The sequence below is a fragment of the Chionomys nivalis genome, chromosome 21, assembly GCF_950005125.1.
Source record: "Chionomys nivalis chromosome 21, mChiNiv1.1, whole genome shotgun sequence".
Taxonomy (NCBI): domain Eukaryota; kingdom Metazoa; phylum Chordata; class Mammalia; order Rodentia; family Cricetidae; genus Chionomys; species Chionomys nivalis.
The window spans coordinates 52,160,449-52,232,301 of record NC_080106.1 but is presented as its reverse complement, the minus strand read 5'-3'; the positions used below and the strand labels follow the sequence as shown (position 1 = coordinate 52,232,301).

Below are 71,853 nucleotides of genomic sequence, written 5' to 3'. Positions count from 1 at the left end.
GCTGTAGGGCCAGGCCACACCTGAACCCCCCAGACTGTTATTTTTTTTTTTAATTCCAGGCTGTTTATTACTAGACCTTTATCTTAAGCAATGTTCTCAGTCAATAAAATCCATCCTATGGGAGATGTCCCTTGTCCTTTAAAACAGCCTAGGTAACCTCTGTGCTTTCCCCCAGACCGTTACCTTGAGCATTGTTTCTGAGACAACAGGACCTATCTTTATGGAAGAGTCCATATGTACTATATAAAGAGTTTCAATGTAGACATGTCTTAAGCTTTGTGGTATACACAGGATTAAGTTAATTATCGCCAAGAAACTTTTTTTCTAAAAGTGTGCTGTATTTAAATACAACTACAGTAATCTGCCCAGTGTCAGACTCTAGAAGTTTGAATCAACACCGTCTACTGGGTGGTGTTGAATCAGATTTCCTTCTTGCCTCTCACAGATTGCTACTCTAATGGTCATGGTGTTTGCAGAGACTCGCATACCTGTTCATGGAGAAAACAAAGAAAAAATATGTTATCTAGTTCATCTCTTTCTGTTCACTCAACCAAAATGTTCAGCACTTAATCAAAAATAATGAGACATTGCAAGAAGCAGAACATGTGACCCATGATCAATAGAAAAGATAGTCAACAGAAGTAGAACCAGAGTCACAGATGTGGGGGTGAGCAAACACTGACTTTAAAATAATTATCATACACATCTTAAATAATCTTAAAATATGACTGGAGATATGACTCAACAGTTAAGAGCAATGGCTGCTCTTTCAGAGGACCCAGGCTGATTTCCCAGAATCCACACAGCAGCACATAAGAGAATCAAACACCTTCTTTTGGCTTTCACAAGAATCAGGTACATATGGTACATAGAAATATATGCAGACATAACATTCATACATGTAAATAAGATTAATATTTCTAAAATGAATTTTTAAAAATGGAAGCAGATGAACAGTTAGAAAACCTTTAAAATAATGATTTATAGAAAGGACTAAAATTCTAGAACTTGAAAACAAAACTGAAATGAAAGAGGCAACAGACAGACTAACAAAAATGAGACTCCACGGAAGACAGACTCAGTAAGTCAAAGAACACATTGCTTACTTTCATCATTACTGTAACAAAAGACCCAACAAAAGCAACTTAGGGAAGGAAAGGCTCCCTTTGGCTCGCAGTTGGAGGGTACAGTCCCTTACAGTGGGGCAGGCACAGAAGCAGGAGCCTGAGGTAGATGGTCACATTGTGACCACAGTCAGGAAGTAGAGAGAGATGAATGCTGGTATTCAGCTCATTTTTCTCTTTAGTCTGGGACCCTAACCATGGGACTGTACTACTAGGATTCAGGGTGAATCTTCCCTACTCTTTTGTTTAGTTTTTATTGAGCTATACATTTTCCTCTGATCCCCTCTCTTCCTCCCTTCTCCCCTTCTATCCTACTCTTTTAAACCTCTCTGGAACCACACACACATACACACACACACACACACACACACACACACAGGAGTATGTTTCCATGGTGATTATAAAGCCAGTCAAACTAACAATGAAAATTAACCAGTATAAAGATGAATTCATATAAAATAGCAAGAGGCTGAAGAGACAGCTCAGCCATTAAGAGAGCTTGCTCTCTTACAGAGTTCAGTTCCCAGCACCCATTCTGGGTGGCTTCCAACTACCTGGAACTCAAGTTCCAGTGGATTTGCTACCCTCTCTGGCCTTGGTGGGAACTAAGGGACCCATTAACACACCCACACTCACATACACAAATAAAAACAATTTTTAAAATTGAATTTTAAATTTTAAAAACTGAAACAAAAAGAAAATAAGAGAGATAGAAATGAATATGTATGTATGTATGTATGTGACTGAAAAGGGAAGGAGAATTGCTATAAACATGCAGGCTGCCATCACATGTTCATTTTAAACATGCTATTGCCTTTGCCTGGAGTGCAGATAGCCACACAGACTCTCCCATGACCCTCAGGCTCTTGCTCACCTATCTCCATCTCAGTGGGGCCTTCCCTGAACCTCCTATACTAAACTTACCCTCACCCACCCCTCTCTCACTCTGAGCTGGAATTTCTTCTTTCCTTTTGGTTTTTATCTCTCCTTTACCCTTATCCCCAGGAACAGACTATATCTTTTGTTTAGCCTGTTGTTTTGCCTCTCCTCTCCTGGAATTTATGTCCCCTGAGGACAGGGGCTTTTATCTGTTTTGTTCAGGATTGAGTCCCCAGCATTTAGTGCACAGTGGGGCTCCATAAATGCTGCTGATCAGATAAGCTGGGAGTTAAGGCTGCTCTGGGGAAGATAAGACAGAGAAAAAACTTTATGTGGTAACTGCAAAGACTGGTGTGCTGGGCAGGTCCCTTCTAGATGCAAATGTGCAAAATAAAATAGACAATGTATTGGTTCAAGGAACTGAAAAAGAGTAGGGTTCATACTTTAGGAATAATTAAATTGGGTCTAGATGCTAAAAAGTCACAGCAAAGTCTTTCTTTGTCTCTGGGTTTGATTTTCTTCACTGTGAGCTTTATTCTCAAGCCAAGTTTCTCAGAAAAAAAGAAGTCCTCCCTGTTATTCTTAGGAGAAGGCCAGTCCAGGCCTCAGCAAGACCCTCGTTGTGGGTGACCCAAGGCCTCGGTGAGTCCCCTGAGGACTCGGCAGGTCCCCTTGGCAGGTGGGAGACCAAGGCAGATAGATGAGAGACAGACAGATACACCATGCAGAGAGAGTTTGGGTATAGAGTTTATTTAGTGGGCTATGGAGGGGAAAGAGAAGGGGAGAAGGGTAAAAGGGGGAAGAAGAGAGAGAGAGATGAGGGGGGAGAGAGATAGAAAAAGAGAGAAGGAGAGAAAGAGGCAGAGGTTAGCTCTTCAGAAGAGGGGCAGACACAGAGAGAGTAAGGGGCAGAAAGAGAGAGGATACAGGCTGGAGGAGGCAGGATATCTGCTTGCCTCAGTAGAAGGGGGGAGGGTTGAGAGTGGGCAGGGATTGTCTCTTAAAGGGACAGGGTACCCAGGTGCCAGGCCAGGCTAGCAGATCATAACACTCCCCCTACTCACAAACCCATCCTCACATCCAACATCCTACCTCAAACTCCCACTGCAGCCAAATTCCAATCTGCATGCTTCTAACGTGACTACTACTCCAGATGAACACGTCTCTCAACAGCTCCACCAAACATCCTGGCGCTCTGCTCATGAGGCACACACCTGTGCCAGAGGCAGTCAGATCATGAGGGGACTCATCGTTATGGTTTTGGTCCCTGGTCCCTTTAAGAGACAAGCCACGCCCACTCCCTCCCCATTTGCTGAGGCAGACTGATCTTCAGCTTCCTGCTGAGCTAGCTCTCTTTCCCAACTTCTCTCAGAGAGGCAGCTTCACTTCTGCCTCTCTCCCCACTTCTCCGCTTCCTCCCTCTCTCCCTCTCCCTCTCCCCCTCCCCCTTCTTAACCCCCTGAATAAATATTCAAACTCACTCTGCAGGTCATGTCTATCCATGTCTCTGTTTTCTGCCCGCCTGCCATGTGTCTCCCTGGCTGGGACCAGCCACTGCTCGGGGACCGGCAGCTGTCTCTGCCTGGGACTGGCTGCTCGCAGGGCCTGCTGCCTGCCACCACATGGTCCACTACCACTATTTGGGACCTACAACATTTCTGCTGCCTACTGCCACCGGGGATCTTGCAGCATTTTTTAAAAAAATTATAAAACTGGGTTTATGCAAAAGCCTCAGTTCTGCCTCAGTGAGCTGGGAGATCGTGACTTTGGCTGTCTGGCACCTTCTGTGCTTTTTCTCATAGGCCCGTAAACTTGGGAATGTGGGCAGCCTCGTTCCATGCCAGCACTGCCTCCTGGTCCCCACTGCAAGGGCTCTCACCTTGCTGCAAACAATTGGACCCTGTGGTTGGAAGCCACAGTTAGGACAGCTGTCACATGCCCTTCCGATTGAACTGCTGGTCACATGGTAGTCTAGGATCGCTGCACAGTCTCAGGCAACTGTCACCTGGATTCTCAGAGGCTCGGCAGGATTCAGAAGAGTAACAAGTTATCTGGGGCCTACTGTGTCCACAGGCTCACTGGGCCCGAGTCCTGCAGTCCCGAGCAGGTGCAGGAGCTGTGAGACTCAGGCCCATAGCACGCTCCTTTCCCTAAATGTGCCTATTGCTGTTTAGAAGATCCCTGGGATGGGTCTCCATGGGATCTTAGTGGCCTGTCCTGGGATTTGGTAACATCATGGTGTCTCTTCTGAATCCAGCCTGACCTTTCCACTAAATGCCCTTTTCCCATCTGTCTTGCAGAAGTCCTAAGTGGCTTTGCTATCTGTGACCTTGGCAGGTGTCTAAACTCTGTAGGATGGCAAGTGGAGTACTGTACTATATGCGATATATATATATATATATATATATATATATATATATATATATATCATAATACTAGTGTGTCAGCATGCTCATCCCAGGGGTCAAGCTGACACCAGTGGACTCAGTATGGGGTATCCAGGCATTTCCTATCCTAGCCTCAGCTCCTGTGGCCCTTGTTCCCACCGGCGGATGCATGTACAGGGTCTCTGTATCTTTCAGTGCCAGGCTGTCATCCCAGCAGGCTGTCTTTGCTCTTTGTTCCTCTGCCTTCCTTAGGCCTACCTGTACCTTTTGCAGGGAGCTTGCAACACCCGTGCTTGGTCAGGTGGTTCACATGCTTGAGAAAAGGGGCTGTGCTTGAGCCTCCTGCAGTGGCCTGAGTCTCCAGAGTGATGGGTGTGCACTGCCAGGCTCGGATTGGTGCCGGATAAATGTCTGTATTCTGTCAATCATGTTTTAAGTAAATGCTTATTGGCCAGTCAGGAAATATAGGTGGGTAAACCAGACAAGAAGTAGAACAGGAGAATGCTGGGAAGGAGGAAGCCCATTCCCTGGACTCTTTCTCAGACAAAGCAGGATGTGATCTACCTCACTGAGAAAGATACCGAGCCATGTGCCTAACATAGATAAGAACAATGGTTTAATATAACTTAAGAGTTAGTAAGAAGCCTGAGCTAATGGGCCAATCAATTTATAGAGGTCTCTTATGGAGACCTCTGTGTGATTTTCTTCTGGACTTGCTGGCTGTGGGAACCGGACAGGACAGAAAAGCCCAACAAGCCAGACCAGACCTCATGTTACATCAGATCACCCACTGCTTTGCGCTAGTTCTTTGTGAGGTTGATGCTAGACCTTGCTGTGACATCTGACATAGCTGCCTTGGTCCTGTGGTCTTCCCACACACCATGGCTCCAGCCATACTGACTCTTCTGGGAACCTCTTCTTCCTGCTAAAATGTCTTATGGCCGCTCTGGCAAAGTGCCATAGTCCGGTCAGTCACTCCAGCAGGAATCTGACCTGTGTGGGATTCTGGAGGCTGCAGTGGGTGGAGTAATTTCTCCTCTGCAATACCAGGGTAGAGCCTTCTGTCCCTATAGGTCACTTGTAGGGTTTCTTGGAATTTCAAGGTTCCATGTCTTGTGGTCCCATCACTCTGACCTCTACCTGTGTCCCTATGTGTTTACTTTCTTTTCTTCCTTCCTTTTTTCTCCTTCATGGAGAGTTTACCATGGTGCATGTATGAAGTTCAAGGGACTGCTTTGTGGAATCAGTTCTCTCCTCTGCCCTTACATGAGCTCTGGGGTTTGAACTCAGGTCACCAGGACCATCAGACAAATGCCTTCACCTGCTGAATCATCTCCATAACCCTGTATTCTTTTCTTTGTAAGAAAAACAAAGCAAAACAAAAAACTAGCCATTGAATATGGGCCCACTGGAGTCCATAGTGGCCTCATCTTACCTTAATTACTTCTGCAAGGACCATGTCCCAGAAAGACTGAACTGAGGCTGTGGGTTGGCAGGAAGCAGGACACTATGGAGCCTGACCACTGCCTGCTACTTTTCCATTACTGAGGCACTCCTCCTTGCAGAGGGCCAACCCTCCACCACTTGCTTTGAGTCCTGCTGCCAAGGTGCCTGCTACAGCGGTGAGCCCTAGGTCTCATCACCAGGTACTGGCCCAGGACATCCACTCTACAGGCAGCCATGTTTGTGTCCTGAGCGTGAGCTCCGGCGTGCAGGGTTGGGACTTTCTGCTGGTGGAATTCCATGATAATCTACCCACAGAAGGTGTGTGTTGCATGTGTGTGTGTGTGTGTGTGTCTGTCTGTCTGCATCTGTACAGATGGCTCAGTGGAGTGAGAGGCATGTTCAGCTCAGCCCCGGGAATTTCACACCACTGCTTCTGGTCCTGGCCTTTGAAAGTGTCCACCCTCTGTGTCTTTAGTGCTTCCGCCCCCTCCAGGTTCAACGCTGGGGCCTGTGTTGTCATTCATAGACTAGGATGGGCTCTGCTCCCTGTGGGATGCCTACCACCACCTCTTGCCTTGGGAATCAACGCAGCCAAGCGTAGGCTTCCCTCTCCCAGGTTGGAGGCAAAAGGGAGAAACAGAGGCAGGGGTGGATGTGGAAACAGCTCACCAACCTTGGCCTCCAAGGCTTAAAGCTCTGTGTGTGTTGTGTAATGCATGATTCTATGGTGTTTTAAAGTATAACTGATAACTTGGGTTCTGTCCAGTCTGTGTGTAGTACACAGCCCACCATGGAGTCAGGGCGTGGTTTGAAGGACAAAAGCAGCTAACTCAATCTAAATGTCCCCGGGCTAGCTCCGACTCCCAGAGTGGAGTGGACGACAGGCGCAGTCAGCATCAGAGCTCTCTCCCCATGGTCTTGTTTTCCTCTGTCCTCGGTGTCACTATCCAGAACATTCTTCAGCGTGAGGTATCGAAGCTTGGCAGGTGTGTTTGCTCACACACCCGACAATTCTCAACCTTTTCAGGAAGAAGATGCCCGCTCACTCCCAGCAGCCTTAGAGACATCACCTGGAAGCTCCCATGCTCCACTACAGCCTGGCAGAGCCATTCCTACAGTAGCCCAAGGCTGCTTCACCACAGGACCTATTCGTACTGGGCAGAGCTGCTCATTGAGGTAGAAAGCCCGGGTCTCCAGCAGCCCCCACTAAGCCTGACCTTGCCGTGATCTCAAAAAGGAGGAGAGAGAAGGCACAGTCACATTGAGAGGAAACCCAGTTGCAAGAGGGTCTGGGAAAAATGGTCCTAATCTGGGCCACAGGGCCCAAGTAAGTGTTGGTGGCTTTAATCTAATGAGAGAGAAGGGGTCAGCACAATGGGGAATCGACAGCCACATTTGCCACCCTGACTGGGGCAGTCACTCTCAGGGCCTGTGTCCCTCAGCCCATGGTCTTCCCTGGGTCTCTGGCTGCCACACCTCTGCATGGCAGCTGCCCTGTGGAGCCCTCTTGTTCTCTGAGCAGAGTCTGCCCATATGTCACCTGGGGCCTTCAGGTTAGGCCAGACCAGGTCAGGGTAGATGTTCCACAGTGAGGAGCGATTGTGGGTGGCTGTATTAGATTTCTCCAAACCACAGACGTAAGGGACAGCCAAGGTATGCTGTCCCCAAACCAAGGGCAGATGAACAGCTGAGGCCTTCTGTACTCTGTCTTTTCCCTCTGAGTATGGTGGTGAGGATATTCTGCCTGTCACCAACCCTTGTCTCTGTTGCTGTGTCTCTTCATGTCTGCCTCTGCCTCTCTCCCCTTTTATCTCCCTCCCTTCCTTCTGCACTCTTCATCCCGGCTTCCTTAGCTTTCTCTGTTGACCCGTTCCCTCAATTCCCTCTCCATGTCTCCTTCTTTCTTCACCTGTGGATTCCCGCCACGGAACCAGGGTGGACACAGTGAACTAAGTCAGGACCTTTACCACCTGGCTGACAGACACATGTGGGGCCTTTAGAAGGTACTGGCTCCCAGCAGGTGAAGGGACGTGTCACCCCTGTATTGGCTGAGAGATGGCCTCACTTCCCTAACCCCCAAGCTGAGGCCAATTGACAGGACTGGGCTGCCATCGGAGCCTGCTACCTTCCATAGTCCCGAGGCCTCCCCTCCCCAGCCCCAAGGCTCTGTTAGTGATTTTCCCAGCAGTGCAGTCCGATGGCTGGTGCCTTGAGAAGCAATTAGGTGAAGTGGCTGAGGAAGGGAGCTATTACCGGCAGGGCGCCACAGCTGCTGTGACCTCAGTTGCCACTTGGTTGTGCCCAGCTGGAGCATGCACAGCAGGCCCAGACACCCCGCCCTGGCGTCGCAGCCTGCCTCTTGTGGAGACCAGCTGTTGGGGAGGCTAGGGTTCTGGGCTCAAGGCTATCACTGATTGGACGGCAGTGGCTACCTAAGGCACTGGTTAGAGAAGGGTTAGAAGGCCAGATCTGGGTGGGAGGTGGGCCTCCGTTGATTAGAAGCTTCTGTTATAGGCTCACCTGTTTCTAGGGGAGGTTGTTTGTTGTCTGCACTTTGTTGACTTAAAGCTCTGGAGGTAAATTTTTCCAGATGCCCCCAGCATTGTGTGTGTGTGTGTGTGTGTGTGTGTGTGTGTGTGTGTGTGTGTGTGTGTGATATCATGTGTGTTCATTTCTCTGTGTGTGTGTGTAGGTCAGAGGTCAATAATATCTTCCTCCATTGTTCTTGACCCCTGAACCATCTTCCTAACGCTATGGTATTTTGTTTGCGTTTTTTAAAAATTATGATGAAAGCGGCCAGGGAGATGACTCAGCTGGCCAAGCGCTTGCCTTGCAAGATTGGGAACCTGAGCTCAATCCCTAGAAGCTCCATTAAAAAGGCAGCTGTAAAAAAACAAAAACAAAACAAAAAAAAAAAACAAAAAAAGGGGCCGGGCGGTGGTGGCGCATGCCTTTAATCCCAGCACTTGGGAGGCAGAGGCAGGCGGATCTCTGTGAGTTCGAGACCAGCCTGGTCTACAAGAGCTAGTTCCAGGACAGGTTCCAAAGCCACAGAGAAACCCTGTCTCGAAAAACCAAAAGAAAACAATAAAAAGGCAGCCATGGTAGCTCACACTTGTTCCCAGCACTGGGGTGGTGGAGGCTGAGGTCCCTGAGGCTCACTGGCCAGCAAGCCCAGTTTAATCTGAACTCTTGGGCCAGGGAGAGAACCTGCTCAAAAAACCAAGGTGTCTAGGCGGTGGTGAAACACGCCTTTAATCCCGGCACTTGGGAGGCAGAGGCAGGTTGATCTCTTTGAGTTTGAGGCCAGCCTGGTCTGCATAGCTAGTTCCAGGACAGCCAGGGCTGTTACACAGAGAGACCCTGTCTTGAGAGAAACAAGCAAATACACACAAGGCAATCTGGACAGGAACTGAGGACGAGGCCCAGGGCTGATCTTTGGCCTCCACATACATGTGCATATGTGTGAACACATACACATAAATATAAAGCCCACAGAACAAAATCATCATCTTAGCCATTGTTAAGTTCATGATGGCAAATACATGCAGCCCTCGCCAGCGTCTTTCTTCAGAATGGCATCTCTGTGCTCAGCGAACATGGCTCCCCTCTCACTCCCAGCCTGCTGGCCATCATAAAAGCTGGTTCTTGAGGGATGGCAGGGTTGAGGAAAACGTGCTCTCCTCTCTGTCATGACTGGTGGGACACCTGCTCAGACAGGAGAGAACCCGAGCCTGTCCCATGTCCCAGTTCAAGCAGGACTGGCCTGGGTGGGAGGGGGTGCGCTCCTATCGGAATGCATTCGCTAACCTTTGGTCTCCCTGTATATACCAGGTGGTAGGCCTTGAAATTGTGTCCTCTTGCATCAGCCTCAGTGAATCCTTTAACACCTTCCCCAGCAACTGTGACCTGCTGTGGCTCTCTCTCCACCTAAAGCTCCTCAGGAGCTCCTTTTGCTGCAGGGGCCCATGGGCCTGATACCCCCAGCCTCACCTGCCATGACATCATAACCCTCGGTTTCTGCTCTCCTGTGACCATAAAGATGTCGATGTATCAGGACAGAGAAGGGGCTAGTGTGGGGTTAACATTGGGGGGCAGCACTGAAGCTTCAATATTAACTTCTTGTTATTGCCTTGGGGTTGCCAGTGATGGAGCCCAGGCTTTGTGCATGCTGGGCAGGATCTCGACCACTAAGCCCTGCCCTGCAATAACGGCAGCTGTGGAGTAAGTTTCAATATGATGCTTGTTTGAAAGACGAGGATTTGCTCCACGGAGAGCTTGAAGACTTGTCTGAGGCCATGCAGGCTGTGTGTTTCCCTCTGCGCGGGCCCTCATCACCCATGTCAGAAGATACAGAATGCACCTCTGCAGCCCTGGCTTCCTGCACCCTGTTCTGTGGCACTAGGACTCGCCACCCAGCCCAGCTTTCCCTCTAGCCCTGTCACAGCAGCTCCCCATAGCCCCCATAAACCAGTGTCATTTCCAAGTTCAGGGGATGCTTTCGTGGGTGTGGCTGTGTTCTATCTAACCCTGCTGGATTTTTTGTTATTGTTTTGGTTTTTTTCTTCCATACAGGGGTTTCTCTGCATAGCCCTGACTGTCCTGGAACTGTAGACCAGGTTGGCCTTGAACTTACAGAGATCTGCCTGCTTCTGCTTCCCAAATGCTGTGATTAAAGGTGTGCACCACCCCTGCTTGGCTGACCCTGCTGTGTTGTTATCAGCTTCCTGCCCTCCTGTGTCTCTCCAGCCCCATCCACACAGCCGTGTAATTGAATGGTACAGTTCACCCGTCCATGCTGTGATGTCCAGATGTGCAGGCAACTGTTTTAGCGGTGTCCCTGTTCTGTGGCGTGTGGGGGGAATGGTCTTGCATTGTAAAGTCACATGGAAGTGTCAAGGAGTGAAAAGAAATGCCTCCCACAGGGGCCTGAACTCTGGGTGCTGGCCAGACCTGGACTCCTTCCAAGTCTCGGGGCACTTGACGGATACAATGAGGAGCTGGAGGCAGGTGGAGGTGGGCTAGTGAGGCAGGGAGGTGAGGGCCTGTCACTAGGCTCACCCTAGACATATACCCCATGGAGGGTTGTTTCCATCGCCTGCCTGGGCTTGCCCATGTGTTGGCAGGGAGTGAAGCCTGAGCTTGGGGTGAAAGGCCAGGCCTTGTCTGGCACTCTGGACCCTCCCCACACCTCCCAGCCTCCTCCTGTGGGGCTCACCTGAAGCCTGTGTCCACTCATTCATTTAGTTAGCTACTTGGGTTGTTAGACAGACTCTTGCCATGTCATTCTGGCCAGCCTCAAACTGACAGTAATCCTCCTGCCTCGGCTTCCTGAATGCCTGGCTGTCAAAATCAATCTTTCTGATGTTTGCCTTTCTCTTCCCAGATGTTCCACTCTTTTATATAATAGAGGATTTAAACTTTCTTTTATTATTATTATTATTATTATTGAAAAAATTTCTGCCTCCTCCCCGCCTCCCATTTCCCTCCCCTCCCCCCACTCCTTTCCCCCTCCCTCTCCAGTCTGAAGAGCAGTCAGGGTTCCCTGCCCTGTGGGAAGTCCAAGGTCCTCTCTGCTCCATCCAGGTCTAGTAAGGTGAACATCCAAAATGACTAGGCTCCCACAAAGCCAGTTCATGCAGTAGGATCAAAACCCAGTGCCATTGTCCTTAGCTACCCATCAGCCCTCATTGCCCACCATGTTCAGAGAGTCCAGTTTTATCCCATGCTTTTTCAGACCCAGTCCAGCTGGCCTTGGTGAGCTCCCAATAGATCAGCCCCACCGTCTCAGTGGGTGGGTGCACCCCTCGTGGTCCTGACTTCCTTGCTCATGTTCTCCCTCCTTCTGCTCCTCATTTGGACCTTGGGAGCTCAGTCCAGTGCTCCAATGTGGGTCTCTGTCTCTACCTCCATCCATCGCCAGATGAAGCTTCTATGGTGATATGCAAGATATTCTTCAGTATGGCTGTAGGAAAGGGCCATTTCAGGCACCCTCTCCTCAGTTGCCCAAGGTACTAGCTGGGTGTAGTGGGAGCTGCGGGCCTGCTTTTTGTCCCGCCCGGCTCCCACATTGTTAGCTTTATACCCGAAATAACAACACACAAACTGTATTCTTTTAAACACTGCTTGGCCCATTATATCTAGCATCTTCTCGGCTAACTCTCGCACATGGACCAGCCCATTTCTAATAATGTGTGTAGCACCCCAAGATGCGCTTACCGGGAAGATTCTAGCCTACGTCCATCCTGGGTCGGAGCTTCATCACATCTGCGCTGGAGCACAGCGGCATGGTGTCTGCCCCAGAGAGGAGAGGAAATGGCATCTGAGCTCACTTCCTCTTCCTCCCAGCATTCTGTTCTGTTTACTCCACCGACCTATGTTCTAACCTATGAGGGCCAAGCAGTTTCTTTATTATTTAACCAATGATCTTCCTCCATCAGCTGGGGACATCTCCCTGGACACCTGGGAGCCCCTCTAGAGTCAAGTCTCTTGCCAACCCTAAGATGGCTCCCTTAATTAGGATATATACTTCCCTGCTCCCATATCCACCCTTCCTTTATCCCAACCATTCCATTCCCCCCAATCTCCCCCCATCCTCCCCTTCTCACTTTTCTCTCCCCATTTCCCCTTACCCCCATCCCACCCCACCCCCAAGTACCCAATTTTTGCCCGCAATGTTGTCTACTTCCAATATCCAGGAAGATGACTATATGTTTTTCTTTGGGTTCACCTTCTTATTTAGCTTCTCTCTAGGATCGCAAATTATAGGCTCAATGTCCTTTATTTATGGCTAGAAACCAATTATGAGTGAGTACATCCCTGTTCATCTTTTTGGGTCTGGGTTACCTCACTCAGTATAGTGTTTTCTATTTCCATTCATTTGCATGCAAATTCAAGATGTCATTGTTTTTTACTGCTGAGTAGTACTCTAATATGTATATATTCCACACTTTCTTCATCCATTCTTCCATTGAAGGGCATCTAGGTTGTTTCCAGGTTCCGGCTATTACAAACAATGCTGCTATAAACATAGTTGAGCATATACTTTTGTTGTATCATAGGGCATCTCTTGGGTATATTCCCAAGAGTGGTATTGCTGGGTCCAGGGGTAGGTTGATCACGAATTTCCTGAGAAACCGCCACACTGATTTCCAAAGTGATTGCACAAGTTTGCATTCCCTCCAGCAATGGATGAGTGTACCCCTTACTCCACAACCTCTCCATTAAAGACTATCATTGGTGTTTTTGATTTTAGCCATTCTGACAGGTGTAAGATGATATCTCAAAGTTGTTTTGATTTGCATTTCCCTGAGGAAGTTGATCATGACCTTAAGTGTCCTTTGGCCATTTGAACTTCTTCTGTTGAGAATTCTCTGTTCAGTTCAGTGCCCCATTTTTAATTGGGTTAATTAGCATTTTAAAGTCTAGTTTCTTGAGTTTTTTATGTATTTTGGAGATCAGACCTTTGTCTGTTGCAGGGTTGGTGAAGATCTTCTCCCAGTCAGTGGGTTGCCTTTTTGTCTCAATGACAGCGTCCTTTGCTTTCCAGAAGCTTCTCAGTTTCAGGAGGTCCCATTTATTCAATGTTGCCCTTAATGTCTGTGCTGCTGGGGTTATACATAGGAAGTGTTCTCCTGTGCCCATGTGTTGTAGAGTACTTCCCACTTTCTCTTCTATCAGGTTCAGTGTGTCCAGACTGATATTGAGGTCTTTGATCCATTTGGACTTGAGTTTTGTGCATGGTGATAGATATGGATCTATTTTCATGCTTCTACAGGTTGACATCCAGTTATGCCAGCACCATTTGTTGAAGATGCTTTCTTTTAGGTCCTTTATGGAAAATCAGGTGTTCATAGGACTGAGGGTTAAAATCCGGGTCTTCTATTCGATTCCATTGGTCGACTTCTCTGTTTTTATGCCAATACCAAGCTGTTTTCAATACTGTAGCTCTGTAATAGAGTTTGAAGTCAGGGATGGTAATGCCTCCAGAAGTTCCTTTATTGTATAAGATTGTTTTGGCTATCCTGGGTTTTTTGTTTTTCCATATAAAGTTGATTATTGTCCTCTCAAGATCTGTGAAGAATTTTGATGGGACCTTGATGGGGATTGCATTGAATCTATAAATTGCCTTTGGTAGAATTGCCATTTTTACTATGTTGATTCTCCCAATCCAAGAGCAAGGGAGATCCTTCCATTTTCTGGTATCCTCCTCAATTTCTTTCTTCATTGACTTAAAGTTCTTGTCAAATAGATCTTTCACTTCCTTGGTTAGAGTTACCCCAAGATATTTTATGCTATTTGTGGCTATCGTGAAAGGTGATGCTTCTCTGATTTCACTCTCTGCTTCCTTATCCTTTGTGTATAGGAGGGCAACTGATTTTTTTTGTTGTTGTTGTTGATCTTGTATCCTGCCACGTTACTAAAAGTGTTTATCAGCTGTAGGAGTTCTTTGGTGGAGTTTTTGGGGTCGCTTATGTACACTATCATATCATCTGCAAATAACGAAAGTTTAACTTCTTCCTTTCCAATTCAAATCCCCTTGATCCTCTTATGTTGTCTCTATCAATGTAATCATATAAATAATCTGAAAGAAAAAAAAACCATATGATCATTTCATTAGATGTTGAAAAAGCATTTGACAAAATTCAACATCCCCTTATGATAAAGGTCTTGGAGAGAGTAAGGATACAAGGGTCATACCTAAATATAATAAAAGCTATTTACAGCAAGCCGACAGCTAACATCAAATTAAACGGAGAGAAACTCAAAGCCATCCCACTAAAATCAGGAACACGACAAGGCTGTCCACTCTCTCCATACCTCTTCAATATAGTGCTTGAAGTTCTAGCAATAGCATTAAACTTTCTTAGACAGAGACAAAACCAGATAAAGCCAGCCTCCCTGCCTCTGCCGGCTCAGTAGTGCCCCCACCTGGCGGGTCCTTACGCTGTTCCTCAAGGTTAAGGGATAATGGGGAGATGGCAAGAACCCAGCTGGTGCTGTTCTAGCCTGGACTGCATGTCTCCTCCACAGTACCGGGAGCCCAGGCTCTGACACAGGTGCCCCGTCTGTGTCTTACGGCACCCCTACAGCCCGCATGGGCCTGCAGGGTCTCTAAGACCCATCTAGGGCAAAGCGCTTGCTCTCCCTACTCCGCTGGGTGTGTCCTGTGTAGATGAAGAGGCAGACACACAGCAAGGGCAGGAAGGTGATTTGAGTCTTGGTTGCTCATGGTTACAGCCATGCCATCTTCATCTTCTGCCCGTCACCGGATGTGTAGCTTGGTGGGCACCTGCAGACTGGTCGAGTTGGAAATGAAGATCTCCTGAAGGCAGGGGTGAGGAATGGAGCCTGGTCAGGAATCGTGAGAGTGTTCTAGTGCCTGGATAGGGCAGAGTCAGTCACCCTTTGGCCAGTCAGCTTGGGGAAAGGCGTCTGGTGTTCTGTTCACTCCCGTTTCTCTAAGCCAGGACTCCCAGAACTGTGACTTAGCCAGGCTCGCAGCTCCTCACTGGCACAATCGGACCCCTGCCTGGTATCTGTGTAGGCTTTATGACAGCCAGCTGAATGCTGTGTGTCAGGGTGAGTCTTAGTCCAGACCTGCACTTTGAGGGATTCCAGGTGTCACCTACACTCACACATCAGCCCCTCTGGGCTTCTGTCTTGCTGACCCGTGGCAAGCAGGTGGCGCTCAATGTCATTCCTCTCAGGGAAACACACAGCAGCCAATGCTGTTCTGCTTCCAGCTCCAGTCTGGCCCTCATCTCATCCCACGCAGAGTGGACCAACTAGAACCTTCCTCCCCAGGGTAGCACTTGGGTGCCTATCCAGGACACCTGAGTCAACAAGCTGCCTGAGGCCTGTGGGTTGCAAAGCTGTCTTGCTTGGATGAATTTGGCTGGAGACCACACAAAGTCCAAGAAAGCTTTGGCTGGTCCCACACATAAGGTCTCAGGACATAAGGTCTCAGGGCAGGTGGGTCGAGCCCCGGGGCCCCCTTGGAGTCCCTTCTGCTTTCAGAGCGCTGCCCCAACAGCCAGCTCATGTCAATGGGTTCTGAGACACCTTCTTTGAGCTTCTTTTGCCTGTGACTTTGCAGCTGACCGCACTTTGCAGACTCTGAACCAGCCAGAGAGGCAAAACCCAGCCAGCCCTCTTCCCCTAGGCTCAGATGTCATGTGCAGGGGCAGGGCCTGCAGAAATTGGAGTTGACTCAGTGACAGGGAAGCCTGATGCCTTCCCCCGTCACACTGAGTTCACAGCCGCTCTTACTCCTGTGAACCCCAAACCTAAATTCCATCCCTGTCGGTGGATGTGGATTTTGATTGTCATGGGGGCTATCGTCAGCTCCGAAATGGCCCTGGGTACCTCACTCCTGTCTCCGACCCCTCAGCTCCTTACCTGGTTCATCCTCAGGCGCCCAACTCAGATCTGCAGGCAGAGGCAGCATCTACAGACGTGGAAAGCCAGATAATTTGATTTCTGATGAACGTGAGTTGCGTCTTGTGTGAGTGTGTAGAAACCCCTGATTTCCCTGTACCCATAAGGCCTTGTGAGGTAGGCTGTCTCGTCATCTACCTGTCACACCAGCTAGAAGGCTGATGCATGCACCTGGTCATCCATCTGCAGCCTGGCAGTGCCAGTGCACACTGCAGCAGCCAGTGCTGTGCCAGGGACCCCACAGCTGTCCCTGTCGTTTCCTGGGGCTCTGTAGCAGAGGATCGCTGGCTGAAGGCTCGGTGCAAACAGAGACTGTGCTCTCTCGGTCTAGACAGTTAGAGGCCTGAAGTAGGAAATGCACGTCCATAGAGGACCACACTCCCCTCAGGCTTCAGGAGAGTCCTTCCTGCTTCTTCCAGCATCCATAGCATCCTTGGCATCTTTTGGCTCATGACCATACCAGTCTCTGACTCTGTCTTTACATGGTTTCTCTCTGAAAGGTACCCTGCTCCTCACCTTCTTCCTCTTCCATTCTTTTCTGTTGTTTGTTTTGAGACAAGGTCTCATGTAGACCAGGCTAGACAGATTCTGCTATAACTGAGGCTGACTTTGAACTCCTAATCTTCATGCCTCTGCCTCCCAAGTGCTGGGATTACAGACATGTGTCACCCTGCCTGGAATGAAATCTGTCTCTTTTAAACACACTGGTGGTGACAGCTAGGGCCTGGGTGAACTCACCTCAAGTCTCCCCGTTTTTGTATTTTTTTTTTACATTTACCGTGTGTGTGTGTGTGTGTGTGTGTGTGTGTGTGTGTGGTCTGTACCTGTATTAGTATGCACGTTCCATGGTGTGCATGTGAAGGTCAGAGGACAGCTTGGAGAAGGTGATTCTCTCCTTCCACCATGTGGGTTCTGGGAATTGAACTTGGGTCATCCAGCTTGGTAGTAAGCCCCTTGTACCCGCCAAGCCATCTTGCTGGCCTCTCTAGGTTTTCCCTTTAATCATATATACAAACTCTCATCTGAATACTGCAGGTCATTCATTGCAGGGATGGGGGAAGAGGAGGGTGTATCTTTTGGGGGGACCACCTCGTCTGGTGTCAGGTAGAAACTGAATGAGGAGACTGGGCATGGAGTGACACCTAGTGATGCTGGAGTCGTTTCCAGCCAGGGTCCCTAGCTCTCTCTCTGGCTTTGGCACAGTAGACTGGGATGGGCTGTGACTGCTTCCACACCCCACTCCTTCCACTCCCTGGATGTCAAGTTCAACTCTGGCACAAACTCCAGTGTGCTCTGGGTTCTGGTCTCCAGAGATCTCGTGCACATTACAAACACCTCGTTAATTTTCTCTGAGGCCACTGGAGGCCAGGCTGCCATGACTTTGCCTTTGGAGGACTCAAAAATCACAAAGAAATGGCTCCTGGCAGCCCTTGTTTCCTCTTTCAGGAAGCTCCATGTGGGTGAGGCTTGGTGTTTGAGTGTCTACCTGATGGGTGGGATGAGCAGGGAGCTGAGGTCCTACACAGGAGGGACAATGACCTCCGTCTTCAACTGTGGGGGCGAGGAGTCAATGAGGAAAGGGCCTTGGTTACATTGGAACGGCTACTCAGGCTGTTTTGTGGGAGCAGGGTTCTGGGACTTTGAACCCCAGCCCCATCCCCTTCTGGCTACTTGTCTGCCATCTGAGTCATTGCCGATTCCCGGTAGTTCTTGGGGTGATCAAGACACGGTACTCAGGCTGACACTGCTGATCCCCGGTAGTTCTCGGGGTGACCCAGACACGGTACTCAGGCTGACACTGCTGATCCCTGGTAGTTCTCGGGGTGACCCAGACACGGTACTCAGGCTGACACTGCTGATTCCCTATAGTTCTCGGGGGTGACCCAGACACGGTACTCAGGCTGACACTGCTGATCCCTGGTAGTTTTCGGGGTGACCCAGACACAGTACTCAGGCTGAAACTGCTGATCCCCGGTAGTTCTCGGGGTAACCCAGACACAGTACTCAGGCTGACACTGCTGATCCCTGGTAGTTCTCAGGGTGACCCAGACACGGTACTCAGGCTGAAACTGCTGATCCCCGGTAGTTCTCGGGGTAACCCAGACACAGTACTCAGGCTGACATCACTGCAAGTGTCAGGAGCTCTATCCCTGCTTTGTGCTGCTCCGATGGTGAAAAAACTGGGTGACAGGTGGCATTCAGGCCTGGGTCCCTGACAAACCCTGTTCAGGACATTAGTTTTTTTTTTTTTTTTTTTTTTCCCAGAAGCCTGGGTACAGAGTCAAGGCTTTGATTGACATTTCTGCTGTAACCTGAGGTCCTCTGAGGTCGAGCCTGTCCTTAGTTTCCTCTCTTCTGTCAATAGTTGTTTTTCAAATCCAGATCTGAGTGGTGGAGACAAGGGCAGCCACAGGCCTTTCAGTCCTGCTGGGGAACTGCCTTCCTTTCCCCCTCCCCTCTGTCCACTCCCCACTCACACTGTCTCCTCCTTCCCTTTCCCTCTCCCTTCCTTCTGCTCTCCTCTCTCCTCTTCCCTTCCTCCTTCCCTCCTCTTTCTGCTCCTCCTATCCTCCCCCTCATCAGACTGGGATCTACGGCCCAACTGTGTGAGGAGCTGCTGACAGGTCTCTGAGCTCCACCCGACTCTGTCCTTGGTTGCTGGCTGCCTTTGTAGACAGCGTCCCCAAGAGTGGCCTTCATCTGTTGACTGCATTCAACCATTGCCTGTGAGGCTGCCCTAGACTCACCCCGCCCTTGGCTCATGGGGGCGCATCCTTCCATATGCCCCGCTCACATGGGAACACAAAGGTGAAATCCAGGAACTCCAGCAAGGTTGGCAGGACAGGACCTCAGAGATGAGGTTTAGCTCGGGAATTTGCAGTGTTGGGAGACATCAGAACCTGTCACTAGGTGAGGCCCCAGGATTGGCATTGGGTCTGTGCTATGCAGTCACCTCGGCCTGTGCCCAGCCAGGCATGTCTTACAGAGAATACTCATGGTTACCACCTTGAAGTTCCAGGAGTTTTATCTGGGTGTGGAAGTCAACCAAGGCAAGGAAGACAGCCAACGACCTGAGTGCAGCTCACTCCCAGACAGTCCCCTGGCCTTGTGCTCAGGCTCCTCTTGGTCTCCTTGAACTCCTGAGAGGATGCTGGGGTCCTGCTGATAGAAAAGGCCGACTTCCTCTCTGCCCTCTGTCCCATGGAGATCTGGAACCCGCTGGCCAGGCAGCACCATGGCAGATATGTCCTCGTGGTGTGGGGGCTGCTGCTCTTTTGCCTGTTGGCTAGGGGCTGGTGCTGAGGCCCAGGGTAGAGAGAGAAGTGGGGTCATCACAAATGATCTGCTTGGACTATTCCTGGGGAGGAAGTGGTCCTGCTTGAGACTCCATGTATGAGGTTTCTTCTTCCCCTGGTGTTGCCTCATCACCCGAAGTTTGAGGTTTCTATCTGTGAATGCTGGGGGTCAGGGGACCTCTCCGGACACACGATTCCACTTTTAACTGAGTAGAGCAGAGTTACCCAAAGATTAGATATACACTCGGCCCTACAAATGCAAAATGAGAGGATGGAAACAGGTTTAGAGTACTGTGGCTCTTTCCACACACGTGAGGATGGAAACAGGTTTATAGTACTGTGGCTCCATCCACATGCGTGAGGCTTCTGCTTTTATGTAAGCCCATGCCTGATCCCCGCCCCCGTATTCCTGCGTCCAGGATACACCTAGCCATCCCCTGGGGGAAGACCCTGAGCTCAGCCTGGTGGGAGGACTGCCCTCTTCAGTGGGTCTCTAGGCTGTTCCTCCTACAGTTCGCATGGTTTACCTGCTATTCCTGGGCACGGGGGTGGGCTGCGGGGTGAGGGAAAAGAGGGGGTGCTGTATCTAAAGATAGATAGGAGGCCTGAAGGTGAGGGGAGGCACCAGAAGGAGGGTGAAAGGATGCTTAAAAATCGACCTGTCTTTGCGTTTCTCGGGCTTCCCGAGCTCCTAGAACCCTGGGGTTGTCATGACAACTGAGATACATCCTCTCCATCCTTTCCCACACACAGAAACTGGTTGGTGTGAGTGGGACCTTTTCTCTGACTGGCCAAGAGCTCTCTGACCCTGGCGGACTCAGCACTGGAGGGGATGAGCACTGGCCCAACTTCCCCTCCTAGTAACTGTTTCTCTGCCTGTGATGTGGGGTTACCCCTGCAGCCTGTGTGTTATGACAGCAATATTCTGAGCAGAGCCCTGCCCACGAGGAACCTCACAGCCACTAACTGCCATTCCTGCCAGTAAATCCTTGCCCTTCTCTTGTTGAACCGTGTAGCGTTATAAAATTGGTTTTCTCAACCTCACTTTGGAAGCCAGCCCGGGTCTTCCTCATCTCAGCAGCAGTGAGGTTCCAATCAGCAAGGAGGTGTCCACAGAAGGCGGCGCTAATAGGGAAAAAGAGGAGGTCATGGGGGGGGGCGTGATTTCGTGATTTTCAGATGGTGGCTTTTATCTGATGCAGATCATGTGTGGTGTTCACTGATGGGGCCAATTTGGGCTCCATGTGGGGCACAGGAAAATGGAAATCTCTGCCTCACACCTCACTCAGAAGTGAACCCCAGGTGTGCAAAATGCTTGTGTATGAAGCACAAAGAGCTCGATCCTTTACTATGTGAAGCCTAGCTCCGAATTCAAACTGCCGGACGTGACAGTGAACTCTTTTTGTCTCAGCACTGGGGATGCTGAGGCAGGACTGCAAGTTGGAGTCCAGCAAGATCCTTGCCCCAATGCAACAACCTGTTTCAGGTGAGGATACTGCTCACCTGTAGAGCGTGTGCCTACCTGTACAAAACCCTGGACTCAAACACCAGCACACCATTAGACAGTCAACCTAACTACCACACACCAATCCCTGGGCTCAGCCTCTCATACCACATAAAACCAGGTATAGGTGTTGCAGAGATGGCTCAGTACCTAAGAGCACTTCCTGTTCTATCGGGAGGACTAGAGTTCAGATTCCAGCATCCATGCTGGGCAGCTCACAAACACCCGCAAGTCTAGCTCCAAGAGGACCAATGCCCTCTTCTGGATCCCCAAAGTTCTCATGTATACACACATAGCCACACAGAGACACATCCATAATGATGCTGCTGCTGATGATGATAAATGCAGGTGTGGTGGCACATGCCTATCACCCCAGCATTCTGGGTTTAGAGAGAAATGTTCAAGGCCATCCTTTGCTACATTTAAGCTGGAGGTCAGCCTGGGCTACACAAGACCCTGTCTCAAAAATGATAGAAAGGGAAAACAAAAAGAGAAATACAAATGAAAGCCAGGCTGCAACGATGCTCTCTAGCTCATCAGCTTGGGAGAGATGGGTAAGCTTTGCTGACCCAGAGTGGGAGAGCTGTGGACAGGCCTCCCGGGGAGCTCTTGTCCTGCTGGACACAGCACCGGCCTTGGTGTCCCTGCTGCACCTTAACTTGGAGATCATACTTACAGAAATTTATCCCAAAAGAAGATTTGTGTTACAAAAGTCAAACACACAGGTCATCGTTGGGTCAGGATTGGGACTGTAGGAAATGACGTGTGGCCACACCGAACTTGGGGCAAGTCAGTGACCAGAACTGAGAAAGTCTATAGTTCAGTGACAGCACACAGATGCCAATGGGTGGTGTTAAGTGAAAAAGGCCAGGAGTGAGGCAGAGCAGGTGATGCAGCTTCTAGCATCCTCATGTCCCATGTCTGATGTGTGGGAACCATAGAGCTCAGAGCAGTCAGGATGCTGTGACCAGAAGTGCTCTAGGTTGCAGGCTTTGTTGAGTTTTAGAGTATCTGCATATCCATGGCGAGGTTTCTTGGAGCCACTCAGGAGGCTGAGACATGAGGATTGCCCATTTGGAACACATGGGGTACATAGTGAGACCCCCATCTCAAGAAATCCAAGCAAAACAAGCAAATATTTCTTGGAGAGAGAAGGGAAAATTTCACAGATGCCTCCAATGTGCTGTCCACAGGGCCCAAGGGTGATCTTATAGATGTTATTAGTGTGTCTACTCTGTGACCTGGACTCGCTTCTCTGGGTGACCTTCAATACTGCAGGCCACTGTGCCAGGCTTCTGCTAGTCCTTCCCTTACAGGGCAGGTCCTGTTCTGTGCCCAGGCCCTAGCACCTGCCTGTGTCCAGCAGCTATATCCAGCAATGGACAAATTGGTCCAGTGGATGCTCCCATGGGGAACTGGTGTCTCCGATGACAGCAGAGATGTGGGCCTTTGCTCCACTCACCACGTGTGACTGCTTGCAGTGAGGGCTTTAGAGCTTTGTTCATTTCTTTCCCCCCTGAGCTGGGTTTCTCTGTGTAGCTCTGACTGTCCTGGAACTCACTCTGTAGACCAGGCTGACCTTGAACTCACAGAGATCCACCTGCCTCTGTCTCCTGAGTGCTGAAATTGAAGTGTTTGCCACATGCTCAGTTTCTTTCTTTCTTTCCTTCTTTCCTTCGTTTTTTTCTTCCTTTCTTCCTTCCTTACAGCAGAGAGTTTCCTCCCACTTAGAGAGGAACCTTTGAGAAATGTAAGGGTTGTGGCCCCTGGTGCTGTGGGGAGTAGGGGGAGGAGAGGTGCCACATTGGCCCTGTCTTCCAAGTCACTGCTGACCTTAAAGAGGCTGGCGGGTGGCTGCTCTGTCCCTAGATTGCTGGGCTCTGTGCCTCTCCCCATCCCTACCCCAGACTATCTTGCCTCATACAGATGCTGCCAACACCAGCCCCTCCCTGTGCCCTGACTCCTTGATTTCTTCAGAAAGACCTAAAAGGAAGTAGGTCAGCTGTTGCCAGGAGCTAAAGCTGTGTGTGTGTGTCTCCTTGGGGGGCATCAAGAGAAGGTGAAACTGGACTGTGGGGGAGACTGCACACCCCAGAATGTACCCAGCACCTTTGAACCTAATTGTTGAATGAACATGACATGTCAGGGCAAATGGGCCATAGCTCTGTGAAGCCACTCAAAAGTTGATGCACGATAAATAAAAACTCAGAGACAGAAACTGGGGTGCAACTAAATGCTAAAAAAGCAAAGCAGCAAGCTCTTACCCTGACCTCAGTTTGAAAATGGCAATCCTGCCTCCAGGAATCTCAGAATGAGACTGTGTCTGAGGGCTGTCTCCTCCCGTCTTATAATCCTCTCTAGGGCTGGAATTAAGAGTGTGCGCAGCTATCTCCTGTTTCCTATGGCAAGCTAGTGTGGCTACTGGGACTAAAGGTGTGTGTCACTGCGGCCTAGTCTATGAGGCTGTTGTACTTCACTGATCCTCAGGCAAGCTTTATTTTTTAAAATACAAATGAAATGCCACTACAAAAAGTGAGCCCCCAGAACAGCCACCGTGGAGCAGCAGGCCCCACTCCCATCTCTGTTCCCACGGAGTCCCCTCTCTGTACCTGTTCTATAGCTGAGGACACACGTCCTGGGAACTGCAGCCCCTTCCACGGCAGAGTAGCTGTGTGCTGACCTCAGCCTGCCAGGGTTCCACCCATAGTCACACTGTGGAGGGCTGTGGTCAGGAGGGTTCTCTGTGTGAGTATACACACCATGGAGGGCTGTGGTCAGGAGGGGATTCTGTGTGAGTGTACTCACCGTGGAGGGCTGTGGTCAGGAGGGGTCTCTGTGTGAGTGTGCACACTGTGGAGGGCTGTGGTCAGGAGGGGTCTCTGTGTGAGTGTACACACTATGGAGGGCTGTGGTCAGGAGGATTCTCTTATGAGTATACACCTGCGGAGGCCCACCATCTCCCATCAAAGTGGAGCAAGCAGCTGGCTGAAAGAGCGGCTCTGACACTGGTCGCCCTATGCTGTAGACTCTCTTTGCTGTGAGGAAAGCCCACAGGCACCTTGGTGACCATACTCCGACCTTTGCATGAGCACTCAGTGGCTGCATTCGGGCATGGTGCACAGGCCCACCGCTTTAGACAGGAAGACCATGTTTAAAGTCTGGAAAGGCCACTTAGCAAATGTAAGTTCAGACAAGCCACCATGTCCTGTGAAGTGGGGGTGCCTGGGAAGCCCCAACCTCTGTTGGGGACTACTGGGTCTTTATCAGCCTCTTCTTGTGGTCCCTGGCAGGCAGAGTGCAGCAGACATTCCTTCTAATTCCCATGTGTGAGCACCACAAGCAGTCAGTTCCTGAGGAACCATGATTGTAGTGGGTGTGCCACCTTGTCCCTGGCCCTGGCCCTGAAAGTATCCCAAGGCTTGTGTCTAGGAGCACCACAGCAGTCTGCAGCAGAGTGGCTGTGCAGTTTCTGGAGGACAGAGCCAGCCTGAGTCCCCTTGGTTGTGACATGAGAACTGCTCCATCATTCCTGTGCACAGTGCCTGGCGTCAGCACAGCCCCAAGACCCCATACCTGTCAGGATAAACACCAAGAAGCACTAGCCTGTTCACAGGACCTGATGAGCCCTGGTCCACTTCTGAAGGCTGGCCTAAGAGTCAGATGCCTAAGCATATGGAGCTCCTTCCCAGTGGGTACCTGTGTGGGGGCAGGGCCTGCAGGCACCCTGTCTGGGCACAGTTCTTCCCTAGCAGCCTCCCTGGAGGAGGTGGGGTTGCCTTGACAACTGCAGCCCAGGGAGAGAAAGAAGAAGAAGGAGAAGGAGAAGGAGAAGGACAGAAGGGGAGGGGAGGGGAGGGGAGGGGAGAGGAGAGGAGGGGAGGGGGAGGAGGAAAAAGAAGAAGAGTCACATTTATAGTCTAGTGAAAGCTCAGGATGACACTCAGCTAGGGAGGCTGAAGCAGGAGAATTATGAACTCAAGCTCTGCCTGAGCAAGTGGCACCTGCCTTAAGAAAGGAAACAAACGAAGCAAAGCAAGCGAGGGGGCAGGGTAAGGAGGCGAAGAGGACCGTCAGACTTAGCTGGCCTCATGAGGGATGGAGTCTGTCTCAGTGTGGCCCTGCCTGCATCCTGTGTTTGTCTATGCCCATCACTGTCCTTGTCCCTCTGACGAGTGCTGATTTGTGGGGACAGTCCTTCAGAGCAGCCTGTTCAGGGTGGGTGAGGCTGCACACAGAGGGTCTATAGCTTAGCTCTGAGGTACTAAAGGCGTTGGGTTGTGGGAGGAGACTTGACGGGGGTTTTCATGAGAGGGGTAACAGGCTGGGCCAGCGGCAGACATGCACAGTGAGTTGATTTCCAGGAAGGAAGAAGATCCAGAGCCCCAACAGGGCTCCCTGAGATCCCGTGGAGTCTGGGGACCATATCTGGAGGGATCCCAGCATCTGTTGCCATTGCTGAGGATGACCCGAGGGCATGTGAGCGCCTGAGTCTGGTAGAGATTATCAGTGCTGCTGTGGGCAGTGGAGGGGTCGGGAGCACACACATGGCGGCTGGCCTGGCAGGTGGTACGAGCATGCATAGTTGCCACCAGGCACCATTCTGTGAGATCCCAGATGGGTGAAGGGACAGAGGAGGGGAGCTGGGGTGCCTGTGACCCTTTGCCCTCCCTCTCCTGCCAGCCCAGACCAGGAGTAAATACAGAACAAGAGATAGAGTGAGATGCTGGCCAGAGAAGATTTGGTTCCTATTATCTGAGGGAGGAGGTACTTCTTACAGGAAAACAGAAGTGCCAACACAAGGGGGAGAAAGAAGGCTTTGGAACTTTCTCTAGAAGCTCACTTTGACTCCTGACCCTCAGGAGACCTAGCTGTCCTGTCTCTTTGGTGCTCCTCTCCACCATGCTTCTCTAACACTGGCCCTAGGCAGGCAGAAGAAACAAGAGGCCTTCTGTCTCAGAGCATGGCAGCACTCCCCTGTAAGCCCAGTATAGCAGCACACCCCTGTAAGCCCAGCATTGCTTATACCCCTGTAAGCCCAGCATTGCTTATACCCCTGTAAGCCCAGCATTGCTTATACCCCTGTAAACCCAGCATTGCTTATACCCCATAAGCCCAGCATTGTGGTACACCCCTCTAAGCCCAGCACAGTGGTACACCCTAAGCCCAGCATAGCGGTACACCCCTGTAAGCCCAGCATAGCTGTATACCCCTCTAAGCCCAGCATAGCGGTACACCCCTGTAAGCCCAGCATTGTGGAGCATCCCTCTAAGCCCAGCACAGTGGTACACCCTAAGCCCAGCATAGTGGTACACCCCTGTAAGCCCAGCATAGCTGTATACCCCTGTAAGCCCAGCATAGCGGTACACCCCTGTAAGCCCAGCATAGTGGTACACCCCTGTAAGCCCAGCATAGTGGTACACCCCTGTAAGCCCAGCATAGTGGTACACCCCTGTTACCTCAGCATAGCGGTACACCTGTATAAGCCAAGCAGCTGTAACACTGAGGTAGGAGGGTTATGAATTTGAGGCTAGCCTGGGCTACAGAATAAGAGCCCCTCCTCCTGCTTTCACACACACACACACACACACACACACACACACACACACACTCCCTCACTCCCTCTGTGGTTCCCTGCCTGGCCCTCCCAGGGTCTGACTCCAATTTCCAAGCATCCATGGTGAGTCTGGCCAGAGGAGAGGAGAGGCATGTTTTTCTCGTGAAACTGTATGGCTTCCTTTGTGGTCTGCATAACCGTCAGTGATCTGACTGATCACCTGTGTGTCCTGGGCACCCAGCATAGGCTCCGAAGACACCTTTAGGGGAGGGTCAGAGGCCTTATTGAAACACGTGCTGTGGAATCAAAAGGGTTTGCATCTTTCGGTTGGCCTGGATCTCCACTCTTCCTTTTTTCTAAGAGCCACCCATGTAACCCGGTGATCCTCCTGCCTCAGTGTCATACATATTTTGTGTGATAGGAATGCGAGTGTGCCACCAGCTTGCACATCCCTACAACTGTTACTTCAATATCCTGAGTCTGGCATCGCCTGCTGGCTGCCCCTCAGTCCCAAGGCTTTCCCTCGATGCCCACCCCACCCCCTTCCTGCAGCCAGCTCCTCACCCTATCTGTCAGATGACTGGCCCCCCCGGCTTCTGGTCTATCTTAGTTTCCTCTATCCAGGTGGGGTTCATGAGTCCTGGATCACAATTAGCTGCCTCTCAGTTGCTTTGCGTGTTAAGTTGCCACCTCCTCTCTGGGTGTCTGAGCCTATGGTGAGGGCCACAGGTACAACTATGCCCATACACAGGACACGCAGGGAGGACATGTGGGTACAACCGTGCAGAGGGACCAGCAAGTGATGGGTACAGGAGAGCCCCTCACAGCTTGAGAGCATCCCATCCTGACACTGCAGCCAGACCTCACAGGCATGAATTTAGACAGTGGAAACCCCCTTTGGAGGTTGCTGTCCCCTAGAGTACTCGCTCAGGGCCAGGTCCTGCGAGTCTTATTTAAAATTACCCTTTGCTCCGTGGGGTGGAGTCTTCGCTACCCGGTGCTCATCCCAATTGATTTTATTTTGGGGTTGGCATGGTATATTCTTTTTATGTATGTGTGGCAGACATAAGTAAATATTCACACGGTGTTGGTGAATTAATGGTGGTTTTACTAAGTGAGGATGTGGGAATCAATCACAGCCCACAGGGATGTCAGGAAACTGAGCATCACCAGAGGAGCACTGTGAGCCCCGTAGGGTGAATGGAGCTGTGTTGTGAGCGCCAACATCACCGGACGACAAGCTCTGAACTACAGCAGTCAGAAGCTGCACCTGCGCAGAGTGAGCCCCGCATCCTAGCTGCCTTCTGTGGGCCTTGGGTAGGCACTCTCCCCTGCTCCCCAGGACAGCTCAACTCAGCAGCTGCTCTGTCGGGGCTGTGTTCTGCTCTGGGACACTGCAGACCCTCTGTGGGAGCTGGGGAACCTTGCAGAGAATTTGGGACAGTTTCCAAGGTTGCACAGATTCTCAGGGAGGTCATTCCAGAGTAAACGAGCTATGTTGGGATCACAGAACAGGATAGAGGGGGACTTTAGCAAGGGGGCATAGGCTATCCTCCAAGTTCCCTGGGCAGTTTCTACAGAAGAGTCCTGAAGCCAGCAGCTGTGAGTCTTCAGCTGATCCATTGTCAGTAATAAATCAGGTGTTGGTTATTATATTATATTAGTGGGCCCTTCTCGGTTGTAATGACAAATACCAGATACCCAAGGAATATTCCAGAAGGTGTAGTTTTCTTATGTTCCATGAGACATGAGGTCATGGCTCTGTTGAGAAACAATTGTTTTTTCCCAGTTCTAAGAAGCAAAGTGCTTCAAGGGATAAAATTTTATTAACACTACATTTTAGTATGGTGAGTTTTCTTGGCCCCTTGCTCTCTGTATGGCAGAGAGAAGGAGGTCGTAATGCCTGGGGAGTCACATTAGAGGAGAACCTATGGGCAGGATTAGCATCCAGGTTGCCTGCTTCCCTTGGGCACGTATTCATGGCTTGGCCTTCCACATCTGTATCTGGGTGGCACATTTTCTTCTAACACAATGATTTGAAAAATGAAGCATCAAGCTGCAAACGTTTTGAGTATTTCAGGAGATAGCTTGGAGGCTCCAAGGCACAGGTGCTGTGTGTAAGACATGGGAGCCCGGTTGCTAAACAGAGATTGTCCCCAAGAGCTGCGTGATGAAACTCGGTCCTCCATGCATTTGTTCTGAGTGTCCATCTCTGGGAGATGATGAGATTATTGGGGTGGGGCCATCAAGAACAGCATTAGGACAAAGCATGAGGAGACCTTCTCTATTTTCAAGGACACAGCCAGACGGTACCGGTACCGTCTGTGTGGGTCTTCCCTGTATAGCATCCTAACTTTGGACATCCAGCCCCAGAACTGGAAGAAAGTTAACTCTGATTGAAAGTCGCTGTCTCATATTGCTTGCTCCAGCAGTTACCTGGACCACAGGCAGGAGACCTGGGAAGAGAATGCCACCTTTATCTCAGGGACTAGGGACCACTGTGTCCAGTGTTGGGGAGGTGGTCTGGGTCTGATTCAGTCCTAGAGTCAGATGCCAGAGGAAGGAGGAGCTGACGAGGAGCTCTCCATTCTGCCTTGGAATTCCAGCCTCTGCTCTTACAAGGACAGGGTAGCACTGTGGGACTCAGCAGAGCACAGCAGAGCTGGAGGAGAAGATACAGGTCCTGGTCCTCCATCCCCAGTGTCCTGCATCCTCTTTGCCACAACAGGAATATTCCCACCCCTGAACCCTGGAGCGGGAGGGAACAGTTCATGTCGCATGGACTCACTGGTGACTGTCACCACTTCCACCCTGAGACAGGGGCTGCCAGCTTAGCTTTCCACAGTGTGGCATATTCATTGATAAAAATAACATATTCGGGCTGGACAGATGGCTCAGAAGTTAAGAGCCCTGACTGTTCTTCCAGAGGTCCTGAGTTCAATTCCCAGCAACCACATGTTAGCTCACAGCCATCTGTAATGGGATCTGGTGCCCTCTTCTGGCCAGCAAGCAGACTGACAGACAGAACACTGTATACATAATAAATAAATAAATGTTTTTTAAAAAGTAACCTATTCTAGGACGGCTTAAGGATGTGTCCTGCCCCTTCCAGTGGACCTGAGTTCTATTCCCAGCACCCAATTCTAGACGTTCACAGCCGCCTGCAGTTCCAGGGGTCTGACACCCTGTTCTGTCCTCCAGGGGCCCTCCCCAACATGTGCCATGGGACACAGACACACATATACACACATGTCAAAATACAATATTTTAAACAACAGGATGTAGTGGGCTCTCAATGGTGAGAGCACTGGCTGCCCTATGCAGAAGAACCAGGTTCAGTTACAGCACCCACATGATTCACTGGTGTTTGCAACTCCAGCCCTAGAGGATCCAGTGCCCCCTTCTGACCTCTGTTGGCACTTACATGCACACCACACACACACACACACACACACACACACACACAAGTGCAGCCAAAGGCACCCATATACATAAAGTAAAAAATAAAAAGAAATATGCCAACCTGTCTCCAGGGGCTGCTGCAAGAAGGCTGGTTGGTTGGTGCCAGCCATGTTTGTTGAGTGACTTAATGAATGAAAAGGATCCAAGGGTAGACACAGGGTCCCTTCTGAGCCTCTGCTTAATGCACACCCTTTGCCTCCTGTCTCCACCAGGTCCTCCCACTCCCGGGCCAAGGCTGAAGCAGCACTCACAGCCACTCAAAAAGCCCAGGAAGAAGTGCGGATGGGCAGGATCACTGCCAAAGAGTTCTTGCCTTCCTTCCAGCACAGGGAAAATGGTGAGTTCTGCCTAAGCCGGTGGCTCTAAGGGGCAGGGGCTGGGCAGCGGTTCCCAGTGCCACCTGGGGCCGATTACCAGTGACATCCCTTGCTGAAGCCTATTCAGCAAACACATGGATGTGTGTGGATGTCAGTGTCTTGATTCCAAGCCCCCAGCAGTGTGGACACTGCCGCTCCTCTTCTGGGTCCCTGGTGCGAATCTATTGCCATCTGCCGTGGTGGCTTTGTGCCCACTGTAGCAAGGGTGGCTGGAGGGTGCTGAATCTATTCTCATTCAGCAATTATTGTTGCTTGTTTCTAGTACAAGATTTTATTCTGTAGCCCAGGCTGGCCCATCGCAGTCCTCCTGCCTCCTCCTCCTCCTCCTCCTCCTCCTCCTCCTCCTCCTCCTCCTCCTCCTCCTCTGTGCTGAGTTTTATTTAAGCGTCATGTGCACTTGATGAAGTGCAGACATTCACGTAGGGCCAGTGGCTTCCAGGTTAGAGAGTCTAATGAGTGGGAGCCTGTGGTGCATCCTTTGGAAGTCACTGCCCTTCCAGTCGGGGAGCTGTGTGAACACTACATGGAGGCACAGAGCCTCCTCCGTGGTGGGACAGTCAACTGCCACAGGGATTGTGTTGTGCGCACTTCAGAACACCCAGCTCTGTCTTACATCTCTCCAGCTTCATTGGGAAGGATCCTGGTCCCACAGAGCCGGAAGGCCGCATTGAGGTCACGGTCCCTGCTGTCTGCTCCCAGTTACGGTATACTAATCTTCAGAATAGAAAGATGAGGGAGGTTATGGACTCAGGTGTGCCATGCCCATCTGGGTTCCCACACAGTCGTGAAGAGACCTTTGGGTTCAGGCTGAGGGTCAAAGCTCACGTAGAGGGACTAGGCCTAGCTAGGTCAAATGAGTCTTGCTTTTCCGCTCTGTCTGAGGCTCTGCCCAGGACCCACTCTGGTACCCAGCTGTGACCACCACCTCCTCTTTCAGGTGTTTCTGATGTAGAGGGGGAGGTGGCCATCAACCCTCTGCATAGTCTTCTCACCGAGCTGCTCCCAGCTTAAAGAGAAAGTCAGGAAACGCCGCAGTCCCCAGTGGAGGACCTGCCCATCTGAGACTGACGTGGCTCTTGTCTAAGTTGGTGGGCCACAAGCCCACATTCAGACTGCTAGGCACCTGACTGACCCCATGCCAGATGATCCCCGTGTAGGATATGTAGATAGACAAGTGTGCTAATAATTCTCATGGGTCCTCAGGTCCCAGCCCTGAATGCTACTGATTCCTTCCTGGGGTCCTACTATACTGCCCAAGGAGCTTTGGTTGGAGGGAGGGCAATACTGTCTGGGGTGCTTGGATGCTCTGAGAAGCCTGGGCAAAGCCCACAGCAGCCAGCTCTGGCCCCAGCTGGACTTGGGATTCCTGATTACCAGATGTCAAGAAGGCAGACGTGTCTCTTTACACTCGTGTATGGGGGCCTCGGAGCACTCAGCTGGCGGGTCCAGAGTGCTGCTTCTGCAGGGAGGCCTCGGCTGAGATTGACTGACTGTCCAGCCTACTTGAGAAACATCTATGAGGGAGGCCTCAACCCGCAGAACCTCAGCTGACCTTACTGGGATGGGACCAGACCATGGGACTTGAACTCACAGTACCTCAGCTGCCCCCACTGGGATGGGACCAGACCATGGGACATGGCTGATGCAGGACCCCTTCCGGGCTGTTGCTCTCTGTAGTCTCTGGCCAAGCCTGCTGCCTGGGAGGCTGCCATGGCCTTACCTCTCCAGCCTTGTGTGGCTGCCTGGCACCCTTAAATCCCTTCTGGGAGCCACTTGTCCACATCGGGGCATTTCCTAGAATACATTATCGGCCAGTGGGGTCCATGCTAAAAGGGGACTGGGTGCTGAGTCCCCCTCCCTGGTCCTCAAGGTTAGCAGCTCTTGTCTTCTCTTACAAAGATAAAGCTTCTGACTGCCTGAGGTCTTGTGAAGATGTGGCAGAACTGACATTTACTAGGGGTCTTGTTGCACAAGCTCTGGCTATCTCTGGTTCTAAAAACATCACCAAAGTGCTTCAGGGCAGAAGGCTACCCTCCTATGGGCTGGCTGTTTGGGGAAGACCCTGCTAACCAGTCCTTCTGAGACTGCCTGAGGCCACTGAGATGGAAAGGGGTTACAGGATGAATCAGAGCAGAACCCACGATGCTCACATGAGTACCCATCCCTAAAGCCTGCGTGCATGCGTATGTACCTAGGACACAGGCTGGAGAGAAGTACCGGGATTGTGTCGCGGCTGCCGCAGGTTCTTTCTTGGTCTTCTTAATGGTCTTCCAGGGACAGCACATGCTTTGCAGCTAATTTTACCTGAAAATGACCTCTGTGGCGCTGGCAGCCAGGCACGAGCTTCCCTCCAAAGTGCTGCTCTAATGGGCAGGCAGCCTCACCCCTTGTTGAGGAAGGCCACCGGGCCACCCCACCTGCAGGCTCATGCCCTGACTTTCCAGGTCCCTGATGTCCACCAAGGGACTTGGTGATAAGAAGTGCCTAGTCCTACCAGTCGTCCTTGCTGGGTGACCCAATCCACACTGGCACAAGACCTCTCTGCAATGGGCTCCGTGTAACCCCATGTACTTTTGTCTCCCACCCAAGGGCTTGAGTACCAAAGGCTAAAGCACCAGATGTCCTGCGATGACATCGAGGTGCTCTCCCCCAGGGACACCCCTGCAGCAGGAGAGCCCTGAGCTGTAAGGAAAGGGCACTACCCCTTCTGACCTGACCCCCGACGACAGCCCCTTGCAGAGCTTTCCCGCCAGCCCCATGGCCACCCCTCCATTAGCTCCTGCCTCCAGGAACAAGATGGCCCACTTCTCCAGGCAGGACTCCCTAGATGAGCGAAGCGGGGACATCCAGATGCTCCTTGAGGGCCTCGGAGGGGACTATGCCTGCGACAGCTGGGGTGAGGAGAAGGCTGGGGCCTCTAGGGGTGTCCGCAGTGTGCCCTGTGCAGCGGCCAGCCCACTGGGGACTTCCACACCCGGGGCTCGTGCCACAATCAGCCTGAATAACCCAAGCCCCGGGAGCAGCGGACAGAGTCCCTCACCACTTTGTCGTGGACTTCTTACCACTGGGCAGGCAATCCCTGTTCTGGGGTCCCCAAACAGTCGGAGCCAGATGAGGAGCAGCTGAGCAACTACAAGCTGGAGATGAAGCCCTTGCTAAGGATGGGTGCCTGTCCACAGGACACGCACTCCCAGAGATGGCGTCACGGCCGGGGTGCTGGGGGCGACCGGTGCTCCCAGGACCGGGGCTTTGGGCTGCAGAGACTGAGGTCTAAGTCTCAAAATAAGGAGAACCTCAGGCCAGCCTCACTGCCTAGTGGGCAGAACCCATGGTGCAGAAACTATAGAGCTGGCGGCTGGGGACCGGCCCGAGTCCCGTCTGCTGCCTTGTGACTTGACCTTCTCCCCAACCCAGAAGTCCCTGCCTGATGAGCAGACAGTGGACAAGCTCAAGTCCAGTATGGTAAGTGCTGCCCGCCTTCGCAGGACAGAGGCAGTGGGACCCAGGGCCACCTCCTGGTCACTCTGCTTTGTGTGCATGTCCTCTCCAGGATTGGGGTGCAGCTAGTGTGGGCATCTACCGGTAGCAGAGATATGTCATAGGGGTCACACTTGCTTTGAGAAGGCTCCCCCTGGGATCGACCCTTTAGGAGCAGCGTGGGCGCTCTCGAAAGCTCCTGGAGGGGAACTAACTGGTCTGCCTGGGAGGGCATCTTGCCCCTGACTTGTTCAGACTTGCCTATTGTTGGTGGCTTGTCCTCTGGACCTGGGCTACAATAGGGCTGAGGCCCCTCTGTCCAGACATCTTTTCTCCCCCGAGCATCTTTCAAATTAGGGTCCAACTCCCAAGAAGATGATTCACACGTGGGACAGTGGGGTGGAACCCTGCAAGCCTGCCCTGCAACCAGGCCCTAAGGTCTCCCCTTCTATAGGTCCGTATTTATCCAAGCAGTCGAGGTTGTTAGGAAGCCATAGCATTGAGGTTCCTGGACCCCATGACCTTTGGAGGTTTATCATGTCCCATGAGGTATACGTCAGACTCCCAAACAAGATCCCCAAGAACAACTCTTGGCCTGGCCAGACACCCCCTTCTCTTCTTTCCCTGCCCTGGGATGGTCCTTTTGAAGGAAAACAGCAGCCTCCCCTGGGCCAGAGAGGATGGGACACTTAAGGGGCCCCCTGGGATCGCTAAGTCCACAGCTGGCTCCGTAACAGAAAGCAAAGGAGGGATGATGGCAACACAGAAGCCTGGTGCCCTGTGTACCAGCGGCCTCAGCAGACAGTGCCCCGTTTACCAGATGACCACCCTCTGGTGCCTTGGCTTTATGTGACAAACTGGGTTTCTGAGTATCTGGTTGTGTGTGCAGAGGTTGGAAAGGAGACCCCACAGGAGTGCTCTGTGGGATGTTATTTGTATGGGTCCCACACAGAGACCCATAGGGACCCTCTGCGGGGTTCTCATTGTTGCAGCTGGTGTCCATCTCAAGGGACCTGGGGATGCTGTGATTTCCTCTGACAGCCCCAGTAGTCACTTGCCCCAGGTGAGGTGTTTTCTGTGGTCCTCGATTCTCCTTGAAGTCACCGGTTATGTCTTTCTCATCGCTGTGATTCTAAGATGTCTCCTCTGCTCTGGTTGCTGCTGGGACCACAGCACTAGCTTGGGCCTCACCCTGCTGGCACACAACCTGCTCTGCAGTTGTGCGCACATGCGGAGTGGAGTGTGTGACTATTTCAGGAGCAGCACAGCAGTGGGCAGGGGGTAGGAGGTTCAGGAGTAGTTCTATATTAGCCCACATCACCATGTCGGCTTTTTGGCTTGCTTTAAGACAGAGCCTCTGGCTGGGAATCTATCTTAATGGTAGAGTGCACTTGCCCAGTGTACATACGGCCTAAGTTCAGACCCCAGCACCACTGAACAGGAAGAGCAAAGTTTTAGCCATGCCCATAACCACAGCACTCTGAAGCTTGCTACAGGAGGAGCACCAAGAGGTCATCCCAGCCTGGGCTACATAATGTGGCTGTCTTTAGAGCACAGCATGGGAGATGCTATGTGAGCCTCAGGGCATGAGTTTCATCCCTGGATCCATGTTTTTTGGTTTTGGTTTTTAAAACATCGGCCACAGTGGCTCATGCTTTATAACCCCAGCACTGGGGACAACAGAGACAGGCAGATCCTCTGAGGCTAGTCGGACTAGCCCACTTGGTGAGCTCCAGTGCCTATGTCCAAGGGAGTGCCTATGTCCAAGTAGAATGAGGTGGGAGGCTCCTCAAGAAACCTGGGATTGTCCTCTGACTTCCATATGCATGTGAATACATGTTCACCCATGCCTACACACATGTATACATGTTCAAGCATACAATACATGCATGAACATCCACAGAATGCACATCCACATGCACAACCAAAATCAATACGCAGAGTTCCCTAGATATGCAAAACATAGGGACTCGCCACAGGCTGGCCTTAAGTGTGGTGTGGGACAACCAGAGGCTTACAGTGCAGGGTCCCTTTACCCTAGGGCTTCCTGCTGGGGTGAGTGACCTGGGACATTCTTTCACTGCCCAAGGCCACCCGCACTCCGAGGATAGAAATTAAAGAAAGAACTCCAGCCCCACTCTGTGGTCCCAACATCCTAAGAAAGTAGGCAGGGTCTCTGTAGGTGCCACGCTGTCCTATGGGCCTGAAGGGAGGTCAGGCAAGGCAGATGGAAGGTGAACATGTCAGTGGTAACCGTGAGTGGCCTCTGGGAGGTTGGCTGTCAGGCATCTCAAGACCTAGATGTCCCCTCCCAGTGTAGGGCTCTGTACAGTATGGCACATCCTGTGTTTTGGTGTGGGAAGGTGACTTCTGATTGGTAGCATCACCACTTCCTTCAAGTTGTCTGGCAGTGGCGGATGGGTAGGAGAGACCCAGGGCTCTGGCTCATAAAGTTCCTGGCCCTGGTGAACTCTGGTCCTCTCTACACCTTCCAAGGCCTTAGAAGCCTCACACTCCTCTGAAGTGATGGGCAGAATACGAGTCGCCTGATCTAGACTTACCATTCCCAGAGCAACTACGGACGACTCCTGGTGGTCAAGTCACTTTGTTGATGAGTATGGCCTGGCCCCAAAGCTGTCCTTCACCTCTGCCCTGTGACACACCTATGGTCCTGGGGCTCGACTAAACATCCCAGAAGGATGTGGAGCAGTGGGCTGGCATCAGGGCAGGACCTACCCTTGACCAACTCTAATGTTAAGGCCTTTTCCACTTCCTTGCAAGGCTGGCTCAGCCAAGATGTCATGTAAGTCCTTGTCATAAAAACACTAGAGTTCAAAGGTGACTCTACCCTAGTAAAAACAAGGCCCTGCTGGCCAGGCAAGCCTTGTCCCCTCCTGCCATGCAGAGCCTGGGTCTCCATCCAGTCTTCAGCAAGGTGGTAACAGGACAAAGGGCTGGGTTGCTGGACCCAGGCAGGACTGACTGTTGTTACATGATTAATAAAAACCCAGAGACAGAAATTGGGGTTCAACCTGAAAGCCAAAAAAGTAAAACAGCCGGTCACTGGCTCTTACCTTGACCTCAGTCCGAAATGGCAATCCTGCCTCCAGGAATCTCAGAGTGAGGCTGTGTGTCAGACCTGTCTCCTCCCGTTTTATAATCCTCTCTAGTTCTAGGATTAAGGACGTGCACCACTACCACCTGGTTTCTACAGCAAGCTAGTGTGGCTACAGGGATTAAAGGTGTGTGTCACTCTGGCCTGGTCTGTAAGCCTGGCCAGTATGGCTGCTTCATTCCCTGATCCTCTGGCAAGCTTTATTATTAAAATACAAATGAAATGCCACTACCAAATACTTGGATTTTTTTTTTTTTTTTTTTTTTTGAGACAGTTTCTCTGTGTAGCTTTGGAGCCTGTCCTGAAATTCACACCGTGGAACATGCTGGCCTAGAACTCAGAGATCCACCTGCCTCTGCCTCTGTGCTGGGGTTAAAGGCGTGCACCACCCCTGCCTGTCTCCCCAGGGAATTTTTAAAAGCCCTTGCTTTTTCTTTTTTGGAGGTGGTTCAGTAGTGTAAATCACTTGTCTAATGTAATCATTAGCATCACAAAGTCAAACATATGCATTTAAGAAACCTTCTACTTAGCCAGCCATGTGGCATACACCAACAACCCCAGCATTCAAAAGGCTGAGCCAAGAGACTCAAGATTGAGTTCCCTCTAGGCTGTCCAGCAAGAAATCAGGGGGAAAGCTCCCTGAAGCCTAGGATCTAGTTGAGCAAACTCCTTGGTCTATTATAAGCCAATGTCTCTGGCAGGCAAAGAGCACACCCCTTTCGTGTGGAGTCTCATGGGTCTGGGATGTGAGCTAGAAGGTGCATGTGTGGTCAGCAGGCTGGGTACCTGTCTACTCAGAGGATGAACTGCAGAGCTGGAGGCTGCGGCCAGTTTGTGCAAGCAGGCCTGGCTGAGACTTCTGCAGTGCTGGCTAATGCGCTTCTCTCAACTGCTGGCTGTCCAGGGCAGAGGCAAAGCCTCCTCTAGGATGGGCCTGTGGAGGCGAGGTGCAGGAGCAGGCAGCCGGCCAGGCAATGGCTGTGATGGGGGTGACAGCCACACTGAGAAAGGTGGAGCTCAGGGCTTCAGGAAGTGCTGGGGGAAACAAGGTATTGTAGGCAGCAAGTAGGCCTACAAATAGGTGAAGAGCAGGTGAAGATTCCAGGTGACCCCTTGGAGAGCTCCTGCCAGGTTCACGAGAACGATCAGTGTAAACAGCAAGGGTACCAGTGAGCAGCCCTGCAGGAGGGTAAGCCTTCTCGACCAAGGCTGTGGGCTACTCTCATTTAGTCACCAGTGTGGAAGGAGGCCCTGTGCTGGCATCGCTCTCACCTGTCTTCTCTGTTCCAGGGCTCAGCTCCCATCTTGGTTGTCATGGTGATCCTGCTCAATATTAGAGTCGCCATTTTATCAACTTTTTCATCTGACGAGATTGTTGTGACCAGGGAAGCAATGATGCACAAAAGGGACGTTAAAACCAAAACAAAAAGGGGAATCTTGACTCAGACAGCCCCATGACTCCTGTCTTTCCACGGAAGAACAACATGACTGGGTATCACTCACAGTATGCCTTTTTGCCTAGGTAATGTTTTTGGATTATAGCCAAAATTCTTTGCTTGTATAACACGATGCTATGTGGCACGGCAGGAGGAGGCCGGCATGCCATCCCTCCAGCGTGGTGTGAAAGGGTCCCGGGGATCTTCTTCGTGTTTCCTGCCGGGTGTGGAAGGTGTGAGAGGGGGCACCTTCACCAGCGTGCCCGTCTAGCCGGGGGAGGGCAGCAAGGTAGTGCAGCTGTGGAAAGCCAGTGGCTCTGCCCTCCTGTCTGGAGTAGCTGCTGGGAGTGTGGGCCCGGGCCCAGGGACAGGGACAGGGAGTCTGTGCTGCGTACCTGTGGAGGGAGAGGGAAGCCCCTGCTCTTCTTCCCATGATCCCTCTTCTTGGCACTGCCCCCATGGTCCTCCTAAGGAGGCTGCCTCCCAACACTGAGTCTTATGGCAAAGTCTGTTCTGCTGCTGTCCTCTGCTCACTCACTGTTGGCCCTATCCAGCCATCCTCCCTGCAGACCCAGGGAGGCCATGCTGCAGACATCCAGGGCTAACCCCGACCTGGCCAGGCACATCTAAGCCCTGATGCCAAGGCGCTATGGTCCACATGCCCCGGACAGTCTGACAGCACGCCTGGGCTGAGCAGGTGACGTTTCGCACTTAGTATGCAGGATGTATATTTAGGCTTCCGTGTTCCTGGCAGTGATGCCCCATGGAGGACGTCACCTCTCACTGACCTCCACAGGGTCTCACATCTTTGCACTGTGCTTGCCTCAACTACCCCAACAGATATATTCCCTCCAGATGCCTCAGTGCTACTCCAGAGCATCTGGTCCCGGGACAGGAATGCGGTTGAAGTCAATGGCTTGAATGTCCTGGAGACTTGCATACCCAGCATTCCCGGATGTACAATGTAACTTGTTTCAGTCAAACAACAGGTTCCTCATGTCTCTGCCTTCTCTACCAGGGTTGTTCCCTCATCCAAACAAACAAACAAGGGATGCCAGCTCGACTGGTACCCGTGGCTCGGTCAGTCTTCTTGGGTGCAGCCCATCTGTCTTATGGACTCTGCCTTGCTTTGCTCGTGTTCAGTCAGCTGTTCTCTGCTACCTTTTGAGCAGATTTCTTTACTACAGTGCACGGGATTGCTATATTTTTAACCAGAAATAGAGCACGTTCCAGCGACACTCAGCTTTATTGTTTCTGTTATCCACCCTGTTCCCTAGCCATTGCCTGTCCCTTCTCCCAGACTGATATGGATCAGGGGTCAAGGTGTGGGAAAGGCTCAGCAGGGGCCCTGGTGCGTTTCTGGTGTCTCTAAAGGGTTCCATCTTTTTGTATGGCTTACTTTTCCATTCACTTTTTTTTTATTATCAAGAGGTTGCTGCAGATCTGGTGTGAACCATGAGAGCTGTCCCTACTGGACTATGTGAATCGTAATTCTGTCTGCTGAGGTGAGGGGCTCAGTGTGCATCCCAGGAGCTGCATGGCCCAGAGGGGTGCCGACTCATGAAGGTGGCATGGTCACTCATGTCACCCTGACAGAAGCACAGCCCGCACGTGCCTAAGAGGCTCTCCCAGGGCACAGGACTCATCCACGCATCCGCTGTGACTGATGTTACCACAGAACCAAATCCACAGCCTGGCACTCCTCTGGCAGCCTGCAGCACATGCAGCAAAGCCAATTCTCTAGTCCTGGTGGATTCTAGGCAGAGGTGATGGAGCCCGAGATGCACACTGGGTCCTGGGGGCTCTAGCAAGCTGCCCTGCAGTGAAGGAGATACCTAAGGCTACTGTTCTCCCATCTGTGCACAGCCCACCTTTTCCCTGAAGGCAGAGGGGATGCAGCATGTTGGGCAAGAGGAGGATGGTGGCTGATGGGGACAGAACAACATGTCGCTCTGGCTCCCAGGGTACACAGCATGTGATGGGTTTTAACTAAGATCTAGCTCAATCTCAGAAGACAAGCACACTTCCTTCCAGAATGATGAGAAATCCTTCCTGGAGGAGGCAGAAGACACCCAAGGTCTTTGGTGCCTGTAGCAAGGCTGTACGGCTGGGGAACATTGAGTCCTGCACACTGAAGGCTCATGCTGGCACATATGGATGAATCTTGGCATCACAATACCAAGTTCTAGGAGTCCCAATGTCACAGACCAGGCAACAGCACAGAGCCCAGGATAACTGGTCATGATGGTGATGACCAGAAATCCCATACAGCACCCACAATGCAAGGGTCACATAGGCTCTCAGGGAGCACAGAGAGCAGACTGATTTCTATGAGTTTCTGCTTTGAGCCCAACTACTGACAAACACCCGACACCAGGCTCCTCCCCATGTGAACCACAGCCATGGCTACCACTGGCCAGGTCGGTACCCAGGGCAAGCAAAGCACAGCCACACATCCCAGTTCCAGTTTCTTCCTGCTCACTGGCCAAACAGGTCCAGTTTAGACAGAACACAGGGCCACCCTCAGGGAGACTGAAGACACTACTTGGAGCCCACAGAGTGAGCATCAGGGATGAACATTCAGGGAGACGAGAGGTTCCTGGGTGAGTCTTGGTTGCCCTCCACAGCCCTTGAATGGCTGGGCAGTGCTAGGCAGGAACCCTTCCACCGACATCAGGCAGGCCCTGTCGTACATCTGCGCCTGCCCTGCTCCAACGGTCTCTTAGCTGTTTGTTTTGTCCCTTCTAACCGTCCTCAAGACGATGTGGGACGTTCTGCTCTCTTCCAGCTTAAGCTCAGTTTTACTTCCCGCTCTTGTCCTCCCACTATTGCAGCCTCCGGTCCTGGAAGCTCAACACAAGGTACCTCCTAGAGTCCAACATGTCTCCACGCTTTGCGAGCGACGGACAGCCACAGGCTGTGCACCGTTACTTCACCATAACAGTGAGTTAGCATACAAAGAAGGGATTGTGAGCCCTTAGCTGTGCTGTCTCACTGAGGTCAGCTGCAAGTCAAGCACTCACCAGGACAATCAAATGTCCCCAAGTGCCAAGAACTGTCTGTCCTATGTATCTTGGCATTTAAAGAAGGAAAGGTATAGCTGCCTTTGTTGAAATTACAAACAAAGCCAGCTAAGCTGCATTCCAGTGTGAATTCTGGGAACATGCCCTCAAGACCCAAGCTCCCTCTCCCTGAGGAGCTATGTGAGGCCTTCGTGGCAGCATGAGAACAAGGGTGCAGGTATGTGGCAGGAAGGGAAGCCCTTCAAGGGCACTGGCAGCCCTCACGTGGCCAAGCGCTCTCCAGCCCTAGTAGGCACTGCTTCTGGAGTCTGCTTCTTCACCCACCACCCCCCAGTGTGGCCAGACTGAAATGCTCAGTTCCTTACCGAGCCTCAGAGAAATACTGGGACTACATCAAGGTGGGGGTGGGTACATTCCACAGGAGCTGGACTGTGGGGATGGGGACATGGGTCGAAGGTTGCCAAGGTTGTCTGAACAGGCGAGGCCACACACATCTACCTCACGTCTGGGCTGGCCTGTAGCCCATCCACCCCAGACAGCACATCAAGATGCTGACACCCACGTGTAGGGTAAGCACTTCAGGGTGACTCATCCTGCCCTTTGTCCTAACCCACCCAGCTGCAGATGGGTCTCCATTAGGTGCTGGTCCCCTTCCCTGTTGACCGCGCCTGCTAGCATGTGGCTTTCTGTCTACTTTGGTGACCCTGACCCAACTTTGGTGAAGGTCATCCCAGCATCAGAGCTCTCTATGGGTGCCGTCTGAGGCTCTTGAGAATCATGTTCTAAATGCATACATAGTAGCTTTCATGTTGCAGCCTCCTCTGAACTGTGCAGAAACAGAAACAAGCACAGTCTGTGGGGTACACAGTTCAACTCTGCCCACCAAAGGGCTCTGTTCTCTCCCTCGCACCACAGGCCATTCTGAGTCCACTACTATCCAGGGTGGGTGGGCAGACACTGAGGAGAGGCTGAAGACTCGAAGCACGGGGTGGCACCAGGTGCATGCAGCATCACTCCTTCCTCCAACCATGAGACCCAATGTCAGGCAAACGCTGCCAGCCCGATCACTGCCCCACTCGGGGCCCAGGTATCTGTAGATGCTGTAGACGCAGGTCCACGGACAACACTGTTAGACACAGTGGCTCTCTGGGCTGGCACTCCTGAGCCTGCTGTTGCCCACGGGTCAGCCCTTCCTTCCAGCAGGCCAACTTCTAGCCGGCGAACTGTACCATTCAGCACTCCCGAAAGGAAAGCCACCCAGGTGACCTGAGGACTGTGTGCTGAGCTTCACGAGGCCACGACACTGGTGTAGACGCTTTTCCGTGACTGAGGCAAGCAACAGTCTTCATCTGCTTTACCTGTTGCTGCTCTTTTTCTCTTGCTGCATGCAGACCACCCGCTAATGCAACTGCTCTGCAGGCAAGGTCTTGGCCTCCTCAGCTGGAAACAGCTTGGTTAATCAAACCTGGAAACAAATCCTCTCTAATGAATGTAACTTTCAATCAGATTTCACACTGGAAGCAAGGGACACTAAAGATTCAAAAGTCTCTGCTCCTTTACTTAATAAACTCATTTGAGACCACAGGAAGCTCGTTTCATTTCATCACAAACCATTCCGAGACCCCTGCCCCAGGTGCGGTCCCTCGCAGACTGGAACAGGATCTCCAACAGAACACCCTGCTTGAAAGTTCTATACTGTTAACTCCTCATTTCAGCACCAGGTGGGAGCACAGGGTGCTGGAATCGCTCACGACGCACTCCACCTTTGGGGGGCAGAAAGACGGTAAAGATAGGGCTGAGCCCTCCTACAGCCTGAGCCTCCTTCCCATCAGAGCGGGGCACCCATCTCCCTCATCCTGGACAGGCCCCAGTGCTTCTGAGTCCTGCCTCTGGCACCTGAGACCAGTAGTCAAGTTCAAAAGACGCTCCACTGTGCCTAGCGCTGTGCCTGTGCCGACAGCTACCTACCCAGGTTTCCACAGGACACAACTAGATCAGAAAACTGGGTCAGACCACGTGACCAAATGCTGAGTGCACTGGAGAAACGGGACAGTCCCTTGGGGAGCGCTTTGCTCTACGGTGGCAACCGACCCATGACAGCAGCAGCACTTAGCTCACTGGCACACGGATCTGAGTGACAGAGTGACAGACGGCACACTGACCTAACATTCCTTCATATAAAGGACCAGCTGTCCCTCCCTGGAAACCCGTGTCTCTTTCCTACAGCATACCACAAAGGGGGTTCAACCTGAAAGACTAACTTCTGACCAGAACTGGTTGCTCTGGCAGGAAGGCTTCTTCTAGCCTTGACATCTTTGTATTTCTGTTTCATCATCTGGAGAGTAGCAATTCACTCTGAAAAGTCAGAATAAACATAACTATCAAACCATTTTTTAAAAAAATTAAAAACTCATTCTTTTTTCGGGTTTCAGGGCTAATGTAGTGGCTGACACATATCTTTAATCCTAACACTAGGGAAACAGAGTTAGGAAGATCTCTGTGAGTCCAGCCTGATGTAACTGGTGAGTTCCAGAACAGACAGACCTCCGTAGTGAGAACCTGCATTCAAACAAAACAACAACAAAAAAAGGGTTTCCAGCCGGCTTGGTGATTCCCTTGTTATGATTCAACTCTGCCAACCTCAAAAGATCCAGGGCCTTTAAGTGATCCCCAGCCTCAGCTAATGACATGAATTGGGCGGCTTGCTCAGCTGCTCTTGGGGATACCATTCTCATCCCCACCAACACCCACCTAGGGCTATAGAATGCTGACAAGAGGAAGCAAAAAGGCAGAGGTGGCATGTACTCCAGGTGACCCTGCTCCAGCAGCCCAGGCCGGACACACCCTAACTCTGCGCTGGTCACAGTACCCACAGTGATATTGGACATCCCCAAACATGATGGCAGTGGCTGTGGAGCAATGACCATGCTTAGGTCTGCGTGCTTGGGTGTGCCCTTCCCACCTCACTGCTGATGGTGGGTTCTGCCTTCTTGCACTCAGCCTTATGCCCCATTCACCCCGGGGGCCTGCAGTCCAGGACAGGCAGCAGAGACTTCCCGACAAGGAGCCATTCCTGAGAGCTTTTCTCTTTCTCCAACTGCGGTCTACAATCAGACTCGCTATGGAGTCCAGCCTGGCTGGACACTCTCTCTCTTCCTGCCTCAGCCATGGAGTAGGCACGGGTGTGTTGGAGTACTAGATCCAGGGCAATGGAGCCCCCAATCCATGGCCAGGTGGCAAAGGGCTGATGCCATGAAGGGCTAGTTCTTGCCCTGCAGCCTCCCTTATCAGGAAGGCGTCACTTCTTCCTCCCCCAAAGACTGCAATGGAGGGGGTGGAGAAGGCAACAACTCAGAGCTTAAGAGCACCTGCGGCGCTTCTACAAGACCCCAATCACATGGCTTACAACCATCTATACCTCCAGCTCCAGGGATGTGAGACCCTCTTCTAGCCTCCACGAGCACCAACATACACATTCACATAAGATGAAGATCCATGTCTAAACCAGACGGTGGTGGCACACACCTTTGATCCCAGCACTCAGGAGGCAGAGGCAGGAGAATCTCTGAGTTCAAAGCCAGGTTGGTCTACAGAGCAAGTTCCAGAGCAGCCAGGGCTACACAGAGTAACCCTGTCTCACCACCCAATACACATCTGAAATGAGGGAGGAACAAAAACCCTAACAACACTGAGTGGAGCCAATGGACATATCCATGCATCCATCATATTCTACCATGAGACTCCCAGCACAAAACCAAGGCCAATCGGCACAAGAGAGCTAAGCACTCCACAGCAACTCTGGGTGACCGATGACACATACCCATCTCCTCGTTCTGTAAAGAAAGAAAACCTTGCAGCACACAGCCCAGTTTTATGAGGACAAGAGCACATACCCTATGGGTCTCGCAAATGTCCATCTCACCCTAACCTTCCCTCTGCGTGGACAACAGCTGTGGTCAGGGCAGTGAGTTCTTCCTCAGACTGCAGCCTCTGCAGGGGCCTCCTCACGCCTGGCTTAAGAACACCAGTGATGTTGAAGCCATTGCTCAGTCTAATGTTGGGCCCGTGCCAGGTCTTGACCTGCATCATCAATGAATGTTTTCGCCATAGCATGGGCTACTTCCAGCACTTTCTTCTCCTTTGCATCAGGCCCCATGCGGTTCCGGGCAAGCTTCAGCCAGGACTTTTTAGTCCGGGACAGGTACTCTTTGTCCTGCTCCCCGGGCGCCACCTCTGTGTGCTGTGGATCTTTCCATCCCAGAAGGAAGAATGAAATGGAGCATGCTCAGTCAGGAAGTTCAGAGGGATCAGGGCACTGCTACACTGACGGGCAAGCTACCCAGACCCACCCTAGACACAAGCAGTGTTAAACAGGCCTCCCACAGAAGCACTGCCAGAACAGTCACAGCTGATTGGGGTTCTCACCTGCTTCCTCCTCAGTGCTGTCCTCTGTACTGTCCTCTTCCTGGTCCTCATCGCTCCCCTCTGCACCCTCTTCACCCCTTCCTCCCAGAAACTGAACAGGAACCCCAACTCTCCTGTCCTGAAGCCTGGGATTAACAGACCAGCACATGCCTCTCAGACCTCAGAGCAACTTGGGAATTATACTGTGGTGGTGGGCACCAACTTCAGCCATACTGCCATCCTACCTGTGGGCACCTGAGTGGAGGCTGCCTCTTCCTGGACCCTACAGCCCCAGTGTTCCCAGAAGACAGCGACAGACCCTGCACTATGGGTAGTGCCTCTCCCTAGAGATGCATTGCAGGTTTACTCTCCAATCTCAGAAAAGTGAAGGATGGAAATGAGGGAAGAGGGCGTGGAAGGCACATCTTTAATCCCAGAGCTCAGGAGGTATGGAGGTATTTGAGTTCAAGGCCAACCTGGTTGTTTCAGCAAGTTCTGGGTCAGTCAGGAATACATAGTGACACTGTCCAAAAAAATAAATAAATTAAAAAAGTAAAGGATTTGGGGCCAACGGCAGACAAGGATAAAATGGGGATGTCATGATTTCTGAGCAGTGATGGAGAGAGCGACCACCTCTGAGTACCAGCCACCAAAGGCAGGCTCCAGTTCTGCCTGGTCTGCACTGGCCTGGGAGAAGATGCGAGGCACAGTAGCAGGTCTGACCCAGGAACCAGTGACTTGTGCTGTAACCCACTTTGCTCCTGCTAGCACTGAGAGTACATAGGTGTGTGCCAAGTGAGTCCCTCTCTATCCCCCAGGTTCTTCTCAGGGAAACCTGGCCCAGAATCAAGAGCAGAGGTCCCTACAGGGCAGGGCACAGGCTCTCATAAGAGTCTCATTCCATACAGAGGTCTCACCCAACCCAGCTTACTTGGATCCATCTCTATCAAGGTTTTCCATTCTTCCATCTTGTGAAGGCCAAGGCAGTAGAGGTCACTAAGGGTCACCTGGCGATCACCAGCTTCAAACATGCCACCAGAGACATAGAGCAGTCCATGCTTGACGGCCAGCATGGCATTTGAACACGGACATGGCTCCTGCCCAGTGCTGCTGGCCTCCAGAGCACTGTCTTCAGCCTTAGGTGGGGGTCGCACCACCGGCAGCCCAGAGGGAGCAAGCACTTGTTTGATGGCGATCACTGTCCCACCTTCAGCCACCTCTTTTATCACCTCCAGTGGCTTGGGGCACCAGTCCCCCGCTCTCCTCTTCAGTGGCACCTTCCTGTTAACTTGGGGCCCTGTTAACACAACTCAAGCTGCACAGCAGGGCAGTGAGAGCCCTCCCTCTACCACACCAGTCAACATGCCATCTAACATGCTATTCCTGGAAGAGGTGTGGAGCAGCGCAGGCGTGAGCAGACATTCCAGGTAGCCAGGATGGCAGCGAGGAACGGCCTCCTAGCCTTCACTGTAATGAGGGACAGTCATTCCTGAGTCCCACACTGGGACACACCCAGGTAAGACCAAGTCCGGCTACAATGCAGATAAACGTGTCCGAGGCTCTTCTTGGGAAATCCTACCCATTCACACTGTCACTCACAGAAGGGATGCAGATCACTCCCAGACAACAGGGCTGGATGACAGGAGGGTCAGAACTCCACTCTGTTCCTCGAGACTGTCAGGGCCCTCCGTCACCAGCACTAAGGTACCCTCCTACTGGGTTCCTTGCAGGAGGACATGTACTCTGTCTCCCTGGCCACTCTGAAGAGTACAGCTGAGTGGCTCTGCAGTAGCCACTGTCGTCTAGCAGAACACCATGCTCACAAGATGGCATTTACTGAGCTATATTCAAATATTCCAGCTATGACCACCTCCACCCAACCCGGACCTGCTTCCTGTTCTAGACACAAGACCCACTTCATCCGGAGGCTGCAGTGGGCGTCTCATACAGAACAGCCCCTGAAGGACATCTTGGGGCCTGAGGGCCAAGGAATCTGCAGATAGAAGGCTAACCTATACACCGGGTTCAATGCTCTGGGCAATGTCAGAGACCCTGAGTGGCCATGCCTGATATAGCTTCAAAGAGCAGGGGCAAGGTTTTCTATCATATCAGATCTACGTCTATCATAGACCCTTCCATGAGGCTGAGCCCACAGCAGGTTCTAGTGCTCGTATACTGTGGGCACTCAGAGCAGTTTCTTTGCGCAGATGCCAGGGCGACCTGGAACGACCACCTGCTAGTCTGTCTGCTCCAGGTAGGTCCTGGGCAGCAGCTGTTGACAAGAACAACAGAAAGGGGATGGAAACAGGGCTGAGCTCAAGCAACAACAGACATTAACTGGCACAGAGAACCAGACATGCTCAACATCTCGGTTCTGCCAAGGAGTGGTAGGTGACACCTGTTGGGGAGAGCTGCGGGCTGTGTTCCTGCCGCCCCAGCTCCTGGTTGCCTAGCTAGCTCATGCCCCAAAATAACAACACACAAACTGTATTCTTTTAAATACTGCTTGGCCCATTAGCTCTAGCCCTTACTGGCTAATTCTCTCAACCCATCTCTAATAATCTGTGTAGCATCAGTCTTACCGGGAAAGATTCAGCATGTCCGACCTGGCGGCTTGCTTCATTGTGTCTGCTCTGGAGAGGAGCGGCATCGCGTCTGCCCCAGAGAGGAGAGGAAATGGCATCTGAACTCACTTCCTCTTCCTCCCCGCATTCTGTTCTGTTTATTCCACCCACCTATGTTCTAACCTATGAGGGCCAAGCAGTTTCTTTATTATTTAACCAATGACCTTCCTCCATCAGACACCAAGAAAGAACAGGGACTACAAGCCTAGTCACCCAGGACCCACATAGAAGAGTACATGGGCCTTAAAAGGAAGCAACAAGGCTTGAGAGTGGGTAGGAGACAGACAGGTAATATGGAAGACTCTCAGGAGCCTAGGCTACCTTTAGCTGTGCTGCAAACCAGCGACTCCTGGCAGGATCGTAGATATGTAAGTCACTAAAGGATGAGCCCTCCAGGCTCTCCTCCTCCTCCTCCTCCTCCTCATCATCATCATCATCATCACAGGCCTCCGAAGACCAGTATCTGATGATTTGGAGCCAGGGCCACAGAAAAGCCAGACCTTGGAGTAGGCTTGACCCCTGATGGGTTAATCCGGGCCCAAGCCCATTTGCCTGTCGAAGAAAACAGAGGAAGAGTAAGAGGGGACACTGAGAGCCAGGAAGAACACAGAGAGCCTGGGGCACCTGGGATGGGGCCAATTGCATGCTTTTGAAACTGTTTAGGCATGGAAACTCACTTTGTTCCCCTTGTAGGAAGAAGGGATGCCAGTCAACCACCCTCAAGGTTGTTCACAAAGCTCAGCTGTGTGACACCAGACCTCACCTTCTAAGGGAACCTGGAACCAATGGTCAAAAGGCAGAGGGACAGATGTGGAGGTGCCATCTTGCTAGAGGAGGATCATGGGCTAAAATATACCTACCTCACTGGGGTCCTGAGCCAGCTCACCCAGCCCTGGACTACAACACCTCTCAGCGGGGACAGCTGCGCTCAGCTCTCCCAACAGGTGTCAAATTCTTCTGACACATGGAAAGTGTCTTCCCGTTACTTCTGGAAGAAAGAACTGAGATTGTCCCTCACCAAACATTAAAAAAGTGCTAGTAGCCAAGCACTGGAGGTGGCCGACGAGGCCCACAGTGCGGGTAGGACTCTGGGCCTGCCCACTAGTAGTCCCCAGTCAACCCGTCACAGGTGCTGTGGTGAGGGACTAGAGACGAAAACACTAACATGGAGTTATGGAGGCCCAGCATCTCACACTGTGCATCTACAGAGGGAGCACTGCTCATAGCACAGGGCTCCCTTTTCATGGGGCTACTTGCTGGGCCCAAGGGACAGCACCACACTGTCCAGCCTCCAGGTTCCTGCCAACACTAGCAAATGACTCACATTTGAGCACACAGTATTACATATCCTAGTAATGTCTGTGTGCTCTTGAGTAAGAAAACACTCTTTAAAATGTCAAGCTAGGACAGGACCACAGCAGCTCCTCCTTCCCATCTCCCCACTCCTCATCTGCCCTCACATATGGCTCTACACCTTGGGGCTGAGCACGCATGTTCAGGGAGTCCACTCAAAAGTGTCCTCCCCAATCTTACCTCTAAGCATGAGGACTATATCCGAGAATAACATAAATACAACACAGGGTTTTCAAGGGGGACACAGTGGCTGAGTGACCTGGGCTCCTGCTGCCTTCCAGGACACACTGAAGGCTGACCCATGTCACATAAGGTACCACGGTCCAACCACCCCTGAGAAAGCTGGTCTGGTCCTTGGCTCTAGACAGGCAACAGGGAACTCAATGCAGCTCCCATTTTGATCAAAGGGACACACAGTCTTTGCTTCTGCCCAGAGGCTAAATGTAACCCACCCCAAGGTCACACATCTACAACACAATCCTCAAGCACAGCAGCACCAAGAGTTAAAACTGAATACCGACTTTCCAGACAAGATGTGTCCATTGGTGAAATAGTGGCATTAGGTTATGGGGACAGTAACCACTGATTAGAGCTGAGGCTGCTCCACAGGAGAAAATTCATGCCTGGTACTGTAAACTCGGTCAAAGGCCCCTGGTTTGAGGGGTCACAGGCCCTAGGCAGAAACCTACTACTGTTCTGCTAAATGGACACATTGCCTCTCTGTCTTCTAAATAGTTATGCTTCCACCCACAGATCAGTGCTGCCCTCTACCGTGGTCAGAGAAGCGTCTCTCTGCAGTGGGCAACAGTAAACACAGGAGACTCACAGCTAGTCACAGAGCTGAGAATAAGTGGCTGTTGAGTGCTTGGCCCTAAATAGGATACTGAGAGCAACCCCACCTCCTAAGGCTCAGGGAACATCACTGAAGAAAATGTAAGAGCTGGGGACGGGAGGAGTACTGTGAAAAGGCGTCACATGTTTAGGACACAACATTACACTCATGAAACTCAGAGCAGCTGTGGTCACTTGCACAGGACCTGCATAAGATCAAGTCAACAAGGTTTATCACTATTCCGGCAGGCTGTGCTAATTGGACTCAGTGGGTTACAAAATGCAAAAAAGAAAGAGCATTAAGGTAGGAAGGGGCATGCTGGGAGATGTCTAGGATGGGGAATTGTAAGAACTGGCTTTGTTCTAGATGGATGGAATTGTCAAAACAATAAATACAGGATATTCTTTTATTTATTTATTTATTTATTTATTTATTTATTTATTTATTTATTATGTATACAACCTTCCTTCCCTGTGCACCTGCACAACAGAAGAGGGCGCCAGATCTCATTATAGATGGCTGTGAGCCATGTGGTTGCTGGGAATTGAACTCAGGACTTCTGGAAGAGCAGTCAGTGCTCTTAACCACTGAGTCATCTCTCCAGCCCAATAAAAGATATTCTTAAAAAGGAAAGAAAGCAAAGAACCACAAATTGTAGACTACAGAGCTCGTGGGGCAGAAAGGACTATGTGGGGGCCCAACAGGAAGAATGGCCACGCTCCAGGACTGCCACAGCGGGGTGTATTCACTGCCTTGCAAATACAGCACGTGACAGTCAACACCGAACTCTATCTGACTCCCCACACTCACATACATCAAAGGGCATGCACTCCGGGTGGTGGTGGCGCATGCCTTTAATCCCAGCACTTGGGAGGCAGAGGCAGGTGAATCTCTGTGAGTTCGAGACCAGCCTGGTCTACAGAGCTAGTTCCAGGACAGGCTCCAAAGCCACAGAGAAACCCTGTCTCGAAAAACCAAAAAAACAAAAAAAAAAACAAAAAAAACAAAGGGCATGCACACAAACTCACGTTCAGGCATGACCCTGTACTTTTCTACAAACTACACAAAACATAACGAAGAGTCAGGGACACAGCTGCGTGAACACAGGTGATCAACAAGTGTGCTGGAACAGCAAAGACAGAGTCCCAGGGAATGCAGGTAGTCACTGAAAAGATTCACGTTAACTCTGTGAGAATTTTTTAAATACAAAGGATTTTTAAATAAAAGAATATGAGCTAGTCTTTGTTTTGTTTTTTTAAACCCTGGATTTATGGCAATGTCAGGAGTGGCAAAGTACCAGTAAGTAGCAGGGCAAGTGGGTGACCAGCGCTTACAGATACCGCACTCCAAAAGCCAAGAGACTCCCGAGCACTGGCTTGGGAACACAGCTACAGCAATGGCTGCAGACACAGAGAGAGGACACTGTGCAGTCCTTTTATCAGCTAGAGTGTAAACCCAGATTGTTCCCCTAGCAGTGCTCCTGGGAGATTGGCATGACATGAACTAACCTTGCATCCCCAACAAACACATAAAAGCTGGACTTGGCAGACAGCATCTATAATCCTAATCCCGGGAGACAGCAGAGGCACAGCCAACTGACCAGCTCCACGTTCAGTGTGAGGCCTGTCTTAAAACAACCAGGTGGAGAGCTGCTGAGAAAGATGCTTGATGGGAACCTCCAGCCTAAACACACACCCACAACCACATGCCTACATAAATTCACATCCACATGAACACACACACACACACACACACACACACACACACACACAAACCCATCTCTGTATGCTTAAAGAGGAGCGGACCCATTGCCACTGCAGCTTACAGCTCAGAGCAAGGCTGCTCCCATCTCAATGGAAGCCCCTCTCAATTCTATGGGGGCCCTTACCTGCTTTGAGTAGCCCCCATAGATGGCAATGCTGCCCTGGAGTGTGACAACCATCAGGCAGCCTGATCTGGGTGTGGGTCCAGGGTCTGAAGGGGACAGCTTGCTCCACTGGAAGGTATCCAGGCTGAAGGTGTACACGTCACTGTAGTAGATATAGTCCCTGGTGGGGAAAAAAGGGCACAGGTCACCAGAGAGATGACAGGGGTGATTAGTGCACCAATTATGCCGAAGGCAAACTTGTGTTACCTAGCCATCTGCTTCAAGTCTAAATCCAAATGAAAGGCTAAAGATCCTGAATTTACAGAAGAATCAGAAACAACCCCAGTCGCAATCACAGTATAGCTTACTATGAAAATTGTCCATTTCCTACCCCAGTGACAACCGCAACCTTCATCAGGCACATTTGGCTACTCAGTGTGACAATGATCACAAGGCAGAAGACTGACCATTTGATAAGAACTGAGGCAGGGATGGGCAGGGACAGAGCAATGCACATAGGCCAAAGGCAGGAGCAGACCCTTCGCACCTACCACCAGGCAGGAATGGGAGGCTCCACCTAATGCTCACTCTGTTCAGAGCCAGGGACTCAGACACCAGAGCACTCAGTACATAGGGGTCTTGGAAACAAAACAGGGAGGCTGGCTATTCTGGGGTGCCTGTCACTGAACAGACACTGGCCTCAGCTCTGAAGAGGAGCTCAACTGTCCACTGAGCAAAGGTAGGGGAAGTCGGGACAACCATTGCTCCACACAGTGTATCTGAATAATCCAAGCCTGGGGTTCTACAGACACTGTGAGCCCTGAAGGCTGTAGGGGGAGAGCTGGCATAGGCAGACTCTGTCCCCTCATATGCACAAGGTGGAGGGTTGAAACCGCAGGGGCAAAGCTGGCACAAGGCTGTCTGCCTCTTCTGCTCTACAGGAATGCTAAGAAGCCATGGGAACTGCTAGTTGCCCCTCAAACCCACAAAGTCCTTTACAAAGGCACATGAAGGATAGGAGGCTCCAGGTTTCTAGGAGAATTACTATAATCCAGTTTTCTCCAATTTCAAACTCCACTTTCAGTTTTAAAAAAACATCTACTCTGAATTGAAGATAAATAAGAATTCAGAATGGTGGTATTTAAACGTCAAGCTAATTTAATACAGATGGTGACTGCATTCTCTGTAGGACTGTCAATTTTCTGTATGCCTAAGTGTTTCCTAAATAGGTTTGTACTTTAAAAAACCGCTTATTTCCTTATGTGCATTTATGTGTACATGTCTGCATGGGCGCGCAGGGGCTGGGGAGGGCATTCGACATCCTGGAGGTGAAGCTACAGACAACTGTGAGCTACTAGACATGAGTGCTGGGAGCCGAACTCTGGAGGAGCAGCAAGTGCTCTTACCTGGCGAGCCAGCTCTCCAGTCCCCTAAAGGATCTTTAAAAACCACTGTGAAATGGTGATCCGCAATCTACACATCTGTAAGAGGGAAGGGTTACGCTGGTTCGCACACAACCACGCACACAGTAGGTGCTGACTTAATGTAAGGACAAGCCCATGTTTTCCTCAATACTTCATGTGGCTGTCACACACTGTCGCTGCCAAGCCGTGTGCCCAGGAAGTTAGTGAGCAGTGTTCCTACGGTGATCAGATTGTTTGGTCCATGCAACCTCTACCCTGTGCTCCAGAAGAGGTCCAATCTGCTGAGTACCAACCTCGTGCTTTCATGGAAGCCACCAAAAAGAATTAACTGTCACTTCCAGGCCACCATCCAATGTCCACTACGACCTGAAGGACCACCTGTTGATCTAAAATGAAGAGGGGAAAAAAAAGAAACACTATTAAGTTAGGTATTTCTGTGGGTTTTTTTTTTTTTTTTTTGCTATTGCTGTTTTCATTTTTTGAGACAGGGTTTCTCTGTGCAATAGCCCTAGCTGTTCCGGAACAGGTTCTGTAGACCAGGCTGGCCTTCAACTCAGAGTTTCATCTGCCTCTTCATCCCAAGTGCTGGGATTAAAGGCATGCACCACCACCACCTGGCTGATTTCTTTTTTTAAAAAATATTTATTAGCATTTGTGTATGTGTGGATGGGTGTTTAGTTCACACGTACGTTTGTACACTATGTGGGGTCCTGGTGCACTCAGGAAGCCAGAAGAGGACATCAGATCCCCTGGGACTGGAGTTACAGTGAGTGTGAGCTGCCATGTGGTGCTGGGAACTGAACCCTGGTGCTCGGGAAGAGCAGCCAGCACTCTTGACTACTGAGCTATCTTCAGCTCTTGATTTTCATTTTCAATACACTTAGTAAGTTCCCTTCATTATCTCTTCAATTTCTAGACTCGACCTAACAGTCCTGCCTGATGCTATAGGACTTCTGGAGGGGTAAGAGGGTAGATCAGTGGTAGAATACTTCCTTAGGAGTGTGTGAAATCCCTGAGTTCAACTCCTAGACAGTAAAGACTTCCAGAAATAGCAGAATCTCTGACTTGGAATAAATGTTTTTCAGGCAAAAAATAATAGGTTGGATTCTGTTAAAGAAAGAATTCAAAACATGCATATATATATATATATATATATATATATATATATATATATATAGAGAGAGAGAGAGAGAGAGAGAGAGAGAGAGAGAGAGACAGAAAGTCAGGTATGCTGAGCAGTGGTGGTACACTCCTTTAATTCCAGCACTAGGGAGGCAAAGCGTATGCCTCTTTTTGAGTTCCAGGCCAGCCTGGTCTGCAGAGTAAGTTTTAGGGCAGTTAAGGTTACACAGTGGTAGCACAGGCCTTTTATCCCAACACTTTGTGAAGCAGAGCCAGGTGGATCTCAGTAAGTTTGAGGCCAGCTTGGGTCTACAAAGTGAGTTCCAGGACAGTCAGGATTGTTACACAGAGAAACCCCATCTCGAAAACAAACAAAAACAAAACAACATACACACACACACACACAAGTCAGACGTGGTTGCCTACATCTTTAATCCTAGTACTGCAGAGACTGAATTAGGCAGATTTCAATGAGTTCAAGACCAACCTGGGACACATAGAGAGATAGTAAATAAATAATAATAATAACAACAACAACAACAGCAGCAATAATTGTTAAAGGAAGGGGTCAGAGCAATGGTTAAGATGCTGGCTGTATTCCAGAAAATCCTGGTTAAATTAGCATCACCTACACAGTGGTTCACAACCAACCACCCTTGTCTAATTCCAGCTACAGACATTCTCTTCAAACATTTATATGCATACAATCAAAACATTCACATACATAAATGCTACAAAACAAACAAACAAAAGAACCAGCATACAATAGGTTAGGTATGGTGGTGCACATCTTTAATCCCAGGCATTTGGGAGACAGAGGCAGGTGTGTGTATTTCTATGAATTCAAGATTAACCTGGCCTGCATAGTGGATTCCAGTACAGACAGAACAACATAATGATCTTGTCTCAAACCCCTTCACCAAAAACAAAAGAAAAGAAAAAAAGTCTGAGCCTATACAATGGTTGTCACACAAGCACAAAGACCCAAAATCAGATTTTTTAACCAAAATCAAAAAAAAAATAATAATAATCAAAAAACACCACCAAGTTCAGCATAGTGGTGTGCACTTGTGGTCCCAATGCTGGGATGGAGACGGGTGGGTCTCGGCTGGCTGGTCAGGCCCCTTGCCCACCTGTGAGCTCCATGATCAGTGAGACTCAGGGGACAGCCTGAGAAAGTCAGTTCTCTTTCCTCTGTGTAGGTCCCAGGGATTGAACTCAAGTACTCAGGCTTGACAACAGGCATCTTTATCTGCTGGGTATCGTGACTCTGCCCCTTTCTTTGACATCTTTTGTTTTCTTGTTTGTTTGTTTGTTGAGACAGGGTTTCTCTATTATGTACTTTTGCTGCCTTCCTGAAACTAGCTCTTGTAGTCCAGGCTGATCTCGAACTCACAGACAGATATTCAGCCTGTCTCTGCCTCCCAAGTGCTGGGATTAACAGTGTGGGCCACCACCGCCAGGCTCTTTGGCAGCTTTTTATGGACACTTTTTGTTTGCTTGTTTTTCAAGAAAGGGTTTCTCTGTATAGTCCTAGCTTTCCTAAAACTCACTCAGTAGACCAGACTGACCTTAAATTTAGAGATCTGCCTACACCTGACTCCTGAGTGCTGAGATTTTAAAGGTGTGCCCCAGCACTGCCAGTTTATGGACACTTTTATATAAGATTGTAGATATTCCTAACAGAAATAAACAAGTAAATAATAAGCTGAGCATAGTAGCATGTGCCTAAATCTCAGCCCCTTTGGGAGGCAGAAACAGAACAATCAGGGAAATTCCAAGCCAGCCTGGGCTATATAGTGAGAGCAATTTGACTTAAAAAATAAAAAAAAAAGACTGGGGAGAGAGCTCAGTGGGAAAGAGAACTTGCTGTGCAAGCACAAGGACTCCTCAGTATTTAACCCCCCAGCACTCATGAAAAAGGCACAGTGGCCACATAGGTTTGTAAACCCAAGCTGTGGGAGGTGGGGCAGGAGGATGGCTGGGACTGGGACATGCTGGCAGATAGCTTAGCTCCAGGTTCAATGAGAGACCCTGTCTTAAAAGAACTAAGATGGAGGAGAGTAATAGAGCAGGGCACTCAGCATGCTCCTCTGACCTGCTCATGCACACAGACAGACAGACAGACACTGAAATCCAACACATTAAACACACCCATCCATCCACACATATCAGATGCTAATCTCAGTTCCACCTCAGATCCAAATGGAAGATTCCATCCGGACTGACCCAACACCAAGGCAGATCTCCCCTTACCAACTGCCATCCTAGACTGGGTGCCATCCACTCCCGTTGGACAAACCCTCCACAATTCTGGAGGGCTCATTCCAAGCACCACTAGGACCTGAATCAAAAACATGGACCCTGCACTGTGGCTGGCTTCCAGATCTTTCCATCAAATCAGACAACTAACTGCTCACTCGGTAAGACTGCCACAGCTGTGGTGTCTGTCACAGTCATGAGGTCAGGGGGGCGGCCAGGAAAATGGGAAAGTCTCAAAGTTTGGTAACCCATGACTTTAATCCTGGTACTTGTGAGGTAGAGGCAGAGGCAGTAAATTCAAGGCCAGACTGGTCTACAAAGAGAGTTCCAGTCTAGCCAGGGCTGCAGGGAGATCCTTCTGGAAAGAAGGGAAGAAACGCCCTGAAACGCCCCAAACCAAAAGGGTATCAGCAATCAGGCTTCTCAGGATCTGGGACTTGGCAACTGAGTGGAGGCACGGGCTCTTCCACTAAGGTCCTCAACACAGTGTTCTGCGTTTCATCAGGAGCCTTAAACAAGAGTCAGACTCACATCAACATGAGGAGTGTGAACATCACAGACCCCTGATACAGTGGTGCTGACTAGACAAGGAGAGAAACTACTAGGCAAGTGCACAGCACGGGCATAGCTGTGCAGAGCTCATTCCTAACTTCCACACCCAAATTAACTCAGCTCCAGGGACGGATCTGGCTGGGGAGGCAAGGGAATGAAGAAAAGACAGACACAGACACACACAAAAAGGCTGGGACTGGGTGGACTAGGATCTCTGATGGAGAAAGCACACCACCCGGAAGTTCAGAGTGCTTATTCTACAGAGCTGAACAGGGAGTCAGGGCTATTGCATTTGCTGAACAAGCAGGTGCAGTTACTCCATGCAGATGAGCAAGGAGCTGTATTAGGAGACTGGTTTAATTAATCTCAGCAGCAATGGTCTTGTAAATATCTGGGGGAAATGAAGCCATGGTGGACATTCTCTACACACAATAACAGCCACACATGGATCAGAGGAAGGAATTACTATCTTCCTCCCAGCCGCACCTCAGGGTTGTGTGGGGAGGGAGGAGGCTTTATCATTCTTCCATGGGTCAAAGGCTATAGGGTCCATGGCTTGGCTGTGCCCATATCAACAATGCACTTAGGACTTCGGGCTTCCTAAAGGAGCCAAGAATGACTTGTGTGTCATTACGCCTGGTTATGAGGCAAATATCTGAAAGCACATTCAGCTGGGTCTGAATCAGCACCATCCCCTGAGGCCGCTGAGTCTGAAACTGTCAGCAGAGGCTCCTCTGACAGGCAATAAAGCACATAAATAACATCTTTCCATCCACCAAGGATCTGCAGCTGAAACTCAGGTGAAGATGGCAACCAAAGTCAGCAATGGTGGCGCACAACTTTAATCCCAGTGCTTAGGAGGGAGAGTCAGGCAGATCTCAGTGAGTACGAGGTCAGCCTGGTCTACAAGAGCTAGTTCCAGGACAGGCTCCAAAGCTACAGAGAAACCCTGTCTTAAAAAAACAGAATTAGGAAGAAGGAGGAGGGAGGAGGACGGAGGGGGGAGGGGGAAGGAGGGGGAGAGGGAAGAAGAAGAAGAAGAAGAAGAAGAAGAAGAAGAAGAAGAAGAAGAAGAAGAAGAAGAAGAAGAAGAAGAAGAAGAAGAAGAAGAAGAAGAAGAAGAAGAAGAAGAAGAAGAAGGGCAAGAATGGCAATGGCAAATGGCAACTAGGTCACAGGTGGAGGTGTGAGACTGCAATGCCAGCACTCAGGAGGATCGGGAGTTACAGACACCCCAACATTCTCTCCAGTGACAGTCCCAAGGCCAGGAGACTGCTTCCTCATAATTCTGGTTTACTGCTCTATTAGCAGAGAGGGAAGGACCCTCACACTGTGGCATGCATAGCCCTGGCAATAGGGCTAGGGAGCACCCAAAGAAGATGCAATCACTAAGTCTGCTGGCAACTGGCCATTCTGCCAAGCTCCTCTCTGCAGTAATTCTCATTCAGAGACAGAAAGAGGCACAGCAGAAGCTCCCAGCAGAGAAGCAGGCACCAGCACTGCAAGCCTGGCTTATGAGAACCATGAAGGTTCCTCCCTCCTGTGACCAGCTCTGCTATTTCTACATCCGTCTGAAACAGGGCCATCTCCTGGTCTTATCATGAGCGATCTCCATCGGGATCAGCACTGGCTGCAGTAGCCCTAAACCCACACTGGAGGAAATGCATGGAGAGGTGACTCAGGCCTGACACACTGCTCGCTGCTCACTGTGGCGGCGTAAATGAATGTAGACAGATTATATAGATATATACAGCTTTAATAAGGAAATAGACTTACAGGACCACAGGTTCCCGCGGAGTACTGGAAAAGCGGAGCAAAAGAAAAAGGGCTGCTGGGCTCACGCCCGGCAGATTTATCCGTAAACATTAGCCCGAGGCGAACACGCCCCCAATGGGTGGGGCTATGTCCCTACATCTCCCCCTTTTGTCTAAATAAGATAGAACCAAACCAAATACAACTATATACAATAATAACAAATAATAAATATAACAAACAATATTGAGAACAAAACTTTTGTTAAACATTTTATCTCAAGGAATCTAAATAACATAGAGAGTAACTACAATTATATAATCTTTAACTCCGTTAAAGATCTGAGAAGGGAATAAATATTACTTAACAATCGAGAGATATCCAAAATGTGTAACAATTGACAGAGACAACTGACTACCTGGGCAATCACCCAAAGTCTCGTTTGTAATGTTGAGTCAACCAACTTTGGCTAAGGCCTAACATAACTGGCATACCATTATTAAAGGCAAGGAACTTTCTTAGGACTATCCTACCCTGTCTTGGCAAGATAAGACAATCCTGTTTCATCCACTTAGGGATATTCTGTATCTTTGTCAGAAGTTGAGGTATGGGCTTTTCTTAACCCAAAGGCCAGTTCTGCCAAGAAGACAAGCTCCCAGTGGAGTATCTTTGGTGCTCAACGTTCTCTCGGGAGTAGAGTGGTGTTGCCAGGAGTAATTGTGTCTCTTTGGCATAGAAATTTTAGGTTAGATTAAAGGCCATTTTTTACAGCTCTTTGAAGAGGCTGAAGATCATACTATCTATACTAAATATAATCTCTATGTAACTAAAAGACCTGATTAACTTAAAATATGACAAACATATAATTCTCAATACCTATCTAACTTTGAAGACTAAAAGAATAAACAACTGTGTAATATATGAAGACAATGATCTTCAACTGTAAACAATGTCATAGTATCAGAGGTAGAAATGTACAATGTAATATGGTAGATGTATCAATACAATATAGACAAAGTTATAAGCATACTCATACAAAAATAGAGGTAGGAACACTCACATTTAATATTTAACATATCAATATACAAGAAACAGTACCAGTACAATTTTCTATAAACAGTAATTCAAAACAACACCTCCACCGAAGCCCTCACCCCACCACACAGGAAAGCACCCTGCTTGCTTCACCCATAACTCAATCCCAGTCAGAATCACAAGCTAAGGCCAGGGCTCAGGCTCCCACCCAGATCTTACCGAATCTGTTCCCAGGTCTTGGTGGCCAAGTGCAGGACCCAGAGGTCCCTGTAATGGTAGAAGTGCTCGCCATCAGGAGATGCAAACTCCCCACCAAAGACCCACAGCTGTCCACCGCTCTGGGGCACCACCACAGCCTGTTAAAGGAAAGCAAACAGATTAGGTGAGCCATGGGACAGCACAGCTGGCCCCAGCACCATCCACCTAGAGTCTCAGGGACTTCCTCAGCCACTGTCTCCTAGAACAAACTTCCCGAGGCATATTAATGATATTCAAGGATCTAATACATCCGTTGTTTCCCTAGACTGCAAGACAGACACCTATTTACATTCAGATAACGTACTGTCCTATTAAATGAGCAGTTACTGCAACTTCTCATAGGTTATCAAGGAACAAATACCATTTCTGTTTATTAAATAACAAGAAAGTGCTTCAGTGCTGTTTATTGTTAGTTATGTGTATGTGAGGTATATGCATGTCAGAGTATGAGGTGTAAACATGCGAATCAAATGCATGTGTGCATACATAAAGCATATGTACTTGTGTTGAATATTCACAGGGGTGTACGGTGTACGCACATGTACATGTGAGGCATATACATGTGTGGATGAGGTATGTGGACATGTATGTGAGGCATATACACACTATGTGAGGTGTGTGACATGTGTATGAGACATATGCACATGTGTATGTGAAAGGCATATGCACATGGTGGATGTGAGGTATATTTACATGAGCATGTGTATGTGTGTAAGGTATATGCATAGTATGACTGTGAGGTATGCGGACACGTACGAGTTCTAGTTCTATACAACTGTAAGGTATATGTGTATGCACACGTGTATGAGTGTGCAGGATTATACACAGGTGTGTGAGTGTCTGAGGTGTATACACACTGGGGGGCTGCACTTGCCTGTGTGTGGGTGCAGAGGTAGGAGGAGGATGCCGAGTGTCCTGTCTATTGCTCTCGCCTTATTCTTAGACAGGGTCTTTCACGGCACCTGGAGCCGGGCTTGTGTAGCAGGCTCCAGTGATCCCGCCACCTCGGCCACTGACAACACGGGAGTTACAGGCACGTGCCACCACGTCCATATTTTTACATGAATGCTGGGACCCTAACTCCGGTCTTCATGCTTGTGCAACAAGAGAGCACTCTTATCCTCAGAGCCTGGAGACTCAGGGTGCATAGCCCCAGGGACTGGGGTAACATCTGTTGATGAAAACAGTCAAACACCCTGCTACAACTGATTCCTACAGCAGCCTCCCAGCTCAGAACAACTTCCTGGAAAAAGAGCACAGGCTAAGGCTACTGTGCACCTCAGGGCAATCCCGACCACTCTCGAGAGAGACCAGGAGTCCTCGGGCTGGCCTGGCTGAAAGTCCCTTCCCCGGTCATTGTCTGCTCCCTCCCCTGTAACTAACTGAAAGACCTCAGGCAGTTTCACCTGTACCCTCACTACTGCACTTGGCTGAAAACGAACCAACAACAACAAAACCTCGAAAACACATACACTGCATGTTCCCAAAAACCATGTGGACTGGCAGCAATCATCTTTCCCGCTAGCCCAAACAGAAGCCAAGCTGGTCCACACATACACAGAAGGTGCGGAGCAAGGACAGGCGGGACAGTCCTACCAACCTGCCCCATGCTATGTGATGCCAGGTATTTGGGTTCACTTGTAACTGCACTGAAACACAGTGAAAAAACATTAAGCATAAAAAAACAAAAAACAAAAAAAAACTTAAGACCAGTGTCACAAACAGTCAGCATGTGTAAGATTCTGTACCCATTTTATCCCATCACCACCAAAGCACAACCCAATACAGGTTTCTGACGTCAGCCTCACTCTTCTGTCAAGGAAGTCTAAGCGCTACCCAAGCCAGACACCCTCAGGACCAAACAAGGTACAAAACAGGGAACTCCTTGGGAAGGTCAAATATTCTCACTGCTGCATCCCAACACCCAGAGGGTACGCAGCAGACAAAGGGGCTCTAACCAGGATCCAGCTGCCAGCAAGGTGGTGCTTTCACAGGAAATACAGTGTATACTAATCTTTCCACTCATAGCTCACTGCTCACTGCCACACTGCGAGCTCGAGGCCAGCCTGATCTACAAGAGCTAGTTCCAGGACAGGCTCCAAAGCTACAGAGAAACCCTGTCTTGAGAAAAAAAGGCAAAAAAAGAAGGCTGGAGAGATGGCTCAGTAGTTAAGAGCATTGACTATTCTTCTCTGAGGACCTGGGTTCAATTCCCAGCACCCACATGGCAGCTTACAACTGTCTGAAGATCTAGTTCCCGGGGATCTGACACTTTCACACAATGTACATAAAGAAAAAAAAAAAAAGAGAGAGAGAGAGAGAGAAAGAAAGAAAGAAAGAACGAACGAACGAACCCAGCTTTCACTGAAACCCACCTCAACTCATCCTTTTTTTTCATGAGTGTTGTGGTCTGTGCTCTTCTGCTGTGATGAAACGCAGAGCAAACCAACTCAGAGAGGAAAGCTTTCACTTAACACATCACCTGGGGCAGCCAGGACAGGAACTGGAGGCAGGAACTGAAGCAAGGGCCATGGAGGAGTGTGATTTACTGCCTTTCTCCCCACAACTTGCGCCGTTTTCTTTCTTACATGACCCAGGGCCACCTGCCCAGGACCAGCATCAGCCATGGTAATCTGAGCCTCCTACATGAATCATTAATCAAGAAAATGCCCCACAGAAGTGCCCCCAGGACAGTCTGCTGGAGGCAATGTCTCAACTGAGGCCCCTCCTTTCCAGGTGACTCTAGTTATGTCAAGTTGACAAAATCAACCAGCACAATGGGAACGCACCTGACTATTAATTACTCTGGGGACAAACCATCTAGTCAACAGCCAAACACAGCCCTCCCTCCCCTTTTTCTGACATCAAGCCTCATAGTCAGCTGCCTGCAGCCTGCAAAGTCCACACAGAAGAGCTGTCCCTCGTTCCACACCCACCTCCTCCCAGCACAGGAGAGCAAACTTATGAGAAAGAACTGGGGTGTGAGACAAGGAGGAGAGCTACACCACAGTGCTCAGGTGATACCTGACACCTGGGAACAGCTTTCCTGAGAGGCAGAGCAGCTCTCACCTGCTCTCTATCTGCCAAAAAGCTAACTATAAGCTTATACCATACAATTTATCCAAAGTGATTCTGTTCTTTCCACCATCCTGGAAGACCCACTCCTGAACATTGCACCTTGCTCTGGTTAGCAGCAGCCCAGCCCTGCAGCACACATGCTCTAACCAGCGGGTGCTGTTTGACACTGTCCTAACATGCAGCATTACACTCAATCATCGCATTCAGAGCAGGGGCTCACTCCCTCTCACAGGGGAAGAGACCCATGCAATGAAACTCAGTAAGGTGTCCAGGGAAGACGGCAGAGCCCAGGTTGGCGGCTCCAGCCTCCTGTTCCGGCATGCAGGAGGTTTAAGGCAGGAGGATGCTAAAGCACAGAGTGAGACCCTGTCTCAAAGACCCAGATGGATGTAGCAGGAGGGAAGCAGGAAGTGGCCTGTCATCTATAGATGACTGTGACAGACAGTTCAGGCATTACCTGATGAGCACAGCACCTTGGGGTGGGCCAGGAATGTCAACTTTCGTCCAGGTGTCCTTTCTGATACTGTAGGCATAGAATTCGTTATACATGAAGGTCTACAGGAAGGAAGTGACCATCAGTGCCACAAACGACACAGCAGAGAGCAATGCCACAGCAGTGAGTGTGCTCCAGAGGGCTTATACACCAATCACAGCAGTGCAGACAGCAATGGCACAGCAGTGAGTGTGCTCCAGGGAGCATAACACCAATGACACCAGTACAGACAGCAATGCCACAGCGGTGAGTACACTCCAGGGAGCTTATACACCAATCACACCAGTACAGACAGGCCTCGTGTACGCCCCAAGGCTGCCTGGGAGGACAAGAGAGAGGCTCCCGACCTGCCACATGTTTAAGTCTCCATGAACTTATGAGCAGGTAAAACACTAATGGAAGACGCTTGTGCATACCTAGCCCACCCAACCTCCCCTCTCAGGCCACCACAGCACAGCATGCTTTCCGAACACCAGCCACTGGCGGGCAGCCATCTACACACCACCTTTTACAAAGCACTGCCACATCCCAGAACGAGGTTCTGAAATGACAGACATGACGGCGGCGGTATCAGCATCTTCTCACCTATCTAAGCTCAAAGCTCACAACAAAACCCTCGAGTTGGAACCAGCATCACCATGTCAACCAATAGCTCAGGCCCCAAGAGTCTGCAAGACTCATCACTCTCTAAGGTGAAGCTAGCTTATAAGTAGATGCATGTTGCGGGAGGTCCTTCCGCTCCTCCAGCCAATAGCTGCTGAGATACCAGCCCACTGGGGCGTGGTCTCTCTCCCTTTAAAAAAGCGGCCACTTCCCTCCTCGCGCTCTCTTATTTCCTGCTCCGCTTCCGGCGACTAGACTCCCTTCCCGATTGCTCAGAGGGCTGTTGTCTGGGATGGTGATCTGTAAGTTTTTTCCCCTTTAAATAAATAACCATTATATTAATCATAATTCCAAACTAGCGTGGGATTGTTTGTGATTTACGCCTTCGCCTTCAGATGCAAACACAGAGAGTGAGCTGGACGAGGAAGGAAGACTTGGAACTTGTCACAGGCTACTGGAGGAGCTCATGCTTTCAACTGCTTTCCTTCCACATTCCAAAACTCCGGGTTTTCTGGCCCCACAATTCACCAATACTTTCTCTGCTCAGAACAACTCTGTGCACCCCCGTACGACCCAGTGGAGGTAGGCTCTGCTGACGAGAAGAGACCAGGACCCCTGCAGCACTAAAGCCCCTGCTGCCAGTCCCGAAGGGATCCTGATAATGGTCAAACACAGCCCACATAAGGCTGGGGGTATGGAAGGGAAGAGACAGGACAGGGCACATGTATAGCACCGATTTACATTCACTTCAAATGAGCCCTGAAAATGTTGGGAGAAAAAGAATAACACATATACTTTACTTTTTGGCCACTGAAATATTCACCTCCAAAAAGAATTAATTCATCTTTCTCAGGGTGAGCAGACAGGGGGGCATTTATAACCTGCAAAACAAAAGCCACAGAGAAGCAACATCAGAAAACATAGCACCAGGCTAAGCACAGACTCCCCTTCACATTCCCAAGGGGGCAGAAACCATGAGCTCTGGCAGCCCTTTGGCGGCACACCCTAGAGAGGTAAAGCTCATGTGTGAATCAGAGAGATTCAGGCTCTGGAGCATCTAACTATCTCATCCCAAAGAGTCCCATCCTGGGCTTCCACTCAGGCAAGTTATGGTGCGATAAAATCCATCCCAGTCTGGGAAAATGAAGCACCCAGTTTACCACTAAACAAAAAGGGGCTAGAGGCAGAGAGGCTTGCACACTTTCCCTGCCTGAACAATACAGCTTATTACACACTTTCCCTACCCCAAATGACAGCCCACGAAGGCCCTCTCCTGATGATCCTGAGCTTAGCTGAATGGCACAGACAAGTCCTAGGGGGCCATAAATCAAGTCAGAAAGGAATCCAATGTTAGAAGCTGAGGAAGCAAGCTGATGGAGACCCATGTTGTCACCTTCAACAAATTATATGAGTATATGAATTCTGCATACACTTGGGACCTTGCTCATAAGTTATAAATTCACTGGGAATGACAAATGTAGACTTTCTGTTTCATAAGCTTTGCACATGTAAATAAAAAAGTATTAACAGCAAAAACCTGAAGTGCTCTTCAGTCTATGCCTGTGACACTCTTCAAATACTCGCAAGGCAAAGGGAGGCTCACTGGGCCATGTCTCTGCAGCAAGAGCAGAATGTGAGACCACCTCCCCACCCCTTCTGCAGGGCAGGGGATGACAGCCAGCTTGTCCTAGCATTTAGGAGACAGAGGCTGGCAGACACTGTGTTCTGGGGCAGCCTGATCTACAGAGAGAGTCCCAGGACATCCAGGGCTACACGGAACCCCTGTGTTGAAAGTCCCTAGCTTTCCCCCACAAGACGAGACACAAAGCTTTCTCACTTACTGTGGCATGGGTGGACAAGATGGCGCCTCTGTGACCTGGGTCTTTTTGGCATCCAGGATCTGGAAATGGGCTATGAGGGTCTCCAGGTCTTCCTAAAGATACAAAAGTATATGAGACTCTGTCTAACCTGTCACAGAGTCAAAGGCATGTTCAGCTTTTGTCCCATTGGCCCTACTAGACTGGGATTCAATCACACCTGAGTCCTAAACACACAGAATGTAACACATCCAGGAAGTACTTGCTGTGAAACCAATGATGGCTTTCCTGTAGCTTTAGAGGCATGAACTGCCCTTTCTACTGACCAAGGGCTTTCTGTGAAGGGGATCCCACCCTGGCCACACTGCCTTCAATGGCCTCTGACAACCTGTTTGTGCCAACAGCCTGCCTTGCTGCCTACATAGCCATGCCTGGGATTTCTCTTGCTTACTGGTTGTCAGCTCCCACACCCAAACCCATGACAACATATGCGCTCCAAGAGAACAGGGCTTGAGTCCTTTAAAACAGTGCCTGAATGATGGGGCTCAGTGGTACCTCGAGCCCACCACTCACTGGCCCCAATTTCCCAGATGTGGCACTAGTCCTAGAAATTAAGGATTCAGTTCGCACGTATGCTGGACAGCACCGAAACCAAGCTGCCTTCCCACCCCGACCAGTGCCCACTCCCCCGCGTTTACTAGGCTGCCCTAGCTTGCTTTCTATTGCTGGGGAAGGAAAGAGTCTCTGCATCTTACATTCCAACACGAAAGGAAGTCAGATCAGGAACTCAAGGCAGGAACCTAGGCGCAGGAAATGAAGCAGAGACCAAGGAGGAAAGCTACTTACTGGCTTGTTTTTTCTGTGGCTTGCTCAGCTTGCTTTCTTAACAACCCAGGACCACCTGTCTAGGTATGGAATGCCCACAGTGTAGACCCTCCAAAACAAGACCCCCACAGACTTGCCGACAAGCCAACTTTCTTTATGTATGGAGGTGTTTTGCGTGAGTGTTTGTAAATGCAACTTATGCCGGGCAGTGGTGGCGCATGCCTCTAATCCCAGCACTCGGAAGATGTAGGTGGATCTCTGTGACTTTGAGGCCAGCCTGGTCTACAAGAACTAGTTCCAGGATAGGCACCAAAGCTACACAGAGAAACCCTGTCTTGAAAAACAAAAACAACAACAACGACAAAAAGATATAAAATGATGCCTACAAAGGCCAGCCAGTTGTGACACAGTGGGTACACAGAATAAACCCTGGATCCTCTGAAAGAACACCACATGTTCTTAACAGCTGAGCCACCTTGCCAGCCCCGTACAGGTCAATGTTACAGATGTACTTTCTCAATTGAGGTTTCCTCTTCCCTGGTTAAGAGGATGGGAGCCCAGGAAATCCTGTACCTGGAAAACTATTGGGCAAACCCTGGTCAGCACAGCTGCCCCCTGTGAAAAAGACCTAAGACAAGAACAAGCACGGCACTTTGCCCGAGGTTCAACACTGATCCATCTGCAGTTCCTGGGATAATAGGAGTGTGTGAAAATATGATAGCAGGGGCCAGCACCAACTGTTCTGAAATACCCCACAGTTCCAGCGACTTATCTGGTCACTTAACTCTACCTGTGCTGGCAGCGGTGGTGGCACACGCCTTTAGTCCCAGCACTCAAGAGGCAGGGGCAGGAGGATCTCTGTGAGTTCGAGGCCAGCTGGGTCTACATAGTGAATTCCAGAGCTACACAGAGAAACCCTTCCTTAAAAAAACAAAAAAAAAATCTTACTTGCGGCTCACTCCCTTAAGGCTTTTGGAGGAATATCTGCCTCCTTTGAAGAACAACAACAAAAAAAGCACCGTACAATTAAGCCTTTACTCCCAGAACGCAAACCTGGACAAAGTAGGGGCCACTCAACTTCAGCTCCTCCTCCACTAAACCCTATCACGCTGCTCCACTCTACCAGAAAAAGAAGCAAGTAGAACCGAACCGCGTCCGGGACAGATCTGATCTTCAAAGGAAGCGTGGGAGAGCGCGATCGGGTAAACCAGGGGTACCGGTGTATGGAGGGGTACCTGAGAAACGGAAAGCCCTGAGGGCGCCGGGCTCGGCACAGGCCCGCCACCCACAAACCCCGGCACGACTCCGGCTCCCGGCCTCCCACCCACAGACCCAGGCCACGTCACGCCTCCCTCCACAGTGGTCCTTCTGAGTTTCGCTCACCTCCTCCTTCCGCGAGCCTTGGACACCTTCTTCTCCATCTTGGCGGCCGTCTTCTCCGCGCAGCGGCCCTTCTTCTCTTTCTTGCCCTTCTTGCCCATCGCGCCGGTTCTGAAGCGGCACCTGGAGACGACGGAAGGAGAGCAAGCGGCGTTCTGCCACGGTTGAGAACGAGCAGCGGGCTAAATAAAGGTGATTCCTGTCCGTTTCTCTGGTGTTCCGGCTAGCTGCCGACTGCACGAGTACTCTGGGTCCGCCTTGCCGGTGCATCTTGGAATTCTCTAGTACGTGGCTGCTCCTGGATACACTGGCTAAGTGGGGGACTCTAGACTGGAGCAAGTGGGCTTCTGGACGTCTCATATCCCCAGAGAAATTTCCGTGCATTTATGGGATTTCGGACCCAAGTTAAGGGAGCCCCATTCCCTACCCCATGTAAAATATGCCAGTCGTTGTCAGACTCTCGAGGAACTGCCCTCTGAGCGAGAGAACAGCCCTTGCCCTTCTGTGGGCGTGGCTCCGCTGACCGACAGGTCCCTCAATGGGCAGGCCCCTACTGATGACGTCAATCTATCCTCCCAACGGTGCCCAGTTTAGAGTATGACAAATATGTGGTAGGAAAATATGCTTCAGAATTTGACTCAAATGGCAGAGTGGAAGACAGATCCTGCGGTTTGAAAAGGCAGAGTGGAAATGCTCATTGCCTAGAGGGTGTCATCTTTGGGCTGTACTCAAGGAATGGCGCAAAGTAAGGACAAGGAAAAGCAAAATATCGGCAAAGGGAATACAAATGAAATTCCTTCTCCATGGGAACGCCGCCAAAGCACCGCCTTTAAACAAACTGGCTTGGATCTGGCAACCACTAATCTCTGAAGCTCTGAGGAAGCATGAGCTCCCAACTCACTCAAGGTTTTTCTGTAAACCTAGTTCTTAAGAAAAACTGCTTTTGGAAAAACAAAAAACAATGGCGCTGTGTGATTTTTCTCGAGAGATTCCCAGAAACAGCTTTTTACCCCAAATAGGACGTCAAAAGATAAAAGAAATGCATTCATTTTGGCAGCAGATACACTAGAATTGGAGCAATGCAGGGATTATCATGGCCCCAAGAAAAGACGCCATGCAAATTCGTGAAGCATTCCATATTTTTTCCATATATATATGGAAATATTTTTTTTCATGGTTTATAGAGGTCACTCAAGAACCCAGAAGTTTATTAACATTCAGCAAATGCAATATACCTTGTAACATACAGGCAATTTTTTTTGTTTTTTTGTTTGTTTGTTTCTGTTTTTCGAGACAGGGTTTCTCTGTGGTTTTGGAGCCTGTCCTGGAACTCCCTTTGTAGACCAGGCTGGCCTCGAACTCACAGAGATCCGCCTGCCTCTGCCTCCCGAGTGCTGGGATTAAAGGCGTGTGCCACCACTGCCCCGGCGGCAATTTTCAAGATATCCAGATGCCAGTGAGTACTAGGGAAGAAGAGGTCATGATGCAGAAGATTCCGTGATGCCCCAGGAATGGGAAAGGGGAGCTCAGGCACAGCAAAGAGCTCCACTCCCCTTTCTATACTGGAAGAGACAACTCTTATCCATGGAGTAAGAATGTACTGCAATTCCTAAAATCTTTCTGCTTCCCCCAGCCTTTTTATTTAACATGACCTAAATATACATTCCTGGTTTACCCCAACCCTTTCCCACTCCCATATATAGGAGGGAAAATAATCACCAATAGTAACAGGAATAATTAAAGCCCCCCCTTAATAAGCCCAACCTCACAAATATACATGCCATGTGGATTTTCTTCTTTGGAATGATTATAGGATGGAGAAACCATAGATCAAGCCACCCAGCCATAACTGTAACAGTCACCATTCCCAAAAGTGCCATCCTGGCTAAAGAGGTGGCTCAGTCATTAAAGGCTAAGGCTTAAAACCCAAAACACAAGATTTCAGTTTCTAAAAGTGCCATCCACTTGTATGCTGGGATAGGGAAGAGAAAGAGGCGGCAGGAGGGGGAGAAAGATTCTCCCAAAGTAGCAAGAGGGAGTTAGGAATTATCTAATGTCTTTTCTGGACAATGTCACAATCTACTAAGTACCTGGTAAGTACCATTCAAGGGTTTCTTCAAGGAGAGCAAAGTGTTTCAAATATCATTGTCAAAACTGTCATCCCAACTCTCTTGGTGAAGAGTGTACCCCTAATGCTCCTTTGGGGAAACTTAATACAACCAATCACACAATGTGGACACGATGTTTTGCAAACAGAAGCATAAACCATAAAGAAAGGGAATGGTCTCTATTTTTCAAGGCTGAAGTTGAGATTGTTGTCCTCAGAAAGCTCTTCTGGACTAGAACATGTCTGCAGTGCTGTCCTAGAACTGCATCCCCAACAGCCGCACCTCACTGTCCCCCAAGGAAGCCAATCAGGATGGTGTCTTTGCTCCCTCTTCAGAGGTGTGAAAGGGAGAGTAGATTCCCCGTGGAAGATTTAGAGGGATCTGAAAGAGGCAGGAATTGATGCTTTTATGGTCTGGAAGAATCTCAGCTCTAAGTTGGAAAGCTCTTTGCTGATTCGAGTCACAGTGATTCACGAGAGGTTGAAATTTTCATTACCAGGACCAGGTTTTTTTAGAAGGGGGTTGTTTTTATTGTTATTTGTTT

At 50.2% G+C, this 71,853-nt stretch overlaps 1 long non-coding RNA gene and 1 pseudogene across 1 annotated transcript; both read right to left on the bottom strand.

Moving 5' to 3' along the window:
• Nucleotides 1-48,284: 48,284 nt before the first annotated feature.
• On the bottom strand, nucleotides 48,285-49,584 carry LOC130864027 (uncharacterized). The gene is made up of 3 exons (XR_009055765.1): nucleotides 49,409-49,584; nucleotides 49,226-49,324; nucleotides 48,285-49,100 (listed from the first exon to the last, which is right to left on the bottom strand). It is a non-coding gene; the product is annotated as an uncharacterized LOC130864027 (long non-coding RNA).
• A 387-nt stretch (nucleotides 49,585-49,971) lies between these two features.
• On the bottom strand, nucleotides 49,972-69,647 carry LOC130864026 (kelch domain-containing protein 4-like; annotated as a pseudogene).
• Nucleotides 69,648-71,853: the final 2,206 nt, after the last annotated feature.